Source organism: Acomys minous, assembly GCF_964271855.1.
Source record: "Acomys minous genome assembly, chromosome: 1".
Lineage (NCBI taxonomy): Eukaryota > Metazoa > Chordata > Mammalia > Rodentia > Muridae > Acomys > Acomys minous.
The window spans coordinates 96,088,808-96,142,980 of record NC_140483.1 but is presented as its reverse complement, the minus strand read 5'-3'; the positions used below and the strand labels follow the sequence as shown (position 1 = coordinate 96,142,980).

The window sequence follows — 54,173 nt, the reverse complement described above, 5'->3', positions numbered from 1 at the left end:
CTATGTATCACTTTTTCGTTATCCATTTTTCTGCCAGTGAATATATAGGCTGCTTTCCTGTCCTAGCTATTGTGAATAGAGCAGGAAAAAAAAAAACAACAAAAACCAAAACACACACCCCAAAACAAAACAAAACAACCCAAAACAAAAATATGAATGTGCATGTATCTTTAAGGTAGGCTATAGAGCCATTTGTGTATGTGCCCAGGAGTGGTATTGCTGAGTTATAAGTTATATGGTAGTTCTACTTTGAGCTTTAGGATTTTTTGCTTGTTTTTTGAGAAACTGGTTTCTGTGACACCAGTTCACACTCTCACCAAAAGTACGTATGTGTGGGACAATATAGGAGAATTCTGCCATCTTCCCACTCATCCCTTCAACTCCTCTCCCCCTTATTCAGTTTATATTGACAGGTTATTCCTTTGTTGTGGTAGCTAATTTGGAACCCACTATATATTCCAGGTTGGCCTCAAACTCATGGCAGTTCTCCTGCCTCAGTCTCTTGAATGCTGGTGGTGTTATCATCATCATCATCATTATTATTATTATTATATTTTCGAGACAAGGTTTCTCTGTGTAGCCTGTCCTGGACTCACTTTCTAGACCAGGCTGGTCTTGAGCTCACATCGATCCTCCTGCCTCTGTCTCCCAAGTGCTGGGATTAAAGGCGTGCGCCACCACCACCTGGCTCAAAGGCTGAGATTATATGAAACATCATTCCTAGCTTTTAGATTTTTTTAAAGACAGGAACTCACTATGTAGTCCTGGGTGGCTTAGAACTTGCTGTGCAAATCAAGGTGACCTAGAATCCATAGAGACTGGCTGGAGTTAAAGTGTGTGTGTGTGTGTGTGTGTGTGTGTGTGTGTGTGTGTGTGTGTGTGTGTGGTGTCCTCACACTATTGAGCTAAAGTAGTCCTCCTCCCTCAGCCTCTTGAGTAGCCAGGTTCTGCTTATCCGTCCAAGTGGAAAAACTGTAGAGCAGGTGAATGCCCACCAGGTGGCAGTGTGACGTGCAGTAGAACAAACACCCCAAGACCAGTTTTCTGAGTCTTGATTTTGGACAAATGACTTAACTTCCCGGAAGGTCATATTCTTCCTTGAGCTACTCTCGGCCTGTATCCCTCACAGCATGCTTATAAAGAGTTTATGGGATAATGGACAAGAAAGTACTTTGCGATACATAATGCCATTGGCCACTCTAGTTCCCCTAGTGCCTCACACAAAAGACCGTTTTAGTCAGCTTCTGTACAGCTTTTGCTTGCTGCATCTCCATCACATGTGACCAAGCCTTAGAGAGAGCTCACCAGAAAGCAACTCATGAGACTCAAGACTCGTTTGCTCTTGGAGGTGGGGTGGGGTGGGATGGGGATGCTACCATCACCCTTGGTAGCATCACCCATGCAGGTCCAGAACCCTAGTGCAGGTAGGACTGAGATGCGTGACTCAGAATTTATGAAAGAAATCTCTGGCATGAAGAATAAAAGAAGTGTCATGAATTAGTGGCAGGAGAATGTGGCTGACCCCTCAGGCTTATGATGCCTTCCTGTCCCCATTGTGTCCCTGTCTTTAGCGGGCACAGCTGGTTTTGCAGCCATCTGGGAAAGATTCTTGCTGAAGGCAGCTTGTGGCAAGTTTCCTGCTGGGAGGATCTGTTGGAGCAAGGGTAGAAGCTAACCTGCTGTTTGGGAGGTTAGGAAAGATGCTGCTCCTGCAGTGTCCCCGGCTCCCACAATCCCTCTGCTCCTGCAGTGTCCCCAGCTCCCACAGTCCCTCTGCCCCTGCAGTGTCCCCGGCTCCCACAGTCCCTCTGCTCCTGCAGTGTCCCCGGCTCCCACAGTCCCTCTGCCCCTGCAGTGTCCCCGGCTCCCACAGTCCCTCTGCCCCTGCAGTGTCCCCGGCTCCCACAGTCCCTCTGCCCCTGCAGTGTCCCCGGCTCCCACAGTCCCTCTGCCCCTGCAGTGTCCCCGGCTCCCACAGTCCCTCTGCCCCTGCAGTGTCCCCGGCTCCCACAGTCCCTCTGCTCCCTCTGCCCCTGCAGTGTCCCCGGCTCCCACAGTCCCTCTGCCCCTGCAGTGTCCCCGGCTCCCACAGTCCCTCTGCCCCTGCAGTGTCCCCGGCTCCCACAGTCCCTCTGCCCCTGCAGTGTCCCCGGCTCCCACAGTCCCTCTGCCCCTGCAGTGTCCCCGGCTCCCACAGTCCCTCTGCCCCTGCAGTGTCCCCGGCTCCCACAGTCCCTCTGCCCCTGCAGTGTCCCCGGCTCCCACAGTCCCTCTGCCCCTGCAGTGTCCCCGGCTCCCACAGTCCCTCTGCCCCTGCAGTGTCCCCGGCTCCCACAGTCCCTCTGCCCCTGCAGTGTCCCCGGCTCCCACAGTCCCTCTGCCCCTGCAGTGTCCCCGGCTCCCACAGTCCCTCTGCCCCTGCAGTGTCCCCGGCTCCCACAGTCCCTCTGCCCCTGCAGTGTCCCCGGCTCCCACAGTCCCTCTGCCCCTGCAGTGTCCCCGGCTCCCACAGTCCCTCTGCCCCTGCAGTGTCCCCGGCTCCCACAGTCCCTCTGCCCCTGCAGTGTCCCCGGCTCCCACAGTCCCTCTGCCCCTGCAGTGTCCCCGGCTCCCACAGTCCCTCTGCCCCTGCAGTGTCCCCGGCTCCCACAGTCCCTCTGCCCCTGCAGTGTCCCCGGCTCCCACAGTCCCTCTGCCCCTGCAGTGTCCCCGGCTCCCACAGTCCCTCTGCCCCTGCAGTGTCCCCGGCTCCCACAGTCCCTCTGCCCCTGCAGTGTCCCCGGCTCCCACAGTCCCTCTGCCCCTGCAGTGTCCCCGGCTCCCACAGTCCCTCTGCCCCTGCAGTGTCCCCGGCTCCCACAGTCCCTCTGCCCCTGCAGTGTCCCCGGCTCCCACAGTCCCTCTGCCCCTGCAGTGTCCCCGGCTCCCACAGTCCCTCTGCCCCTGCAGTGTCCCCGGCTCCCACAGTCCCTCTGCCCCTGCAGTGTCCCCGGCTCCCACAGTCCCTCTGCCCCTGCAGTGTCCCCGGCTCCCACAGTCCCTCTGCCCCTGCAGTGTCCCCGGCTCCCACAGTCCCTCTGCCCCTGCAGTGTCCCCGGCTCCCACAGTCCCTCTGCCCCTGCAGTGTCCCCGGCTCCCACAGTCCCTCTGCCCCTGCAGTGTCCCCGGCTCCCACAGTCCCTCTGCCCCTGCAGTGTCCCCGGCTCCCACAGTCCCTCTGCCCCTGCAGTGTCCCCGGCTCCCACAGTCCCTCTGCCCCTGCAGTGTCCCCGGCTCCCACAGTCCCTCTGCCCCTGCAGTGTCCCCGGCTCCCACAGTCCCTCTGCCCCTGCAGTGTCCCCGGCTCCCACAGTCCCTCTGCCCCTGCAGTGTCCCCGGCTCCCACAGTCCCTCTGCCCCTGCAGTGTCCCCGGCTCCCACAGTCCCTCTGCCCCTGCAGTGTCCCCGGCTCCCACAGTCCCTCTGCCCCTGCAGTGTCCCCGGCTCCCACAGTCCCTCTGCCCCTGCAGTGTCCCCGGCTCCCACAGTCCCTCTGCCCCTGCAGTGTCCCCGGCTCCCACAGTCCCTCTGCCCCTGCAGTGTCCCCGGCTCCCACAGTCCCTCTGCCCCTGCAGTGTCCCCGGCTCCCACAGTCCCTCTGCCCCTGCAGTGTCCCCGGCTCCCACAGTCCCTCTGCCCCTGCAGTGTCCCCGGCTCCCACAGTCCCTCTGCCCCTGCAGTGTCCCCGGCTCCCACAGTCCCTCTGCCCCTGCAGTGTCCCCGGCTCCCACAGTCCCTCTGCCCCTGCAGTGTCCCCGGCTCCCACAGTCCCTCTGCCCCTGCAGTGTCCCCGGCTCCCACAGTCCCTCTGCCCCTGCAGTGTCCCCAGCTCCCACAGTTTTAAGTCTGCAGTGTCCCCGGCTCCCACAGTTTTAAGTCTGCAGTGTCCCCAGCTCCCACAGTTTTAAGTCTGCAGTGTCCCGAGGCTTCACAGTTCCTCTGCCTGTGTCTCCCTGACTTCTTTGGCTTCCACCCTTCTACCAGACCCTCTGGAAACCAATTGACAAGTTTCTTTGTGTGCTCCTGTTGAACAGTAGCCTGTTTATAAAGCTGTCAGATACACACAGTAGAAACCACATAGATGTACTAGGTACCGAGGCCTGGGAATCCTCCGGAGACCCAGGTTCCCATGCTGTGCTCTACCTCCACCTTCATTGTCACTTGTAATGTTGCCCCCATCTAGTCAGCTTCCCTCATCTTTCATTCACTGTAAGAAGAGGAGCCTCCGGTTCTCTGTCACAGTCTACATTGCCCTTGCCCATGTATTGTCACTAACCTCTTTACTCACCCACTTTTGAAATTAATGATATTTAATTACATCTGTTTATTTTCTTCAGTATGTGTGTGAGCACAAATGCCATGGCATACATGTGGAGGTAGGAGGGCAATTTGCAGGAACTGATCCTCTCTATACTGTGAGGAGCCCAGGTGTTGAATGCAGGGTGTCAGTCTTGGCAGCCAGCGCCTTCACCCACTGAGCCTTCAGGTTTGCCCTCCCTTTCCTTCAGTGCTGTCTCGGAGATCTGACGGGCCCTTCTTGTTCCTCGGTTAAGTGTTGATCCTACTTGGGCTCTGCCAGCAGGGTCTCTGCTGTTACACAGTCTGCTTTCCAACCCTGTAGCAGTGTGTGCAGTGACCAAGAGAGCGGAAGACGGAGTTGGCTCTCCTCAGACTGGAGTTGTAAGAGAAAAACGAATACAAATAAAAATATTTGTACATACCTTTGTTTTTGTTTTTGTAATTACTTTTACTAGTTTTCTCTATTTCTTCATGTAGATTTGGGTTCCTACTCAGTTCCCTTTGACTACCTTTAGGGATTTTAGTGTGGATTTGCTGGTGGTGAATTTTCTCAGTTTTTTTCTAAGGATGTCTTGTTTTATTTTTCAGGACAGGGTCTCTCTGTGTAGCCTTGGCTGTCCTGGACTCGCTTTGTAGACCAGGTTGGCCTTGAACTTACATAGATTTGCCCGCCTCCCTAAGTGCTGTGATTACAAGTGTGTACCACTGAGTCTGGCTATCTAGGCATGTCTTGGTTTGTCCTTTAGAGCTTTGTCTCACTGTGTGCCCTGGCTGTCATAAAATCACTAAGTAGACCAGGCTGGTCTACATTCAGATAGCCACCTCCTGAGTGCTGGGATCAAAGGTGTGCGCTACCATAGCCCAGCCGTTTCCGTTAGTTTCTGGTTTTAGCTGTACCGTGTACCAGGCTTCCCCTCAAACTTGCTATCTAGTCCAAGCTGGACTCTCATTCATGGTCTTTCTGCCTTCGTCTCTTCATTGTAGGGACTGCAGGAAAGCACCATCATGTCTCCTTCATGTCGATAGGTAGTTTTTCTGGGTATAGACGTTCTCCTCCAACGCGTTGGTTATATCACTAGTGCTTTCTGATCTGCACGGCCTCTGATTACAGTCAGCTCCTAACCTTACTGAAGTGATCTGTGCAACTGTGGATCATTTTATTGTCCCCCACACCCACCTGGAATGTGTGTGTGTGTGTGTGTGTGTGTGTGTGTGTGTGTGTGTGTGTGTGTGTTGTGTTTTCTTATGTTGGGATCAAACAGAAACTCGCACATGCCAGGCAAGCACATGCCAGTGATCTCCACTTCTGAACTTTTTGGGTGTACAAGTTAATAAGGTCTCATTCAAATTTGAGGAACTTTCAGTCATTTCCTCCTTCTTTTCCTCCCTCTTCATTTCTTAGTGCAAGGGCATCAAAGTCAGGAATTTGCACATTTCCCCCTTTCTCTTCTGTCTCTGGAATTCCCGTTGTCTGTTTTGCTTGGCGGTGTCTCACAGGTCTGAACAGCTTTCTTCACCTTTATTCTTTTTTTTCTCTGTTCCTTGAGTTGCATAATTTCTTTGACCTATCTTAAATTTTACTGATTTTTGTCTATTTTCCTAATCTGTTCATATTACTATCAAATTTTCATTTGTTTTCTTTTTCGATTTTTGCTTTGTTTGTTTTTTGTTTTGTTTTGTTTGTTTGTTTGTTTGTTTTGAGACAGAGTTTCTCTGTGTAGCCTTGGCCATCCTGGACTCACTTTGTAGACCAGACTGCCCTCAAACTCACAGAGATCCACCTGCCTCTGCCTCTGCCTCTGCCTCCTGAGTGCTGGGATTACAGGTATGTGCCACTGCACCTGGCTTCAATTGTATTTTTCAACTCCAAGTTTTTATTAGTTGATCTAAAAACTTCTTACTCTTTATGTATTTTACTTTTTTCTTTCTCCAATCCTCCCACCTTTGGTTTTTCAAGACAGGGTTTCTCTTTGTAACCCTGGCTGTCTTGGAACTCTGTAGACCAGGCTGGTCTCAAACTCAGAAATCCACCTGCCTCTGCCTCTGCCTCCTGAGCGCTGTGATTAAAAGCATGCACCACCACCACCTAGCATTCTTTACTTTCTTATATGCATGAGTGTTTTGCTCGAATGTATGACTGCGCACCACATTTATGCAGTGCCTAAAGAAACCAAAAGAGGGCATAAGATTGGTAACCTATAACTGAAGCTACAGACAATTGTGAGCCACCTTGTGGATGCTGGAACTTGAACTGGGTCCTTGGGAAGATCAACCAGTGCTCTTACTGCTGAGCCAAATCTGCAGCCCCACCCCTGAAAGGTTTTATAGCTGCTTGGGAACTGTAACTTTAGTACTCTCATGAAATTATAACATGGCCTGAGCATCTCTTGGAACCTTTCCTTTCTTGACTCAGGCATTAAACATGCACTAAAAGCCAAAATGATATGATGGGAATGTAAGAGAGAGGTAGAGCCTTTTTTTGTTTTGTTTTTTGAGACAGGTTTTTCTGTGTAGCCTTGGCTGTCCTGAACTTGAGTTGTAGACCAGGCTGGCCTCGAACTCACAGTGATCTACCTGCCTCTGCCTCCCAGAGCGCTGGGATTACAGGAGTGTGCCACGGTGCCCAGCTCTAGAGCTTACTTTGTAAGGTGTTTAAATCCATAGACTTGTTCAGGTGGGAGAGCCCAGCTGTGCGGCCTTTGCCAGCTTCCCTTCTTAGCCGCCTGTGTTTTAGGGATGGCTAAGTGGACATAGTTCAGCTTCTTGAAAGAAACCCTTAGATGATTGGTGGATATGCTCATTACCAATTCAGTCCCACTGTCAGGTGTGGCCACACACACATTTAACCCCAGCACTCAGGAAGGAGAGACAGGAGGATGTCTGTGAGTGTGAAGTTAGCCTGATCTACATAGTGAGGTCCTAGATAGCCTTGTCTCAAAAAAAGTAAAAAGCAAAAACCAGTCCCCAGGCTAAGGGTGTAGGTAAGTGGGACGGCACTTGCCTGGAGGGTTTAGGGCCCTGGGCTTGGTCCCCAGTGCCTGTCCCTCATCCTTGAGCAGGGAAGTCCAGAGACCTGAGACATCTATGGGCCATGGCTCAAAGGGGACTCTCAATTCAAGAAAGAGAACATGCATTTTTTTTTCTCTTGACATGGATAGACTGTGTGGGAGCAGGGACAAGTTGGACAGGTCCAAGTGACAAGAGGGCACCATATAACTGTAGCCATGGAGGGGTAGCACTCGGAAGCAGAAGGTGACGTGGAGAGAGGCTGGAGGGGCTCGTCACAGAGCAGGGCAGCCTTTCAGTTTCCTCTTCAGAAGAATATTAGAGATTTGGAAATTCACTCACAGTCCAAAAGAGGCCAAGGAGAAATGAGGTCCTGACAGTCCTGACAGTGAGCTGAGCAGCGTCAGAAGCTAAGTGGTCGCGTGACTCCGGTGGCTGAGGCGGTTTAAGACCCAGGGTAGCCAAGTCTAAAGACAGTATTGTTAAACCAAACCAATAAATGACCGCCATGGTTCTTTTGTTACAAAAACATCACACACGCTCACACTTAGAAACTGCTTTTCCAGGATCTGAGGCTCCCATGGCCTCAGAGGAGTGTGTTCAGTGAAAACATAAAGACAGACCAGCTTCCTAAGTCCTGCGTGTCCAGAGGGGCAGGAGAAACCTGATCCACAACATCCAGGTCCTAAGTTTTGGGCCTCAGAGAAAACACAAGATAATTTTTAACCCCAAGTGGACGGGGCCACTTTAGAATTCCCAAAGCAGGAGATGGTGGGGCAGGATTATGCAGGGTTGGGTCACCCTGCCCAATGCAGATGCACCCTGCCCAATGTGAGCCCGGTCCCCTGGTTTGGGAGTAGGAAGAAGAGCCTCCTACAGGAAGTGCCTTACATCAGAGGGCGGGAGCTTTGTCACTGTCCCCTTCCCAGCATGAAAGTGAGTCAGAAAGGTCCCAAGAAGCCCAGTATACACTGTGTGGACCCAGGCCCAGCAGAGGACAGCCATCTTGTGATACTGGGGACAGTGGTCTCAAGACTGTCTTGGGCCTGTCCCCAGCAGTGTGACTTGGCATACTTGAAGGTGGTCATTGCTGCAAACACAGGGTTCCTTCTTACCCAGACCCAAAGGAAAAAGGCCTTGGTGCAGTATTAGCCAGCCCCTGAGAGTCAGAGGTGTCGAGTAGGCACAGGCAGGTGAGATACCAGGATCGACAGCCCTAGAAAATGGTATGATTCAAGGAGCAGCAGCTGTTTAGTCAGGGAGCCCGGCCCCAAACAGGCCCACAGAAATGCTCCACCTGCGTTCTTTGTGCTCAAACTTTTTTAAAAAATTACATTTATTTTTATTATTTTTAAGTGTGTGTGTGTGTGTGCACGCACACACGAGTGCAGGTTCCAGAGGAGGCTGTACTTTTTTGATTCCCCTGAGCAGTTGTGAGCTGCCTGATGTGTGTCCTGGGAACTGAACTTGGCTCCTCTGTAAGAACAGGAAGTGCTCTTAACTGCTGAGCCAATGTTTCAGCCCACTTGGTGGCCAAACTGTCTTTGGGAGTGTGTGCCTACTCTCATCAGTCAGAAAGTCCTCCATCTCCTCCAAGGAATAAAATGTCCCTAATTCAAAGAGAAGGGTTAGGCAAGTCTGTTAGATCTGTTGACACAGCTTCTGGAGATACCAGGCTCTGATTCCTGCCACCAAGGCTATCTTCTTTGCAGACAGCTGCCCTCTGGCTTCTAGTTTTGTTGGTTGGAGTACATGTTCTGGAATTCCACGAAATCAGAGCTTGCAGGAAGAAGGGGTCAGCGTCAGTTTATGCTGAGATTGCTTGGCTTTTCTGGGGATGACCAGGGCTCTGGAAGGAGGCTGACAGTGACACTAATTCCTGCCTGCACTCCAGGGTCGCTGCTCCCGCTCAGAGGACATATTTTTAAAATACTTTATTTTTTTTCTCATAATACTGTCATTACAAAAAAATACAAAAACTACTATAAAAACATTCAGGGGCTTGTCAAAGTCAGAAACCCTCAGGACCCCACCCCGGGACCAGCTGAAGCAGTTTTCTCCCAGCTCTTTCACTATCTGATTTTTATACAATGGTGGGAGCAGGGTGGGGGTCACACAGGCAGAGAGGGGCTGGAAATTTCCGACAGAGCCTCCAAGAAAGGTAAGAAATAAGTAGTTTCACATATCACAAAAGTGGGGTCTGGAAGTTTGGGGTGGCTAGGCCCTGAGTTCAGAGATGTGGGGAGAAACCTGTGACCCTGAAAGCTCTTGGTGGAGAGTAGCTGCCACCTGACCCCAAAGCCCTTTTCCTTCCTGATGGTGGTGGGGAGACGGGTCCTGCTCTACCTCACAGCTGTGATGGTTCAGCCCCTCTTTTCTTCTCTCCACCCTTGAACCCTCCTCAGAGCAGCTGGGGGTTGGGGGCACAGATCCTCTGACTCTGTGGGTAGTGGGCAGAGCCGCTATTGCGGAGGCCTCTGAGTGCCGACTCACCTCCCTGCCAGATGACAAGTGTGTGGTGCTCAGTGGATGGCCTCGTCCACAGGCAAGGGGCCTTCCCTTCCCATCTCCTCTCTTGTCTCCCAGAGACACAGACGATGTTAGGCAAGTGCTTCATGTGCATCGCGTGCATGAATACCTGTGCGAGGGCTGCGGACACTACAGACCTGGGGTGGGGCGGGAAGCGGTGTCCTTCCTATCCTCTTTCTCCAGAAACAGGAGGAAGCCACAGGGGAGGGGGAGGAACGGTGTTAGCAAGGCTGAGGGCGAGGGAGGACATGCTATTTACACGCATGGACGAGGAAGCTATATCTTCAAGTAACACTCAAGTCACTCTCCAGCCACTGGAGTGGGAACTGGATTCAAAGCTAGTGACAGAAAACTGACCCCTGGCCTGGGCTAGCTCTCCCCACCTCCCTCCCATTCCCCTAAAGCAGCCCAGCTCTGAAAGGGGTTGGGGACAGGAACATTTTCCTGAAAATGAGTGGCTTTTTTTCTTTTTTGTTTTTTGTTTTTCCTTTCTTTTCTTTCTTTTTTTCTTTTTTCTTTTTTCTTTTTTTTTTTTTGTTTGTTTGCATTTTAGAAATGCATTTTTGCATTTGCCAGTGTCCGGTGGACATCCAGCTGGGTCCGCATGAGTTGGGGTGAGTGTGGGGGTATTGCTGTGGTAGGCTCCAGACTGGCCAGGGCAGAGCCTAGGAGCAGGGTAGATGCTGCTTAAGGATCTGCCGTGTCTGTGGTGTTAATCTATCTGGGAATCGAACTTTGAACTCAACAATGAGGTCTCCCCTCTGAGTGGGCACCTTGGGGAAGGGAAGACCCTCCCCGCGGAGTCTCTTCACGGTGCCTGGCTTGATAACATCATTGCAGGGTAAAGGGATCACTCGGCCATCAATGGTGGGAATGTTCACGGTGCAGCCACACAGCGCCTGGGGGGAATAAGGCAGAGTGAGCAAAAAGTAGGCAAAGAGTGGAGAGGGAGGAAAAAGATTTACATGGGAAAAGAATGTGCCAGAAAGGAAAGGCGGGAAATGCTTCCTATCACCCTCCAACAGAGACAGATAGACAGACAGACAGACAGACCGACAGACACACCATGCATGCACACACATGCACACATGCGAACACGCACAGGCCCCACCTCCTTGAGGCTGATCAGTGCACTGTAGAGCACATTGGTGCCATCTCGGCGGAAGTGTGCATGAGGCTTGTCTTTGAGCACAAAGACAATGTCGGCTGGGATGTTGTCAGGTGTGGCATCCCCTTCTTTGGGGAAGGTGATCTTGGTACCTTCCTTCCAGCCACGTTTGATGACAATGTGCAGGATTTTGTCCTCAGTGCGCACAGTTCGCCCATCAGGGTTAAGGCGCCGCCTTGTGATCTTCATGCGCTTGGTGGAGCCATGGTAGATCTCCTCCAGGGACACTCGCAGCTCATGCACCACAGGGGGGTCCTGTACCTTGCGTCGGGGGTACAGCGGTTCTGGGGCTCGCCGTGGACCCCTACTCAGCCCATTGAAGCCAAAGCGGCCAAAGGCACCAAATGGGTCCTCATCTTCATCCACATCCATGTCATCTGGATCAAAGCCACTGAAGGGCCGAGTGGAGCGGCTGCTGGCAAAGAAGATATCGAAGGGGTTGGAGCCACCAAAGAAGGAAGCAAAGGTGGCATGAGGGTCCCCATGAAAGGTGTAGTGAAAGGCGCCACTGGAGCCACCTGACGTACCACCGCCGGTCTTGAGGCCTAAAGGGGAGGAGAAGTTAGGGGCAGTGTGGCCCATCCTGGCCCCATCCCAGTCTCTCCCCTCTGCCCACCAGACTGCTAGCTCAGGGGCAAGACAAGGAAGCAGTCTTAACTCCCACAGACAGGGCTGGACTAAGAGAGTAAGAAAAGCTTTGGACAAGATTAATTTCCACTCATTGAATATATAGTTAGGAATATGTATTCGGGCATGGTAGTGCACGTCTGCTAATTTAATACTCAAAAGACTGGGTAGGAAGACGGAGAGTTCCAGGCTAGTCTGAGCTGTGAGATCTTATCTCAAAAAGCAAACCAAGCTGGGCGCACACCTTTAATCCCAGCACTCAGGAGAGGCAGGTGGATCTCTGTAAGTTTGAGGCCAGCCTGGTCTACAAAATCGAGTACAGGACAGCCAGAGCTGCACACAGAAACCCTGTCTTGGAGAAAAACAACAACAACAACTAAAGCAAACCAAAACAACCTGTATCTTGAAATTCCATCAAGCTAAGTTAAGCAAAAAGTGGGAAAGCCAGGACTAGGGGCCTTAGAAGATGTGACTTCTGTTATGTAATTATTTCCACTTACTCACATGTCCACTTACAAACATGTCTCATAAATGCTTGGGTGGCTGGCCTCGTATTACACAACAGGCCATACTTGACTCCAAAACTCTCCTTCCAAGACACACAGGGAGGGCTAGAAACAAACAGGGTTTGACCAGAGGAGACTAATAAGTGACCTGTCTGTCTGTCTGTCTGTCCTAAAGGAAGTGTGGACACAATCTAGGAGCATGCCTACTTTGAAACTGGAAATCAAGAGGACTCAAAAACAAAACAAAACAAAACAGGAAAGCTCACTGGCGTGGAAATGAACTATTTTTCTAGAAAAAAAATCAGTTACTTTATTTTCATACTCTGATCTAGTGTTGTACAGCTTCAGGGACTGCCATTCACATATGGTCCAGACATAGACGACAATGGACCAGCTCCCCAGCCCTGCATCCCACATCCAAAGTGCTGGCGCATGCAAGAGATGACCCTAGCTGCTCTCTCTAGGGTCTTGTCTAAGGGACTCAGATTTCTGGGTGGCACTTTCATGGAAGGTGTGTGAAGGCTGTGGAGGGATTAACACAGACTGGTCCAGAATATGTAGATTCAGGGGTAGGGCCCCTCTCACTGCGGAGTATTTGTTTGTTTAGTGCTTCTGGGTGGGACCTAGGGCTCTGTGCTCTAGGCAAGGGCTCTAGCTCTTAGCTATATTCTTAGCCCTCTTTGAGGCCTTTTGTCTAAAATTTCAATTGGCCTAGACCTAAATTATCCTCTTATTTCATGAGACCACAAGTTTTGGGGTTCATTGGAGAGGCCAAGTAAGTAGCAGGCATTCAGGGGTTTGCGGCAGCTGCCTCCTAACCCCTCTCCTAAGAGTTGGGGTCTGTTCTTTCTTCCTTTTGCAGGGGTAGCTATGAAGCAAGTATGAGAAGCTAGGCAGAGCTTGGTGAGAGAGCAGGAGGCTGGGCTGATGACAATGAGGTAATTCTCACTGTGGGGATTCCTGCTCTACCACTCACCCGCCCCACTTCAAGTGGAGGACAACTTGTCCCAAGCCAGAGCTGCACACAAACTCTGCACAGTTGTTCTGGCTGGCTGTTAAGGAAAAAAGGCAGGGTGGACAGAAATATAACTGACTTTCCAAGGCTGCTTCTCTCTCCTCCAGCCCCAGAGGACCTCACTGGGCTGTAGTGCAGCTGATGTATTCCAGAACTGCATGTGTGTATGCGGCCTTCACCTGGTCATGGATTAGGTGGGGGAGGAAGTTTCTGAGTAGCTTCTCCCACCTCCTTTCCTAAGCAAAGGCTAGGCTCTGTGCAGGAGTGACTGCAGTTCTGAGCCGGGCCACACGGGGGCAAGGCTTCCCTCTCCTCCCCAGCAGGGAGAGTGCCGGGGATCTGAGCAGGCGCCTGAGCTCTGAGAACGGACTGAGCTCACCGCGAGCCTGGAGACAAGAAATGGGGCTGGGAAGACAGGGCACAGGGAGGAGGGGGCAGAGGAGGGAACAGAAGGAGCCCTCTCCTGAGCCGCTGCGTTTCCTCAGGTGTAGTACATCCCGCCCCCCCCCAGCCAAGTGTCATCATGAGGGTAGGCTGGGGAAGGCAAAGAGGAGGACAGTGTGAAAGAACGGGGGATGTCGCTAGGAAGAAGGACAGCTCTTCCTAGGAAGGAGAGTCCTCAGCTGTGACAATGTCTCTTAATATAGCCTGACAGGTGCCTGTGGCTGGCGGGTGGCAGGCAGGCCCCAAGGGGCAGGCCCAGAATTAGCAGCTACATCATGCCCGTGGGATGCGTTGGGAGGAGCCATCCTCTTAGAGGCTTTATTTGGGCCTTTCCTGCTGCCCTGCGCGTGGCCACCAACTGCCCCAGGGAAAGGGTAAGATGCCAGTAACATGTCCCCTTCCACTCCTGGACCCCTGCCATTTCCCCTGCGAGGCAAGCCTTCTCTGTTGTGCTGGCCTGAAGTGGCCAGGGATTGGGGGATGGTGGCAGCAGCCATTTCCACTCAGAATTCTAGTGGTTAATTCCCTGGCTATTCACGGGCCTGACTTTTATGCTGATGAATGTAAATGCCTCAGAGAGGCGCAGGCTTGCTCCCCAGCCTTTCCCATCAGCCAATGAGCCGCGGGGACTTCAGGCAGGACTAATAAGGCTGAGGAGGAAAGAAGCTGGGAGGAGGGGGGGGGGAGGGGAGGGGGCGAGGCCTCTGGCTCAGTCTCCAGGCCTCTCTAGGGCCAGCAGGGAGGGGGAAGAGAGAAGTGGAGAGGAGATGGAGTTGGGGCCAGGTAGTGCGTGGGCTACTCTAAGGACACTTGCCTCCTTCAACCCTGTTGTGAGGACTGGGCTCACCCAGGGCTCCAGACAAACACAAGGGTCCAGATTCCAGCTGCCCCGCCGCCACCTTCTTACCTTCCTCTCCATACTGGTCATACAGGCTCCGTTTCTTAGGGTCACTCAGCACATCATAGGCCTCGGCAATCTCCTTAAACTTCTCCTCAGCATTGGGTTCTTTGTTCTTGTCCGGGTGGTACTTCAAGGCCATCTTCCGATAGGCTTTCTTGATCTCATCCTCGTTGGCCCCAGATGGGATTCCAAGAATCTTGTAATAATCTTTTCCCATCACAGCCACTGGACCAGTGCTGGGCTCCTTGTTTCTGAAAGAACCCAGGGCCAACCTTTGGTGCCCTGTTCTCTACAGTGCAGCCGCCCCACTCCTGATGATCCTGCAATCCTTAAACAACTCTCTGTGTGACCTTCAATAGGTCAATTCCTCTTCTCTGGGCCTCTGTCTCCCCATCTGTAAAATGAAACTTCTGGGCTAGACGATGCCTCCCGGTTCTGACATGCTAGGGTTCTGTGATTCTGTCCTCAGCTTCTGGCTGAAGATTGTGGCTGACTTCTTGGGGTTAGGCTGAAGGCCAGGCTCTTGGGCCAGCCTGAGGAGCCCTGAGAGGCCCTTCTGAGCGAGAAGGCACTGTGCACTGACAGACTCGCACACAGAAGCTGGCAAAGGTCAGTGCACTGAGTGAGGTCACCTGAGCTTCTTAGTCTCTCCTACGCCACACCTCAGGCATGGTGCCCGGGCCGAGGACAGCTGGGGAACAGGCTCCATTCTTCAGCCCACTGAATCAGGCTATGGGAATTTGGAGTCCTGTCTGCCATAGGGGACCCCAGATCTCTCTGCTCTTGCGCCCCCCACCCAAGACTATGCTAAGCTTCACATATAACTCAGATCACAGAGTGACTCACGGCCTTTGGAAACTGCTGTTTCTACACCCTCATTACAAGGGGTGGGGGGTGGAGATGCTGTCTTTCCCCCACCAGGGTAACAGTTGCTTTTACTCATTTCTCAGTGTCTACACACTGAAGTGTGTGAATACCCTCTGTGCTGCCTAAGCACCAACGCTAGCGAGCTAAAACATGAGAGAAAAGGCCTTCGTAAAGCCTAGGTGCCAGGAGACAGATGGACACTAACCACCGCACCAGAACTACCCTTGCTACAAGCCCCTCCCCTACCTGCCCCTGCAGCTGAGGACCCGGCTCTGCTAGGCTCACACTCTTCTGATAACCCCTCTAAGTGGGGCTCAAGGACATCCACACAGGGCTCTGGTTCTTACACTAACCTGCTCCCATCAATGGCTCTGTGGAGGATATGAAGGGGGGGGACTTGAGGGAGTGGCCAGATGCAGTTCTTCAGCCTTTTTGAGGCGTAGCCAACCCTTGTTAAAGCGGGGAGAACCGGGAGTCTTTCTAACAATGTTCTGGCAGCCACAGCCGAGGCCTGCTTGTCTGCCCCTGACTACTTCACAGTGGTGAGGTGTACAAGGTGTCCTGGCAGGAGTGTGGGCTGTGACCATTGAGGGGAAGCCTCTGGGGCCCCAGGTAGGCAGGGAGAAGGACCTTAGCTCCTGTGCTATGGGGCCTGCTGCAGGTGGCTAGGTTGACTCACAGGACTGGGAGTCACCTCACTCTGACAGAGAAGACGGCACCATAAAGGCGGGTAACTCCCCCATTTCCCCACACCAGCATGTCACGCCTGTGGGGGAGAACGGGGTTGGGGGAGGCAGAGAAGAAAGAGCATGTGGAGGAGGGCAGCCATTTTCGGAAGAGGCATTAAAAGCAGCCTGAGAGGGAGATGTGAGGTGGTCTGCCATCTTTGCCTCAGCCCACCTTTGTTTCCTTCAGCATGGGAAGGAGCCCAGAACAGCAACAGGGTGCCCTGGAAACTCTAGCTGCTCCCAGGTGGAGGGCAAGCAGCATAGCTTACCCACCCACCTGCTGTGGTCCCCTCATCACCTTTGCCACCTCCAGCTTCCTCTCTGGCATCCACCTGCCAGCTACTCTAGGCCCATCGTTCTCTGGCTCAGGACCTGCCTTCTTCCCCTCTGCCCTTCCACCCATCTTCCCTCTCCCTCCCCACAAGCCACGTGGTGGTGGGGGAATGACAAAGGAGCCCCGTGGCATGGCTCTGCCTTTGATGAAGAATGAGTGTGTTAAAGGTAGAGATAGGATGGAAGGAAAAAAAAATGAGGACAAATAGCAAGAGGGATTGTCAAGTACAGGGTATGAGAGACGAGAGACGGGCAAACACAAAAGGAAATGGCTGAAGTGGAAAACAGTTACTGATGGGCTGAGAGGAAGAAGTGAAGAGCTGAGACACTGGAGATGTGTGTGGAAACAGGAGTTTGAGAGGGATGAATGCTGTGGAGTACAGTTCATTCAGACGTACAGGGGAGGTCAAAGGGGGTTCTTGCACGTGACGGGATGAGATGAGGATGCAAGGGAGGCGGGAAGGAGGCGATGCAGGCATGGCTGATGTGGAGAATCTGACTTTGGCACGGGTATGAGTGCCCTTCTCAGGAGGGACTTACCGAAACTTTACAAACCCATTCAGCGTCCACGCTCGAAGTTTTAAGGGCTCCAGCTGAATTTTAAACATCAAGCTGGCTAAGAAGTCTTCTCCCCAGAAGTGTGGGAAGCTCCGGAAAGCTCCTCGAGCCTGCAGTGGGGGTGCTGCTGGGGGTGGGCAGGACAGCACTGTGCGCTTAAACATGCCCAGCCAAGCCCCTCACCTCTGATTGCTCCACCGGAGCCTGCCTGGGTTGCTGTAGCTCTGGAAGCCACCTCCTCAGGTTCTCAAAGGCCCTTGCCCAGCCAAGGCCTGTCTCCGTGCCGCGGGAGCCGGACCTGATCCCCAGGTGTAGAGTGCAGGGAGAGGGGTCCAGCGGCCACCTGCTCTCAGGTACAGCAGTTTGGCTGAATGTGAGTGGCTGTGTGACAAGTGAGGCTGGAAGTGATAGTGTGTGCTTGCTGAGTGGCGGCGTGTTGTACCTGTGACAGGTGTGATAGTGAGGGCCTGAGAGGCAGTGAGCTGCTCTCGCCTCTCTAGGGAGGACCCAAGCCCAATCCCCAAGAACCTACTCAATGAAGTCACTGACGGGGAGTCTCCTCCTCCGCAGATGGGCGGGGAGGGGCGGGGCAGAACCGAGCCTGGCCGGGACAAAGGCGCGACGGGGAGAGGAAGGAAGGGGGTTCGCGCGGGGGAGGGGGGGTCGGTGATGTCACCCCAGCTGGCTGGCCGGCCTGCTCAGAAACGCCTCCGCCCGGCGCAACCTAATCCGACCCGACCCAACCCGACCCTCGTCGCAGACACCCAGCACCTGACAGACCCCGAGCTCCCAGGCCCCACACCCCTATGGCAGAGGAGACTAAGGGCCCTCAGTGTCCCAACCTCCTCCCCCCCCCCCCCCGCCCCAAATCAGGACCTGTCTTCTCGACGCCCCACTCCCGGGATCCCCCCCGAGTCCTCGCTCAGAGCCCTCACCGGTGAGGAGCTGCGGGCACCGCCGCGGTCCTTCTATCAGCCGCTGCCCCCTCCCCCGGGCTCCGGCTCCGCCGCCTCCACTCGGGACAGGAGTCGCCTGCCCGCCGGCCGCAGACAGCGGGACCGGGAGCCCGCCCCCACGGCTCCGCCTCCGCGCTTCCCGTTGCACCGTCTGCCCGTCACTCAGCTCAGACTCTGCTGTGATTGGACACCTCCCAACGAGCGTCCGGGCGATAGCCGCCCCTTCTCCGCCCCTGTCACCCGGCCACACGCGCACACATTCCGGGCAGTGATTGGTGTGGGTGTGATTGGTGCCCTCTGGGATCAATCAACCACACCTCTTCTCCATCTAGTCGTGCCATTGGTGAAAGGGACACAGGGAGGCAACTCCAGGCGCCCTTTGATTTTATTGGCTCGTCCCTGTGATTTTTCCCAAGCCAGAGGGGGGCAACTATATTAGTCCAATCTCCAGTAGGAGAAGGTGAGACGTGCTGACCACCGCTTGAGTCCAGGGAGAATCTTCTAGAACGAGTGAAACCTCAAAGACTACCTAATAGGAAAACTGCACTCACCAGTTAGCGATGGCACCAGACATTCTTTCTTCGTTTAGGAGAGTCGAAGGAGAAAGAGAAGAGTGCACTTGGGGGAGGTGTAGTCTCTGGACCAGTGCCAAAAGCTCGCCCCTTCTTATCCTTCTGTCAAACTGTGAGCCGCCTTGACCTGGCCTGGCTTGGCTTTACCTTGTCTTGACCTGGGGTTGATCTGACATGACTTAACTGTAACACAAAACAGCCGGGGATAGATCCGAGTGTCTAAGTGCCCTTGTGACCCCCTCCTCTGCGTTAGTAACTGGTAACTTAGGGGTGACACCTTCCTAGTTCTCTGTCCGGCTCCCGTCTATCTTCAGTCCTTTCACGCTGGCTCGCTTAGGAGCAGTGTCTTATCAGCCACTTGGAGTCCGCAGTGTCCAATTTAGACTGCTTATAACCGACCTTCCGTCTCCCCCACGAGTCCTTTTTCTTACCCCCCTGCAATATCCGCTCTCCCCTCACCCCAACATTCTGTCTTATTCTGTATCTTTCTTACCTTCCCCCCCCCCTTTTGTCCTATTCCTAACACGTCTCCCATTTCTGTGGTCTGCAATAGCTCACAGCTCTCCCTTTAACCTTTTACCTCAGCCTCTCATGATCTTCTCTCTTAACGCCCTCACACACTGTCATCTCTGGCCCTACAGCCCCCTAGTAAATCATTAAGTCTCAGCCCCTGTGTCCCCGATACCCAGAGCAGGCGGGGCTGCGGAGGCGGTCGCCAGCGGAAGCCGCCGCTCCAGCAGACACCGAGTTTGGCGCCCACGTTACTGTCTCCCAGGCCCATCTGTGCTGGAGGGAGCGGGGGTGGTAGGGGGTAATCTGGGGGTGAAGAGGGGGAGGGGGAGTTCTTGTGGGAGAGTTGGTGACAAAGGCCTGAGAAAATGCTCTTACCTTATTCTTTGCCAGTTTCCAGAGACAGATTTAGATACCTATGAAGCCACGCAAACCAGATGGCACTGTAAACTGAGGCTTGGAGTACCTGGGCGACAGAATAGAGCAGGGAGGGGTGTGGAGGCTTGGGGGCAGGGCCTACATATTCTTAACCACCTGTCTCTTCCTGGTGTTCCACATGGACTCCCAAGTATAAAGGGATCTGAGTTTAGAGAAAGAAAAGGAATTAGAGTGAAAGAGGAAGTGAGTTGGAGGAGTGACGGAAGGGTGGAGATGGTATGGTCAGTATAGGGACTAACAGGTATCTGGTTGAAGGATCTAGGACAGGAACTGGAAAGGGGTCCAGAAGATAGGGTGGGAGACAAAGAGGAAGTGAGGGGGTGAGAGGAAGGCAAGGTGGGCCGGAGAGGAAATTGTAGGAGCAACAAAATGACAGGACAGAGAGACCAGATGGGGGAGGAGGAGGAGGAAGGGGTGAAGCAGCACTGAGGGATGGAGCAGCGTGACGTGGACATGGGCATCGGGGGAAGAGGAGTCCAGGCTCCAATGATTTGGGGCCTCCTTCCTCCTGACTCGAGGGGCCCCAGCTGTGGGCAGCTGTGCTTTTTCCTAATTCTAGGCCTGTCTCTTGCTGCTGCCAGCCTTGCCTGTGTCAGAACAGAAGTAGAGGCTGGTGCTGGGCTGTAGGCATGGACTTCAAGGACTCTAGGTTTGCGTCCTTAAGAGTGGTGGCCCAAACTCCACTGTCTGCCCGCATCATTACTGTGGCCGTCTGTTTTCCTTTCCAGGGCACCTGGACCAGCGAAGACAGTGCACCATAGACTGTTATGGGAAGTGCTAGAGCCAGTCAGCCCGTCGACCTTTCAAGGCCACTTGCCACATCTGTGCCTCGTCTGTCCCGGGCAAATGAGCCAAGCAACAGTAGAAGCTCACAGGAATTTTCTAAGGGTTAACTAAGGTGACACATGGATCGGTCTTAGTTCCGATAGTGGCATGTGATTAACGTTCAATGATGCTGACTCTTACTGTATGTTCAGGGCTGTCCGGGTGTGTGGGTCCGACTACAAATGTGTGTGTCTGATTGGGAGCTATTTACTGTTGTAATCATAATTCTGTTCGTAAGGGTGTGTCCGTATAAGTATCTTTGCCTGCGGTATGCCTAACGCTGTACCCATTACAGGTATGTGATTCTGTGTCGGCACACATGTATGATTAACTAAATGGCTGTGTAGACATGTGACTACATGATGAAGCGTCAGGGAGGTATGTGGCTATTGACACCATTTCTGACCGCGTATACACACACACACACGCACACGCACACGCATCTGTGATCATGTCTGCTTCAGACACCCCCGCTTGTCCTCCCTCCTCGCGGAGACGTCACAACCCTAGGTGTCCCTCATTTCCTCACCCTGAGGGAACCGGAACCCGTGGGTGGGCAGGGGGGCGGGGGTGGGTGCCAGCGAGGAGGAGGAGTTTAAGCAGGAGCACATGTTCCCTCCCAGACTGTGTATGGGAGGGGGAGCCCCTATCTTGCTCGCATCCCAAATCCTCCGGAGGAAATGCTTCCCTCCCCCTCGCCCCCCTTGCCTGTTCCTAGTTCCCTGTCTTGTCACCATAGCAGCAGTTGCCAGGGGCTCTCATGGTTGCTAAGATCAGGGTGTGGGAGGATGCCAGGCCCTGTTGCTAGTAGAAACAGAATCCTGGAGGCAGGGAAGACTCCCCCCACAGCTGCTAGCTTGAGACAGCACTGCCTTTTGGGCCACCCCTTTCTCCAAACTGAACCGATGGTTTGTATGTGACAGTATGTTGTGTGTGTAAGCTGGGACTGCAACATCTTCTGAGGAGAAAGGAGGCTCCTCAGTCTGGTGGTTACCACTTTGAAAGCCAGCAACTCCCATGAAACTAGAGACTGCCTTACTCTGTTTCTCGTCTCTCTCCTACTGGTTCCCTGGGTGGCATTCATGGTCAGAGTTCTCCAGTGACGGGGTGCTTGGCATCCGATGTCTCACCTGAGCATAGGAATGCTGCTGCGAATGCAGATTGGCTCCTTCTCGTGGTCAGACTTAGCATGACCTTCGTGCTGGCTGGCGTAGGGACCTAGGGTTGGTCCCACACTGAGGCTCACCTTGGGCATCTGTCTAAGGTGCTGATTCTAGTGATAGTCTTCACCAAAGGAATCCCTTGAGTCCGTCCTCAGCCTCAGTTTATTTCGGAGACATAGTTGAACTCTAACTTTAATGCTAGACACTTGAACTCACTGTAGTTTTCACTGACCGAGCACTGGCCAACGACCTAACTTCCTGGAACCTCGCTGGAATCACCTTGAGCTTCTAAGCCTAGGTTGATCAGTACCTTTGGGACTTGAGAGTTATTTTTCCTCTTTAGCATGAGATGTCAGTTTTAGGGGTGGCCAGCAGAGGGCGTGTAGCAAACGATTCTTAAGAAGAGCTTCCAAGAAGCCTACCAGTGAACTCAAGTTTTAATTGTTTGAAACCTAAACTTTAAAGTCATATGATTGCTTGAGCTTACAGATCTATCTCCATATCAGCTGGGATCAGGGCTGGGAAGGTGCAAGAAGCAGCTTAATGTTGACCTGCAGGTCAGGAGGACTCAGGAGCCGGGTAAGGTGCTCCACTCTCAGACTCAGCACTTGTGTCATGTTTCAGTGGCTTCACCGCCCTCTGTGGCTTTCATTGGTTTTTGGTTCTATTGAGAAGAACTTTGTATTCTCATGATGGCCATCTTTCATCTAAACTCTGCCCTTGAGCCGGGCATGGTTGCTCACGCCTTTAATCCCAGCACTTGGGGAGGCAGAGGCAGGTGGATCGCTGTGAGTTAGAGACCAGCCTGGTCTACAAAGTGAGTCCAGGACATCCAAGGCTACACAGAGAAACCCTGCCTCAAAAAACTAAAAATCAAACCAAACCAAACCAAAAACAAACAAAAAACCAAACCAACCAAACAAACAAACAAAAAACCCTCTGCCTTTGAGAACCCTCTGGCTTTATAGGCCCTATTGCCAAAGGTCAGTCATCGGCACCCCTCAGGTCTACCCACCCCAGGGTTCAGCCTTTATGGGTAATTACAGCCATTCAAGGCTTTCTGCCTGAGCTAGCCGACTCTCAGTAGCTTGTTCCAGGAGAGTTACTGTTGGGTTGACCAAGATGTCTTGCCTCCCTTCCCTGTAGCCTTAGGTCACATTAGTTTTTAAAGTTTTTCTTTTTGGGTAGATAACTTACATAGATCACTATACCAAGTTAAAACCACAGACTTTTTTTTTTTAACACCCCCGAGCAGCTGATTGATCTTTGGCCTGTTATGGTTTTGAGAAGAACTTGAAATAAGTTAAATAAAAACATTTTGATGGCGTTTTCCTGAATTTGAGGGCAGTCTTTGAGCTTGGAAACCTCTGCATTTGATGTTTGCTTAGAGTGGGAACAAAGGACAGACGGTCTCCAGCTGGCTGTGACTTCAGCACTGTGGACAGAGGCCACTGGCGGTGTCTCCAGCTATGCCGGCCTTCAGAGGAAGAGGAATCCTAGCTGCTCTTTCAATGCCCTGCAGTGTATAAAGCTCTTTCTTCTTACCAAACTCACTCTGTTTTGTTTCGGTTTTTTCCCCCCATCAGCTCAGAAGGCAGACATGGCATGGATTTTTTTTTAACAGATGAGGAAATAGGTTTGCCAAGGTTTGACCCAAGGAACCCCTGGGAAAAGCGGGGCTGGAGAGAGCACTAGGTTTAACTTGATGTTTAGAGAATTGAGTTTCTCCTTGGGGAATGACTTTCTTGAGAGACAAGGTGAATGTCGTTGAGGCAGAGCAGGACAGGTGGAAGTTTATGTGAAGTGAGGTGGGGCAGTTGTAGGAGTGATAGAGGGGAGGGAAACTTGGTTGTTCACAGAGACACAGGATTTTAGTTTTTAATTGCGTATTTACTTATTCTGTGTGTGCATGCATGTGTGGGGATCAGAGGGCAACTTGCAGGAGTTGTCTCTGTCTGCCACGGGCCTTGAACTCAGGTCCCCAGGCTTGGCAGCAAGTGCCTTTGCTCTCTGAAGGCAACCTTCCAGACCAGAATCTAGTTTTTAAGCCTCTTGCTACCCTGGTGCTCAGCTTCCCTGAGTCTGGAAAGAAGAAGGAACTCATATGATGTCATCAAACTTCCTGAGCCTGGTGGACACACCCTGCCCTATGGGAAAACATCAGAGGCAAGAGACATGGAAACAAGAGTGGAGGGCTGTGCAGGTGGTGAAAGCTACAAGCCTGCATCCCTGTCTGGCTCTATTTTGAGGAATGGAGAGGGGAAGTGCTAGACTACATTGCAATAGGTCCCTTGAAGAGTGCTTTGACAGGCAACACACACACACACACACACACACACACACACACACACACACTGCTAAGAACATGGCCACTGAAGATAGACCCATGGCTACACTGTCCTGTTTTATGCCCAGACCAGGAATCGGTCAGTGATGAGACATGTGAGAAATAGGAGGATCCCCAAAACAGCAGGAAGCAAGCAGCAGGGACAACATCACAATCTGTTTATTATGGTTTCTGCAGCGCCCAGCCTCTCGGAGCTCCTGCATGGAGTGCTGTGAAGGCTGAGTCACAGGGAGGAGCATGCAGCTGTAGACAGGAAGACAGGGCTTGGGGTTGGTCCCCTCTGATTACTGGCAAGTTACCTTCAACAGAAAAGCACATGGGAAGGGCGCGCGGACCCAGAGGGCCTTGGATCCTCAGTTACCCAAGGGCTCTCAGAGCCTCCCAGTCTGTTTGGCTGGAGACAAACCATGGGGATCCCTTAATGGTTGGAGGCTAGACTTGAAGGCCTTGGCTGATTATAGATACAGGAAGGCCAACCCTTTCTATTCCAAACCGGAATGGAACTGGACTCTGGATACGACCTGACCCTCCTTTGTGCCCTGAGCCATTGGGTGGGGTGCACAGCCCAGGGGGAGGCAGCTTTTCCTTAGTGTTGGTCTAGTGGGAATTCTGTAACCCGTCGTTTCCTCTACAAGGTTGTCCAAAATAGTGGGGAGCAGGCAAGCAATGGCAGGAGGAACAGCTGGCTCCACCATATTCCAGCGCTGAGCTGTGGAACCAGGCCGCACACTGATCATGCTCACCGAGGTCTGTCTGGGCTGCAGCCTGGACTGAGAGAGATAACAGTGAGCAAGTTGAACCCAGATGGCAAGGAGAACATGGCAACTTGACTTCACTGTGAGTGGCAGGTTAGGAAGGGGCCATGGCCACAGGTGCTGCCAGGGGTGTTCTGAAATTTTGGCATCAAGGTTGTTTTGCCTTTTAGTGCCAAGTACAGGATAATCATGTGCCACAAAGTGACATTTCAACCAACAGCAGGTGGTGCGCACCATGTGGGTCCCATAAGTTATGTTGCCTGGTAACATGGTAGTTGTCTTGGTTTATGTGAGAGCGTGCTCCTTGATGCTTGCGCAGTGAAGACATTGTCTAGTGACATAGTTCTCAGAATGGATTTCCAGGATGGAATTGGACTTCTTAAGTCATTGGCCTAGATGGGACCTGACCCTGTTATCTATGCTCAGGCCCACAAGTGGCCCTATGCACTTGTTTCTCTCTGTATACACATGCGGTGCATGGCGACTGTGTATCTTACTCTGCTGGTTGGAAGGAGACACGGCATACCAGAGCTTGCTTCCGGTTCAAGTTTTGTGCTGCAAGGCTGCTTACTTTTGGCTCTTGCGTAGTCATGGCTGCACAGGCCCCTCCTAATAGACAGTTTCTGCCGAGCCTTCCTCTCTCGGCTGTAGTGTTTCCTGCACGTTTGGAGGTTGTGACACCTGCAGTGACCGCTGTGCTTTGGGCTAAGGCATGGTACAACCCGGCACCCACTTCCCAGTGAAGCGCCTTCTTCCCAGGCGGTTGAAGTCTGTGCTTTCTGTTTTGGTGATAGGACTAGGGGAAAACCCAAGACTTGGCCACTTAAACAAGGTCCAGGTGACCTCCCATAGGGAGCACCAGGGCCAGAAAGGCAAGTGTCTACCCTGGCAGCCCATTGCTTGGGCTGAGGGGGTAGAAGGAGGCAATATATTCATGGCTTTTGCTGCAGTTATCCTCCAAGGAAGAGCACTTGAGTTGGAGCAGTACCTGAGGAAACTGCTCCATCCCTGGGTTGCCACAGGGGTTGCTGCTCAAAGGTTTTGCTGGGGATAGATGGCCTCAGGGGAGGAGGCCAAGGAACAGACCTGGGAAGGCTACACAGAGCTAAGCCCCTCTCAGAAACTCTGTCCCTGCAGCTCTGCTGTGTCATCCCGAGGTGTCCCTTCTTTAATTCTGAATCTAGGGAAGAGAAGCGCTGGATGGAAACCAGGCTCAGGGCAGGTGGTCTTCAGAGAGGCCCATCTGGAACCCAAGCCTCCGTTGGCTAAGCTCAGCATGGACGAGGCTGGGAAAAGCATTGATCTTAATTTTTGGCAGCCAAGACGGAAAAGACTCAAACACTTCTCTCATGCCCTCACCAGAGCCAGACATTAATCTTTGTACTTGGCAGAATTTCAGACAGTCACAGTGATAGAAAGGCTTGGAAAGGGAAAGAGCCTCACTAGGTTGGTGAAAGCACACCTACACACACACACACACACACACACACACACACACACACACATACACACACACACTGTAGGGGTTTTGGGGAGGCCGCTTCAAAGAGAAGTTATGGATGTGTGATTGGGATGGGCTTCTGTGACAATGGGGTACGGAGCAACGGGCCCTGCCTTTGGTACAGCACTAGACACTTATGGAGAAGAGGCCAGCGGTCCCATGTGTGATCCCAAATAAGCCTGGGCCTGTCGCGGATGAGCTGTGGGGCTGTGGCTCTGCAAGTCTCGGGACCCAGCCAGCCTGATTCGGCCTGTGGTGGTCTTCTGCCATTCACTGCAGGAGCAAGAAACAGCAGCTCCAAAATTGGGAGTCGCCATCTTGATCTGTAAAGGACCATGGAACAAGACGCGGACTCCTAGCATCCGCAGCAGGAAAACGCTGTCCAATCCCCAAAGCCTAGAGATCTGAACGATCTCTGTTCAGAGTATCTCGTGGGGTTCAGCAGCCAGCAGCCACAGAGCTAGAGGGTGACTCATTGGGAGAGTGAGCAAGGGCCCTTCAATTTAACACGCTTTAATCTTCTCAGTGGAAAACCCCAGGCCTGGCTGCTACAGACGCAGTCCTTAAGCCAGGAGCTTTGTGCTTCATTTGAGTCTATTCGACAACGAGGTCATCTTACGGATCCGTCCTGGGAACATGCCCCAGGAGTCTTCGTGTGTGTGTGTGTGTGTGTGTGTGTGTGTGTGTGTGTGTGTGTGTGTATGTGTGTGTGTGTGACCAAGTCACACTTGTGTAACTCTGGCTGGCCCAGAACTTGCTATTTAGATGAGGCTGGCCTTGAACTCACAGAGCTCCACTTGCCTCTGACCCTCGAGTATTGGGGATTAAGGGTGTATACCACCATGCCCAGCTTTAAGTAATAGTTCTAAAAAGCTGTGGGTTTCAAAATGTCTGCTCTGTTTCAATCCTAAATAATCTGTCTCCAGATTATTGGCACCCTGCTTCTAAGTCAGGCAGTTCCTACAGAGAGAGAACACACAGGGCTCTTAGCAAGGCCCTGGCTGCAGATGTCCACGTCACCTGAACCTCTCCACACTGAGCAGTAAGCTCCTTCTGTGACCGTCCATGTTAACACACATGCTGCGTGCCGTGGAGACAATGCAAGCTTCTTCACGGCATGGCTCAATTCTCTCTGGAGGAGCTCGGCGTCAGGACAGGCCATGCCTAAGTCATCCTGTTGACAACAGAAGTTCAGAACCTGGACCCGTAGGTCTTAGGTCTGACACACACACTGGTACTGACTTGAGAACTTCAGAACTGGGTAACAGGGCTGAGCAAAGCTTGTACAGGCCAGGTTGGGTTCACTCACGGCACTCACTTTCTATTTGTCCACAAAGCCCTCTCAGGCTAGCTCCAGCTCCTAGGCCAGGGCAGGGGAGCAGGGGGAAGGTGTGGAGTGCACAGCAGGGAGCAGCAGCAATCTTGGCACAGGGAGAAGGGCATACCTTTCCCTTTTCTGATGGTGACTAGGACTTCTTGACAGTTGAGATACAGATCTTCTCAAGCATTGGTTGTCTCTTTGTTCTCAGCAGGACCACTTAGGGACTCTGCAGAGCTCCTTTAGACTACGTAAGAGGCCGGCTTGCCCTCCGTATAACGCCACGTTTCTATGTCTGTGGTTGAGTCGGGCTAGGAAGCTGGAAAAGCCTCAGCTCTCTCTTCTTTTCCAAGAGACTGTATCCTCACTGGCCTCCGAGGCAGCCAGTTAGGCTGAAGCATCTCACACAGAGGGCTGTGATTCCTGCCAGGGCATCTGCCCCCAACTCAGGTCCCTAGAGCTTTGGACCATGTGATACCGTTTCACAAGTGGGGACCAGGAATCTCATCTTGGTTTTCCTGTTCTGCTAAGGACTTGTGAAAATGGATGACCTGGTTTAAAAAGTTCCTGGAATTCTGGGTCTCTGGGAGAGGCTGTCGCCGCTGTTCCCAGTCAGAAATCCACGAGAAAAGTTTCCTTTTGTATCATGAGGAATTAGAATTTAAGTACAAACTTCGGGATGATTTTTTTTTTAACTGTTCTCCTACCACAGCACAGCTCAGGGACATACAGACACTTCCGAAGAACAGTGGCTCACCACTGAAGGGGTTTCGGTGTGGGCAGGGGGCCTCTCAGCATCTCCCGAAAGGGAAGTGAGTCAGAACCTGCCAATAGAAAGAGTGGAGAGAGGCCATCTCATCTGTACCAGGGGTTTCACAAAGGGAATTTGGTCCTTTTTCATCGGAAAAAAAAAAAAAAAGAACCAGGAGTTTGAAGGCATGGGTACCTAGGCATGTTTGTGGCGGTGTGTGTGTGTGTGCACACATGTGTGCATGAGGTGGCAGGTAGTTTTTGTGAAGTGAGGGAAGGAGGAGGTGGTCCAGCAGCAGGTGATGCCACAGCCCCCGGGGCTTCTCGGCGTGGCAATGCGCACACTGCCTCTGTTGTGAGGGGAACGGTGGCTTCAGTGCCATAAAGCTTAATGACAAATTAAGATGTTGGCAGTGTCCCCATTCCCGTGAGTCTCAGTGCCAGAGGTTGGTGAAGGAAAGAGAAAGGGAAGGAAGGAGAAGATTGCCACCGTCCTGGAACCGAGCGTGTCTCCGTCCCACACTATCCTGGGGGCTTCAGGTGAATTGCTCCACTGTTAGGACGAGCGGCGAGGATGTAGATGACATTCTCTCTTAGGAAGGTGGGCCAGTCCACGGATCTGCAGAGGGGAGAGAACAGGTCTGCAAGGCTGGGTACCGAGCCTGAAGGCCCCGTAAGGCCCAGTCCCAGTGGCAGTTTGCCTTGGGCTGGATAAAACTCAAGGGAGCTTGCCTCATGACTAACATGGTTAAGGGCTGGTTGTGCTGCAAAGCTAGCAGCTCAGCCGTCTGGCCCTAGAGACCTGGGGTCAAATGTGTGCCTTCGGAGCCTGGTTTTGTGGGGTAGGCACTTGCTATTCTGGAGTGGAAGTGGTACCACCTTCTTTTACTTACATGGGGTGTTATAGCAGTGGGGGGCTGTAGACAGCAAAGAGGAGGTTCAACTCACCTGGACTCCCGCTCTGGGGGCAGCAGGGCTTTATCCTGACTCTTGCTACTGCTGCCAGCTGGGCTGCTTTCCGCTATGGGACCCACATGGCTGATGCTGCCAGGCACAAGAACACGAGGTTAGGGGCGGGGCAGCAAGAGGCCCCGACTCCTCCCACCTCTGGTGACCCCATGGACCTAGCCATGCCCGTCCAGGCTTTCTGAGATGGGGCAGCGCGGACTTTAGGACAGAGGCCGCCCAACATGCTGCAGATGGGATTGCTGTCCTCTCCCTAGGTCACAGGTGGATCTTCTGCCAGTAGGAGGGGGAAAAGAAGTACGTGCCACAACCAAGGACCTCCAGATGGAAAAGGCGAGAGGGGCCTTAGTCGGGGCAGGGCTGGGAAGGAGCAGACCTGATGCTGCAAGAAGCGTCTGCAAGGCGTTTACAGAACCAAGAGTGGCGGGCATGGTGGCATTCTGCCTCAGTGATGCTGCTCCCACTGCCCCGTGCCAGGAAGGTGGCCCGGGCCCGCTCCCTCTCCTTGACGGTAAGAAGCCTCAATAGAGAGTTCTGGGGAAGAAGAGATAAGTTAAGGTCCTGGAGGTAAAAAAAATATCATATAAACTACAGGGGATTGCACTTCTATTACCTAATATCTTTTGTTTTTGTTTTTAACTATCCTGGACTCACTTTGTAGACCAGGCTGGCCTGGAACGAACTCACAAAGATCCAGACTGCCTCTGCCTCCTGAGTGCTGGGATTAAAGGCGTGTGTGCCACCCCCAGAGCCTATTTGATAGCCAGACATTTTCAGGGGAGCAGTTTCCTTAGCCCCTGGTCACTGGTCATGTGACACTGGGTGGACCTGGAACCCTTTCCTGATTCGCCCCGCCCCTAAGACGCCCAGCATTCACCTTAGCCCTCTGTCGCCTGCGGACATCTCCTGCTGCTGCTCCTCACCTGGGGACGCAGCTGCTGCAGCAGGAGGAGGGATTCGTGGGATAAGAAGTCGGACCACTCTATATGCCCTCGATGTTCGGGGTCCAAGGCTGCAAACTGGCGGGCCGCCTGCTCCTCTTGCTCGTCACTCAGGGCCCTGTTGCTGTCCCCTCGCTTTGCTGCTTGGTGACGATAGCGCACAAAGTCCTCTAGTGTCAGGGAGCAATCTGTGGGAGGGAGACACCCTTGCTGGCCATGCCCACCATCACTCACCTCTAAGGCACCCTCAGTGGCCCCACAGCCAGGGGAGCTCAGGAGCGCTGTGGCGGGAGCGGGTGCCTCTGACGGCCCAAGGAGGCAAGAATAAGTACTCATTCACCCCTAGTCTCCCCATGCCAGAATCCTCTCTTTGCCCTCACCCCTCTCCTCGCCCCGCCCGTCCCGCCCCGCCCTGCCCCGCCCCTGGAAGGAGGGAAGGAAATGTGTCTGGCTCCTTCTCAGCAGCGAGGTCGGCCTTACCAGGGATGACTTTACACCGCTGAAAGGTCTCCATGAGGCTGTACATCTCCTCCTCGGTAAGCAACAGGTTAAGGTTGTCCTGCAAGCGAACGTGCCTGCGGGTCAGCGGCCACACAGCCCCGCAACGGATGAAAAGCCAGGGTCAAGAGAGGTGGGAACAGCCTCTCCACCCAGGACCCCCCCACCTCCCGCCCTCCTCCCAGCCACCGCCTAGGCCACAGAAAGAGGGAGAATCTGCTCAGAGCTGCCTGATTTGGGGGACGAATCTTCCTTAGAATACAAATGTCCTGACTCTGGCTCGGTCCCTTATTAGATACAGCCTGTGAGCTGACCTAGGATGTCCCTGCCTGACTGGTTTTGTTTTAGGCTGTGCTCAAAGCACGCTTTACTTATAAACACACAAACAAACAAATGCCCTGCTTCTAGTGTGTTGGGCAGCTTCAAATGGCTTTAGAGTGGTTTTGAAGTGTTCCTGAACAAAATGAATTTGTCTGGGGTCATAGAAGTCTTAATGATGAAAAAGCACTGAGATCTCAATTTTGTTAGTGTTACCATGCAGTCTTCAAACTATGGAAGGCTCTTTTCCTCCTAAAATATCAGCCAAGAGCAGGCGCAGGTCTTCCCCTGAGTACTCACTCATCCCTGAGTCTCACAGAGGGTCCTATGATTCTTTCAGTAAGCCCCCACTGAGTGCCTGGCGTGTGCTGGGCACAGTGACGCTTGATACTTGGTGTGGCTGCCACATGTGAGTGTGAAGGGAGTCAGAGAAACAGAAGTAGATGAGGAACTGGGGAGCATCTCAGGCGGCCTTCACTGAGCCCCTAACCTCAGGCCTTATATTGTAAGAACAATGGGGACAAAGGAACGGTGGTCAGATCTCTGCTATGGGAAAATGGATGAGGGAAGCAAAATCTGGTGGTACGGAGAACAGCTGGGTAGCTGTTGTACAGCTAAGGAAAAGAGAGGGGGGCGGTGCTAAACCCAGACAGGAGAACAGGTGAGAGAGGCCAGAGTTGAGGCTGACATCTGAGCCTGGTGATTTACCAGCTGAGTGGGATGAGGAAGGGGAAGAGTTGGGGCCGGGAAATTGGTGAGGGATGCTACTATTCACAGAAGTAAGAAATGGAGAAAGAGCAGGTTTAGGCAGAAACCTATGGGGGAATTGTGAGCATTGTGAGCATCAAGAGAGAGAAGCCCTTGGGACAGGACATTTAAGCCTGGGCACCAATATAGGAATCATTAATGCTTAGATAGTTACAGGGTTGTAGAGCACAAGACCCTGCGCTACACTCAAAGACAGTGAATACAGTGACCACACAATGGCAGTCAGCGTTTAGAATCAAAGCAAGCCAAAGGTGTTGAGAGAGAATGGCCAAAGGAGGCTGGAGGGGACCGGAAGTCCTGGATACCAAGCAAAGACTGCGCCGTGATATAGGAGGTGGTGCTAACAGTGGCAATACACAGGTGGTGGGACTTTATCATGTGTAAACATCCTCTCTGGTTTCCATTCAGTGTATGGAATTCTAGAAAATACTTAAATGTCAAGAGAAAGAGGAGGGAATAAGGAAGTGTTAAGTATTTCATTCAGAAAGGCTGACTAAGAAGACATCCGAGAAAAGGCCACTGGGTTGGACAATTAGCTCATCGGTGACCTCAGTACAAGCCAGTTCAGCAAAGTGCTGAAGGTAGGGGTCACCCGGAGGAATGGAAAGGTAGGGGGCCAGGGAAGGACTCTTAAGACGTGAGTGCAGGGGGAAGAGAGAGATGAGCCCGGGGGAGGCTTTGTAAGAAGGCGTGGAGGTGGTGGGGGGGGGACAGCAGGGCCCTAGCAGAGCTGGGAAGGAAACAGACCGTTCCTGGGAGATAGCAAAGAGACCCGGGGTGACCCAGGCCTGTGCTGGCAGCACACCAGCAAGCAAGGCTGCTGTACGTGAAAAAGTAAGTGTATACAAAGGTTGGAGGGGGAGGGGAGGGAGGCAAAGATTGCAGAGCAGGGTCTTCTGTGGTATACTCTAGAGGAAAACTGTTTCAGTGACTTCCAGATTTCATTTTGTGGATTAGCCACAGAGTCAGAAAGTAGCACTCGTCTGCTTTGCGCAGACAGCAGACGAAGATGGCCGCCAGCTGCTCCTTCTGCGGAATCAGAGGAGCAGTGAAGACATCTGCAGGACAGCACAGCAGGAAGGGAAGACGGGATCCTACACAGGTGTGGCGGTGTAAGTGCCTATGAATCTGGCTTTCAACAGATGCCTTAGATTTCTTCTGCCGTTAAAACTTGGAGGGCGGCGGGGGGGGGGGGGGAGAGGGGCGGGGGGGGGGGAGCGGCGCTCTGGAGAGATGGCTCAGAGGTTAAGAGCACTGGATGCTCTTCCAAAGGTCCTGAGTTCAATTCCCGGCAACCATATGGTGGCTCACAACCATCTGTAATGAGATCTGGTGCCCTCTTCTGGCGGCAGGTATACATGCAGGCACAAAACATTATACATAATAGATAAATCTTTAAAAAAAATTTTTTTTTGGAAGGCAAAGTCCTGAATCAATGCAGCTTTGCTATTCAACTCACATAACGGTCCTTGAAAACAAAGGGCTCTAGCGGGCAGCAGGTGAGTGAGGACCGCAGGACTAAATGTTTGCCTCTGACAGAATCTACCTCTGCTGGAAGCAAACTGTTTGGGATGCCAGGTTGTTTTCTCAGCTGAGAACAAGGAGCGACAGATAACTGTAGACTGAGAGAAAGCATTGCCTTGTGAAGAGCACTTTTGATTGGTCAGGCCTGTTCTTTTCATGATTAACTGAGGGTGCTTTGCTCCCTCTAGAACACGCTTGGCAAGGTCTGGTGTGTTACAGCTGGGCTTAGGTGCTACTGGCATGCTTTCTTAAGGGCCATGCGGTGCACTTCACAACGAAGACCCAGTTACCTAGCTCTGGGCCCCTTGCATGCATTATTAGAAAACCCCTTAGATCATTTTTAAGACTAGGTCTCCGGAAAAACCGCCAAGTCTCCCTGCTGCCCTGCAGCCCGGACTCACACAGTAGTAGCAGCTCCAGCCTATCTCTGTGTGGGCCGTCTCCGTCACCTCCACCGCACTGTCCCCTTGAAGGTAGCCCATGCGGCGCAGGCAACCGTCGTGGAAAACCCTGGTGCAGACTCGGCAGGGGAAGAGGCTCTCAGCCGTCCAGACTTCGCAGATGTCACACATCTCATCGTTGACAACCTGGCGGGAGTGGAAAGGATTTGAAAGTGCGGGGAGCAAGGTTCCCTGGCTGCTGCTGCTGCTGCTGTGGCTGCGTGGGCCTGGGGCCCTCTGGAGCCTCAGTTAAGGCGTGAGCGAGTCCTTCCTGGTAAAGGAGAACCAGGAAGCTCTTCTAGTGGCCTAGGGCTATGGGACTGCTTCCCAGCATGGATGCTATTAGCATTTTATAGAGAGTAACCTGTGTGAGTGATTGTCCCAAGCATTATAAGACATTTAACATTCCTAGCTGTCTTGACACCAGTAGAAACTCCCCATTGTTTTCTTACCTTAGTCCCCGTCCCCCCCTTGTCAATTTCCCAAACGTCTCCTACAAGGGTCAGGAGCCTCTGTGGCTGAGAATCCGTAGGTGATAGGGTTGGCGCAAGATCTGCCATGGCAGCATTTCTTAGCACTCAAAAGCTCAAGCCTTTCACTATGACTAATTCAAGATATACCTGGTATTTTTATTCATATAAAATATCGTTTCCCCTTTGTGGTACCGGGGACAGAACACAGTGACTTGAACAGGCGAGGCAAGCATCCTGTAAGGAGACTGTCTCACAGGAACTCAGCTCCATCTTCTGGCTCTGGGGGTCTCACCTCCACCACACCTAGCTTCCCCCCGCCCCCCTGACCCCTCTAACCCCCCCACTCCCCCCATCCCCGCTCCCCCCGCCCCCCGCCCCCTGCCCCCCCCCCCCCCCGCGCCATCCTGTTGTGTGATCCTTACAGAGGCTAAGACAGGGAAATCCTGCCTTGACGTAACACTCACAGGCTCCCGGGGTTCCAGGCAGATGTCTGGAGGTTTGTCGTCATCCAGCTTCCGAGTGGGGCGGATGAAGGCAGGGGGTGTGAACCGGCTGGTCCTGTCAAACTCCTCAGGCTCCACCCCACGCCCGTCTCGGAGCCGCTCCCAGGCTGCACGGTTGATGCTGCTCTCTTCCTGAACCACGGGGCCACTCGTCTCGGCTTCTTTCTCTTCCTGTACTTCCTGGACAGAGCCCTCCACAGTGCCACGGCGGGACCCTGGCAGCTCACCCCCACGTCTGATGGAAGGCCTGTCCCGTAGCCCATCCTTGAAAGCCGAGACAGCCAGGCTCACTTTTTGCACTTGCTCTACCGTCTGCCGCTTGGACATCAACACCCCCATGGCTCTGTGGACGAAAGCAGTTTTATGCAGTCATAGAGAAAGCAGGGACCAATTCTGGCTCCTAGCAACAAAGCATGCTGGGAAGAGCACACATCAAGAAGCCAGAAGACCCCGGTTCTGCTCCTGATTGGCAGCTGATTCTGGGGATGGGGGGTTATCTGTTCAGCACACTGCACAGGGCTTGTTATGAGGGTGACATAAGGAAATTAAGTTGGGCTGGTGATACATCTCCGCAGTAGAGAGCTTGTGCCACATGCAAAAAGACCTGGGTTTGACCTCAGCAAAACATGTACACACACACACACACACACACACACACACACACACACACACACACATACACACAGAGACAGAGACATATACAGACACATATGCACACACACAGACACAGAGACAGGGAGAGACAGAGACAGACCCACATGCCCACCCAGAAACACATATCCAGATGTACACACACACACACACACACACAGAGAGAAAGAGAGAGAGAGAGAGAGAGAGAGAGAGAGAGAGAGAGAGAGACATGGAGAGACAGAAAAAGAAAAAGAAACAGAGAGAGACATATACAGACACCCACGCTCACACACACATAGGCACACACAGATACACACACACACACACACACACACACACACACACACACACACACCACATACAAGAAAGAAAAAGAGAGGGTTAAATGGTGCCTAGTTATGTAGAGCGAATTGTATATCTATGAAGTGGTACCTGTCTTCCTTGGTACTTGAGAGCTGACCTAGCTCAGTGGCATCAGGTCTCTGCTACTTTGAGGCTGGGACTCCAGATCTCAAGCTTTCTCTCTCCCTTAAAAGGAGATGTGACACATTTCAGGTTTTCTGATTGAAAGAAAGTCCCTCCAGTAAGTACTGTGGATCATTCACCCAGGGTCAGGCCTCACTGAGTGCGGGCTGACTTTCCAGCCGGTGTGAATGGATTTCTATTTTTAGAAGACTCCTGAATCAGGCAGCCAGGAAACTCTTCGCCTCTGTGTATGTGGTCAAGGTCACAAACACCCCTCGGTCCCCTTGCGGGTCTCTCGGACGATGAACCTATTCAAAGCCTTCGGCAGGTGCCTTCTCTCTTCCAAGACTTTATTAATGTCACGCTCACACACTCACCTTTGCTCTACACTGCGTAAATTTGCACAAGGCAAAAAGAAATACTACCCCTGCCCTCCTCTGCAGGACAGCAGTAAAGCGTGGGAAAGTAAGGGCATGACACGGCACACCGCAAAGCTGGTCTACGCCTTCCTACTCTGAGAACTCAGTGGAAGCTGGCTGGGGAATGCTTGTTCAAAGCAAGCAGAGCACAGTCCATTTTAACCGTGCCCTCAGCACGCTCTAATCAAGGCTTGTTGGACAGTACCATGCTCAAGGCACTCGGCCCTCATCACAGACATGCCGACGGAACAGCACCGCACCACGCAAGCTTCTAAACACCAGACTGCAAAGAAGCAAGCAGAACCTCAGGACTAGTTAGCGAAGGCTGGGACCAGAGAGACAGATGCCACCTATCCACACAGGGGAACAGCCTTCTCTCACAAAAATGAAGCATTGGCACACACAAGACATGAAAGAGCCTAGAAAGGAGTATTCATGTAAGACCTCTGTTTGTGTGAAGTGTCCAGTAAATCTAGGGAAATAAAATAGATTTGTGCTTCCCTGAGTCTGTGGAGAGGCTACGGGTGGGTGTGGCTGCTCATGGGTATGGCCTTATTTTGGGGGCAACAAAGATGCTCTAATGGGGAAGTTTTGTGATGATTGCATAACTGTGCACAATGCTAAAAAATAATCTAGTGCTACACAGTAAATGAATAAATTGTATGATACAAACTACATCGCATCAGGCTATTTTTAAGGATTTTTTTTTTTAATGTGAGACCACATTTTCAGGTCACAGTGGACCTTTGGGCATGCGTGAGGAGCTATGTTCAGTTTATTTCGGGGAAGAGGTGACAGTGGGTGATAGGCAAGGCAGAGACAATCAGAAGATACTATACTAGCCCAGGTCAGATGTTGAGGGTTTGAACAGAAGCAAGCGCAGGTATGACACTGAGTGCATTTGTCGCCATGGAAATAGAATTAGGGAATTTTAGAATAAACTGGTAACTAACTGGCTCAAGGATAAAATGGCAGAGGGCAGTTTTAAATAGTCTAGAAGAATGGCAGTACCAGCCAGGGAGTTGGAGACAATGATGAGGAGGAACCACTGGGCTTTGTGCGTGTTGGTTTAAGGAAGTCCTTGGGACACCCAGGAACACCTACAGTGGTAGGAATGTTGCCCAAGGTTCTCTGCAGCTTTTAGGACAGAATCCCTCAGATCTGTGCCTTTCCCATGGCTTACAGGTGCCATATACTCAGAGTTGCCTCCTACTGTCTGTGTTCCAAGCTCTACCAGCCCTGCTTAGTCTTTGTTTCACATGCTTTCTTATTAATAGGAAACACAAGCTCCCCAAATACTGACTACTCTTGCTTAATTATCATTTCTTTGGGAAAATTATTGCAGAGTCTAGACTGGAATGCTCCTGGAGCCATGCTCTCTGCTCTAGACTGGAGTGCTCCCTGAACTGTGCTTTCTGCTCTAGACTAGAATGCTCCCTGAGCTGCACTCTCTGCTCTAGAGTGCTCCCTGAGCTGTGCTCTCTGCTCTAGACTGGAGTGCTCCCAGAACTCTGCTCTCTGCTCTAGACTGGACTGCTCCCTGAGCTGCGCTCTCTGCTCTAGACTAGAATGCTCCCTGAGCTCTGCTCTTCACTCTAGACTGGAGTGCTCCTGGAGTCGTGCTCTCTGCTCTAGACTGCAGTGCTCCTGGAGCCGTGCTCTCTACTCTAGACTGGAGTGCTTCCAGAGCAACACTATCTGCTCTAGACTGGAGTGCTTCCAGAGCAACACTATCTGCTCTAGACTGGAGTGCTCCCAGAGCTGCACTCTGCTCTAGACTAGAGTGTTCCTTGAGCTGCGCTCTCTGCTCTAGAGTGGAGTGCTCCCTGAGTTCTGCTCTCTGCTCTAGACTGGAGTGCTCCCATATAGACAGGAGTGCTCCCTGAGTTCTGCTCTCTGCTCTAGACTGGAGTGCTCCTAGAGCCATGCTCTCTACTCTAGACTGGAGTGCTTCCAGAGCGATGTTCTCTGCTCTAGACTGGAGTGCTTCCAGAGTGATGTTCTCTGCTCTAGACTGGAATGCTCCCTGAGCTCTACTCTCTGCTCTAGTCTAGAGTGCTCCTAGAGCCATGTTCTCTGCTCTTGTCTGGAGTGCTCCCAGAGCCACATTCTCTGATCTAGACTGGAGTGCTCCCAGAGCCACACTCTCTGATCTAGACTGGAGTGCTCCCAGAGCCATGCTCTCTGCTCTCATCTGGAGTGCTCCCAGAGCTCTGCTGTCTATTCTAGACTGGGGTGCTCCCTGAGCTGAGCTCTCTGCTCTAGACTGGAGTGCTTCTGGAGCTTTGCTCTCTACTCTAGACTGGAGTGCTCCCAGAGCTCTGCTCTCTGCTCTAGACTGGAATGCTCCCTGAGCTCTACTCTCTGCTCTAGTCTAGAGTGCTCCTAGAGCCATGTTCTCTGCTCTTGTCTGGAGTGCTCCCAGAGCCACATTCTCTGATCTAGACTGGAGTGCTCCCAGAGCCACACTCTCTGATCTAGACTGGAGTGCTCCCAGAGCCATGCTCTCTGCTCTCATCTGGAGTGCTCCCAGAGCTCTGCTGTCTACTCTAGACTTGGGTGCTCCCTGAGCTGAGCTCTCTGCTCTAGACTGGAATGCTCCCTGAGCCATGCTCTCTGTTCTAGACTGGAGTGCATTCAGAGCCACGTGCTCTGCTCTAGAGCACTTACTTTCCTCATCCATGGTGAATGGGATGATTAGCTGATCAATGTCAACTTCCTCTGCCTGTTTCTCCCTGCACAATACCTACCTCCACCCCAGTGAGGTATCTGGAACATAGCAGATGTTAATAAACATTTTCAAGGCCAGACATGGTATCTCATGCCTACAATTCTAATACTCTGGCAGCTGAGCCAAGATGACTGCTGTGAGCTCAGGGCCAGCCTGGGCTACAGAGTAAGACATTGTCTCAAAAAAACAAACCCAAAACAAAAGAAAGCAAAGGCTGGGGGGCGGAGGTTCAGTCTGTAAAAGGCTGCTCTTCAGGGGCCAGGGGTTTGATTCCTGAGTTGGATTCCCAGCACCACAGGAAGAGCCAGGCGTGATGGTGTAGATGTGGTCTCATGGTCTCAGTGTAGTGACACCAGAGACGCAAATCTGGCCTGGTCCACAAGTCCCAAGTTCCAGTGAGAGACGCTGCCTCAAAGAACAAGGTGGACGGCTCCCAGGGTGACACCCAAAGTTCCTAACCACTGTGCCATTTCTCCAGGCCCTCACAGTAAACTCCGATTAAAAATACTTTTCTTCTTCCAACTGAAAATAACATAAGGGTAGGAGAGACATCTCAGCAGTTAAAAGCTCACATCACTCTTGCAAAGGACCCCAGCTTGATTCTCAGCACCCACGTGTGACAGTTCACAAAAACCCCTAACTGCACGTGCTCCAGGGAATCACGTGCCCTCTGGCCGCCACAGGCACCTGCACTTACAGGCACATACTGATCACCCATGCAAGTAAATAAAAATAACAAAAACCAAAAATTAAAAGACTAAGGTTTTTTTTGTTGTTGTTGTTCCTAACATTAAAAAGAAAAAAATATTAATAACACAGGATAAGGAAGACTCAAGAGCATGAAAACTGTTGGGGTGCAACAGTGTTGCTGTGGAGAGATGTCCCAAATACACAAGCCTATTAGTGAGTGGGCGTTTGAGTGAGACTGGCTCCCACAGGCTCCTAGGTTTGAGTGCTTGGTTCCCAGCTACTGGAGCTGTTGGGAAGGATCAGGAGGCGTGGCCTTGACGGAAGAGGCCTGTCACTGGGGGCGGGGCTTCGGGCTTTCAAAAGACTTGCCCTGTTGTTACCTCTCTCTGCCTTCTGCTTGTGAACCCAAATGTGGGGGCTCTCGGCTGCTTCTCCAGCCACCACCTGTCGCCATGCCGCCACCACAGACTTTAGCCCTCTGAAACCGTAAGCTCAGTTAAACCCTCTCTTTCATAAGTTTCCTTGGTCACGGTAAACTTACCGCAGCAATAGGAAAGAAACTAGTCCAGGCCCTAAGGTTTAAAGATGGATGGATGTAGTCTTTACATTTTCTATTCTGTATTTTCCATTTCCCCTCCCTCTCCCCTTTCCCTGAATTGGCAGCTAACTTTAGTTTGAGATATTTTATCGCCTCAGACTGTCTGTTAATGCCTGTGTTTGGAGCATACATTCTTAGGCATTAGAACATTTGTGTTCTTTTACAAGCCCAAATAACTTAATGAGGGTAGCCAGGGGTGCAGAGGACAGTGTGTGTTAAAGTCAGACTATGGGTTCTCAGTGGGCCTGTGACCCCAGCACAGCCCAGATCCTCACGGGCAACAGCTGTGCTCTCTGTGTTAAGCAGGAAGGCAAGTCCCTGAGATACAGCAAGTGGGTGGGGAATGCCAAACTGACACAACTCTTCCCTGTGGATTTTGCTTCTTTTTAAAGAATATTTATTTATTTTTTTATTTTATGTGTATATGTGTTGTGTCTGCATGTCTGCATGTGTACTATCTATGCATTGCCCACAGAGACCAGAAGAGGGCATCGGGTCCCGTTCCCTGCCCTCCCCCCCCTCCCCCCAGGGACTGGAGTTACAGTCAGTTGTCAACCCCACCAATGTGAGTGCTAGGAATGAAACCCCTGTCCCTGGAGACAGCCAGTGTTCTTAACCACTGAGCCATCTCTTCAGTGCCCTCCATCACTGCCATTTTCAGTATAAGCAATTATATAGTCCAGGTCTACTGTTTTCCTGATATACTGAGTGCAACGTTTTTCTTTTCTTTTTTTTTTTTTTAAGATTTATTTATATATTTATTCATTATGTATACGTTGCTCTACTTGCACGCACACCTGCAGGCCAGAAGATGGCATCAGATCACATTATAGATGGTTATAAACCACCATGTGGTTGCTGGGAATTGAACTCAGGACCTCTGGAGGAGCAGTCAGCGCTCTTTACCTCTGAGCCATCTCTCCAGCCCCCAGAGTGCATTTACTTATATTTTGCAGTGCTGAAGATAGACCCTAGCATCTCAGGAATGCTAGGTAAGCTTCTTACCACTAAAGCCATGGGCCCATCCCTATTTAAAAAGTGTTTTTAGCTGGGTGTGGCAGAGCACGCCTTTAATCCCAGCACTTTAATTGGGAGGCAGAGGCCAGCCTGGTCTATAAAGCGAGTCTAGGACAGCCAAGGCTACACAGAGAAACCTTGTCTCGAAAACCAAAAAATAAAAATAAAAAATAGTGGTCTATTAATTATACAAAATAATGGATTCCATTATGATTTTTTCATCCTTGCGCAGGGGTCATGCTAATCTTCTCTGTATCGTTCCAATTTTAGTATATGTGCTGCCGAAGTGAGCACTCCATTATGATTTTTCATGCGTGTAACAGAATATACTTTGAGCATATATACTCTCAATTGCCTTTTCTCATCCCATCTCCCGTTGGTCACCTCTTCTTTGTAAATAACCCCCATTTCTACTTTCATATCTTTTATAAAAGTCTACATTCTGCATATGAGAGAAAATGTGAGGTATTCGTCTAAGTCTGTCTTATTTGCTTAACTCAGTGGCTTCCAGTGCTGCTCATCTTCCTGCAGGTAGTTCCCTCTGCCGACGGCTGGGTAAAACCCCACTGTATACGCATCCACATTGTCACTTCCCACTCCCCTGTGGCTGGGCGTCTCTTAGCTCTACCACTGTGTGGCTGGGCATGGTGGTGCACACTCTGTAATCCCAGCACTCGGGAGGCAGAGGCTGCCAACCTCTGTGAGTTTGAGACCAGCCTGGACTACATAGGCGCTCCAGGTCTCAAAACAAATAAAACAACAACAATAATTGGTGTGCAGCTATCTCTACTTTACAGTTGTTTGTTTCGAGACAGAGTCTCTGTGTAGCCCAGGCTGGCCTGTAACTATCATCTATCATCTATCTATCTGTCTGTCTGTCTGTCTATCTACCTACCTACCTGTATCCCCAAGGCTGGCCTGGGTGTCGAGGTCCTCCTACTGTAGCTTGCCTGGGATTACAGGCATATTTCACTATATTTGGCTTAGTTATCTCCGGTGTATTCTAATTTAGATTCCTTCATGCACGTAACACAGGAGTGAACAATATGGCAACCTTATTTTAGTTAGGTTTTTTTTTTTAGGACCCTCTATGCTTATTTCCATAGAGACTGGACTAATAACCCAACAGCTGCTGGCAGCATTTGTTGTTTGTTTTCACGGAGACCGCCATTCTGACTGGGTGAGGTGAATCTCCATGCGCATTAGATGTGTATTTTCCTGGTGACTAAGCATGATAAACAGTTCTTTTATGTCTTTATTTTTTCCATGTAAATGTCTTTTGAGACGTTTTGTTCAATTCATTACTTTGTTTTGTTTTGTTTTGTTTTGAGACAGGCTCTCTCTGTGTAGCCCTGGCTATTCTGGAACTCACTCTGTAGACCAGGCTAGCCTCACAGAGATCCACCCGCCTCTGCTTCCCAAGTGCTGGCATTAAAGGGGTGCACCATCACTGCCCTGCAAATACTGTTATTAAAGAATTCTACTTCTTTTTCTTCTGCAGTGCTGGGATTGAACCCGGGGCTTTGTGATTGCTACTCAGGCATTCTGCTGCCTCTTCCCTTTCCTCTGGAGATGGCTACATATTAGCACAGTGATGTAAGGATCACTCTGCTCTTGACTGCTGTGACTGCTAACAGTCTGTGTGGGTGGGAGGTCTACTAGAGACAGACTGACCAAAGCAAGCCTAGTGTGGGATGGGACATGGGAAAGACACAGTTGGCATGGCAGAGAGAGAGAGAGAGAGAGAGAGAGAGAGAGAGAGAGAGAGAGAGAGCACAAGCATGAGCCAAGTAATGTGGGTGGATTTGAGAAGCTGGAAAGGGCACGGAAGCGGGTGTGGCCTTGGAGCCTGCAGAGAGTGATGCAGAGAGAGGATGGATGCCTTCATGTTCTTAGTCCAGAGAGGCTGTGTTCTACTTATGGCTCCAAGAATTGCAAGAGAATAGGTTTGCATATTTAAGGGGGAAATGGTGACAGGAGAGATGGAGAAAAGGAACAAGAAAGGGATGAACTAAGAGAGAAAGAAGGAAGAAGAAAACCTCCTCTACACAACAGAGTCTTTTAAAACTGTGGGCATATTGTAAAACAACACTTACAAAGGCCTTTTCTTGAGACAGGCTCTCTATGCAGCCCTGGCTAACCTGGAACTCTAGGCTGCCCTTGACTTCAAAGTTATCCGCCTGATTCTGCCTCCTGAGTCAGATTAAAGGCATCTTCCACCATGCCCTTTCTGCTTACTGAAACGTTAAAAAAAAAAAAAGAAAGAAAGAAAAATGGCAAGAGGGTAGAAACAATTTTAATAGGAAAACCATAGAATAACTTAATAGACAAGCTTTAAAAAAGAAAATCAATTTAATTTTTTGAAACCCGAAGATAAGAGCAATGGTTCTCAAATGGTGAATTAACTGTATTAGGAGGGCAGGGAGAGTCTATGTCAAAAAACTCCAGGGACAAATGAGTGGGTCGAAGTACATAATAAGTATCATATACACTTAAATGGAAAAGCCATCCATCCATCCTTTTTTTTTTTTTTTTTTTTTTTTTGGGTCTGTATAACAGGCTGGCAGTGTCCCCGTGGCTCCTGGGCTATAGGGGATGCACCAGCTCTTTCTTAGAAGTTATGTCAGAAGTCTTAAGAGAACAGTGGTGAGACCGTTGTGCTTATTGGAAGGTATGGGCAGAGCCATAGTTGGGAACATTTATTTGGAGATCCTGAACATATAAAATCACTTTCCAAGACTGATTCCCCGGGAGAGAGGCAGTGTGTGCATTTGGCTTTGGGCATCTTCTGATGGCATAATGAAGGATACTGAACAAGCTCAGCCGGTAGGAGCATCGGCCTACAGGTGAAGTGTGACTCGGCATCAGTGTGGCGGTGCCCGGGCCACAGGCACCCCCCAGCGCTGCACCTCTGTTTCCACCCACCGATGGGTGTTAGGAGACCACTCACTTTCTGTGAAGATGCCAAGATAGCTCCACTGGTAACGAGACTACACTACAGTGCTTCTTGGGGGAACTTCCATGAAGACAGAAGCTGACACACTATATCAAAATAACCAAGTGTTTAAAAAAGAAAAAGCAAAAAACGCAGTTTCTTTGAGCACAGCTATTCCTTTTGCTTGAGATGGTTCATTTTTCTAGATCACTTTATGTCTCCAAGGCAAAAAAAAAAAAAAGAAAAAGAAAAAAGAAAAAAAAAAAGGGACGTAGAACCATTAACGTGAAGCCATTAAGATCCAAACAAGACCTCAAGCTATTTTGTTTGTTTGTTTGTTTGTCCATGTTTTTCTTCGTTTTGAAATGACATGGTGATGATTTGATTATATGCTGTGAGGGCACAACAGACCTAAGCCTTAAGAACAAGGCTACGTCTTCTGATGCTCAATGCCCAGGACTACAGAAGACACCTTGATTAAAAGCGAGTGTGCTAGAAGAGCTGAGCCCGGCACCTGTGGTGGTTGGGAAATTAACACAATCAGCTCTAATTCCTAGAGAAACAAGTGGCACTGATTACTGATGGGTAAGAGGAGCTCCCAGCGGGAAGGCCTGGCCTCTCCAGTGCTGGGAGCAGGTCCTAGGCAGAAGAGCAACTTAAAAGGGAGTGAAGCTGCAAAGATCCCACGAATTACTGTTAATGACTACTTCTTTTGCTGGTGGGTGGATTCTTTTTTTTTTTTCTCCCTCTTTTCAACAAGAATGAAAAGAGGATAGGAAAGTGCTGTCTCAAGAATGATGTGATTGTCAAGACTCTGTGGTAGACAGGAAAAGCTTGGAAAAAACCTTAGGGATAGGAGCAGGTGGCGACGGGAGTTAGCAGGGTGGGCAGGGACAGCTACCTGCCTGTGTGAGCCGGGAGGAACGGAAGTGGCCGTGGCCGCGATCAGAATCGTTCCTTCAGTGAGAGAAGGCTGTTGCAACGTATTTGTCAGGCAGGAGCGAATATGTGGGCAGCTTAGCATGTGTGCGCAAGACACACCCATTCTTTGCAGAGCACCTACTTAGAATGCAACGGGATTACTTATAAGGGCAGAGTAGTGGGAGTGGAGAGGTTTGGCTCCGCAGCAGGAGCTGGGGACGACATAAGGAAGGCGAAGGCTGCGGGGAAACCCTCTCCCCAGGCACTCTATAAAGGCTGTGGCTGTGGAGAGGCTGGGGAGCAGCCTCTACCAGGCAGGGCTTTCCTTACTCAGCGTGCTGACGTGAAGTACATTTACTCACTGGGGCCTGAGCCTTTGTATTGCAAAGGCAGCTGTGTGGATGCCCAGGAACAATTACAAGGGGTTTTCTGGAGGTTATGAGGACTTTTCTAGGCAGGAAAACAACAACAACAACAAAAACAACATGGAAAGAAGGGGACTAAGGAATGTTTGAGAGTTGAGTATAGTGGCACACACCTGCAAGTCCAGCATTTGAGAGGCTGAGGCAGGAGGATCACTGTGAGTTCGAGGCCAGCATGGTCTATAGAGGGAGGGAAGGAAGGAGCTACATCGGCAGATACATAGTTGAACAGACAGACAGACAGACGGAAAAATAGATAGATAGATAGATAGATAGATAGATAGATAGACAGACAGATAGATATAAACAAATGAGTTAAGCTTGTGGAAAAAGAAATGAATACAAAGGGTAGGAAAATATAGTTGGCTCTCTGTGTCTTACACAAAACATGAATGTTGCAGAGATGACTGAGGAAAATGAGTTTATCACAGACGCAATGTCAGTAAATTTTCTTTTCACTAATGTTGGCCAGAGGCTGGTACTCCTTATGCAGGCCTGTAATCCCAGCTGCTCAGGACTCTGAGGCAGAGGGACCGCAAGTTCAAAGCCAGACTGGTCTGTGACATGAGTTCAAGGTTAGCCTGGGAAACTTAGCAAAACTTAGTCTCAAAAATGGAAGCAAAGGCTAGGGATGTGGCTCAGTGGTAGAGCACTTGCCTAACACACACACACACCTAGATTTAATCGCCAGCACTGAAAACAAAACATAAAGTAAAGCTGACCACAAATCTGATCAGGATAAGCCTCTGGAGCTCAGTTCTAGAAACTATAGTGTCAACGCATCCTATCACATGAGCGCTGCCTCCTCAGCTTAGAGCAGTGGTCCTCAACCCTCCTCTGGCTTTGTTCCTTTCATGTGGTTCCTCACAATGTGGTGACCCAAGCATACAATCACTTTCGTTGCTGCTTCATCGCTGCAGTTCGGTGACGGCTACGAGTCATAATGTAAACATCTGCCATACATGATATCTGACATACAGGTGACCCCTGTGAAAGGGTCATCTGATGCCTCCCAGAGGGTCATGACCCACAGGTTGAGAACCACTGACTCAGAGCATGTGGCTCAAACTGCCCCCCACCCCCACCCCCCCCTCCCAGCTCAGAATCTCAGAATCGGCCTAGAGAACTTAAGTAAAAGTCATCATGAAGAATTCCCTTACCCTCTGCAGGTCTCTGAGGCAACCCAAGGTCCAGTTGCCCTGCTGCCTGCTCTCTCTCAGTGTGTCCTTGGAGTCGCGTCTAGCTGCCTCCTAGCAGAAACTTACAGAACGCTGTCTGTAGACCCCAAAGGTCTCCCTCCTCATCTCCCTCTGTCCACTTCCGCTTATCTGGGAGGAGGACTGTCACGTCACCCAGACTGCAGAGAGGGTGTTTTTTCCCTCCCTGGAGTTTCTAAGAAGCAGACAGACAGGCTGAAGACTGGGTGAGACTGTCCTCCTGGCTTCAGCTCAGGGCTAAGGCAGGAGGGCTCCCTGCTGTTCCTCAGCACTCACTGAGAGCTCACAGGCTTTAATATACACGAGAACAAAACGATGGCATGATCCTCAGCCTCTGGGGGATCGGGCTGTCTTCATTAAAAGCTACAGCTCTGACTTCTTCCCACAGAAGCAGAGCAACAGTTAAGAAGCACCACACTGGCAGTGATTGGCTGGTGTGGCTGCTGCACTCAGCAAGTGAATTCCTCCAGCAAAAATGGAGAGGCACTCCCTGTGTTCTGCTTAGGTCCCCAAAGCACAGATTTGCAAAGCTTCGCTTATGCAGTTATTACACTTTAGCTATTACCACTTATTGAGCCTATAAACATGTGTGTGTGTGTGTGTGTGTGTGTGTGTGTGCGCGCGCGCGCGCGCGCACCTGTGTGCAGCCTACTATGTGTTAGGCACACATCAGGTGCTAATAGCTGTTAGTAGGATGAACAAATGGAATCTCAGCCTGTGAGGACGCAGGGAGTATGTGCATGTGTAGGGGGCATACGTGTAGGATTGAAAAAAAAAAAGGTGTTGCTTGAGCTAAATTTTGAAGATGAGTGGGAGTTAACCCAGTGGATGAGAGAGAAAGGGGCGGGGGGAGCATTCCAGGAAGAGGTAAAAACACATGGCAAGCATGGAACTATATGGAGACTCCATCATGACTTAGAGCCAGCCCCGGTGCTGGACAGAAATAGGCAAGGAAAGCTGCCCTCACAGAGGAATTAGCATCCGCTCAAAAAACTGGTTTGATGTAGTAGGCTTAAAATATTTGTTTAAAAGAGAATATTCACCTGAATTCAGGGAAGTGGGGGCAGGGGTAAGGAAAGGGAGGGTGTCCAGGATGATCAGAGCGCACCCCCTTCACAGCCCCCCAACATGGAACCCTTTCCCACAACCTAAGACCTGGCAGGCAGTAACTGGCAGGGGCTTCGTCTAGGGGAGACATGAGCTTAAACACACACACACACACACACACACACACACACACACACACACACACACACACGAACCACAAGAAAAGGATGAGCCAGCCACCTCAGGTAATGCTTCAGAGAGGAGACCACAGCAACAGGAAATCGTCTTCAAAATCAAACACAGATCACAATATGTGAAGGGCGTTGTAACTTGTAATGTGCTACCCAAGTATATGGCGTGCACAGGAAGGCAAGAGTGCATGGCAAGTGGGCAAAAGTAGCTTTGGATGGGGAGCGGGGGTTGGCATGCTGCTGCCTGAAGGAGCAAACCTTAGCAGTTTGCTGTCGGAGAGTCCTCACTGACTGCCATTCGTAGCCCAGGAAGCTGTATTTCCCACTCCCCCCCCCCCGCACCCCCCCTCGCAATACTTTCCCTGCACTTTATATTAGTAGTAAACGAGTGGAGAAATGCAGACTGATTCTGTGCAAACTCCTCAAGCACAAAGAACTCTCCTGTTAATACAGCGCAGTGCTGGCAAGTTGGTAGCACTCAGGATGCGTGCAGGCCTCTGAGGGGGTTGCCGGAAGGTGGGTGGAGCATGGGGGAGTTGCTATAATGGAGCTGATAACCATGCTTCCACTGGCCACCGACAGTCCAAGCCTCTCAGCCCAACGCTGGTAGAGAGCAGTTCCGGTCAGGACTCAGTCACTGGGATGGAAGGATGGATTAGATAGTGGTACCCCACCTCAGGTCTGAACAAGTAAACTTGGGGCATGAAGAGGCATTGTTAGACAGTCAGAGGGGCTGAAAGACAATAGATACACTGTAGCCGAAGAGATGGCGGAATAGTAGCATAACTAGGATCCAGTTAGGAGCAGGTGTGCTTGGAGAAAACAAGGTGTGTGGGAAATGGACCTGGGTAGGGGGTTTATTATCCATGTCCAAGAAAAGGAAGCATTAAAAACAAACAAACAAAACAAAACAAAACAACAACAACAAAAACAACCATATGGGTAGTAGTGCAGGAAGAAGAAAATGGTTAGAGTGTGGTCAGAGAACCCGAGGCCGAGAAGAAATCCATGTCTATTTGTATGTACTCATATTGGGGAGGGGCATCCTCTTGTTTTCCTGAGGACCTGAAACATTTCTGAGTAGGTTAAGGCCACCCGGTAACTCCCATCACACACACTCTCCTCAGGCTGCGCTCAGGCACTAGTGTGACAAGTTCTGAAATGGAGCATTTACCCACTGCTAGACGTCGGGAGGTGGTACCAAGGACCCAAGGCTTGCAGGGGAGGGGCGGGACACTTGCATCAATCAAGTGATTTGCCCAAAGCTACCAGGGAGTGTGATGCTCAGAGTCCTCAACGAAAAGATCAGTTCGATAATAATGATGATGATACTGTAATAATCATCACAATAATACTCCAACAGGAAACATCTGAGAGCCTTTTGGCCCAGCACTCAGGAACCAGAGGCAAGGCAGATCTCTGAGTTCAAGGACAGCCTAGTCTACAGAGCAAGTCCCAGGACAACACAGCGAGGGCCACACAGAGAAACTGTCTTGAAAAACAAAACAAAACAAAAACAAACAAGTAAAAATATCTGATTTAGGACAAACTCCACCATATTTGCAGGCTTGGTCTAGGCTTTCTCTTAGAACAATATATACGTTCATTTTGGTCTGTTAAACTAATGCAGGGGACTAGGAACAGCTTTATAACAGAGAGAGGAACCTTTGTCAGAATTTGTTTGTTGAGCTATGTGTGAGGCACTACAACCATTCACTCCTTAACAGGGCCAATTAACTAAGGAAAATAAAGAGCAAATAACAATTGGTCTGTTAGGTTATTCTGTTTCCTCGGTAGCTTGGTCTCTCTGCTCAGTATGTAGTCAGTCATAGACACCCAAAGAAGCGGTTCCTTTCTTTTTAATCCTTTGTTTTTGAGACAAGACCTAGAACTTGCTATGTAGCCCAGGCTGGTCTTGAACTTGAGAGTCTCCTGCCTCCACCTCCCAAGTGCCAGGGATAATAGGCACATGTTACCACAGCCAGTGCAGAAGGACAGCGTTTTCTTGTTTGGTTGGTTTTGTTTTTCTTAGATAGTCTTCCTGGTAGCCCAGGCTGGCCTTCAACTTGTGGCAAGCCCCCCCTGCCCCAGTCTGTGAGGTAGCCTGGATATATGACGGAGCTTTGCTCTGGGCCGGTCTTTCTCGTTGGAGCCCAGCTCTAGGGGGCGAGTTTTATTAAAGGAGGGTATTAGGTTTGTCTGTGCAGAAGGACTAATGACTCTGTGGTAAATTACATGGCTTGGCCCTTTCACACTCGATTTTTTTTTTAATTATTATAAGAATCCAGATTCTATCTTTGTGCCCGAAGTTAAACCCTTAGAGGTGTTGAGGGGGCGAGACAGGGGGCATTGCTGTATCAGGCCCCCGTGTCTCTCCCAGACAACACATCACCAGTCAGCCTTTCCTGCCTCTCCACCCTCCCGCTTCTCTCACAAGAAGAACGGTTCCGCAGTGTCCTGAGTGGTATTCACAGCTCAGTGTCCACATGGAGGGTCACAAGGGAAGTGTGGATGATTCTTAGAAGCAACAGTGTCTCCGCTTCTTCGCCCCTCCCCCCCCAAGGTCTTACAGCAGGGAAGGTGGCCCCTCTAGTTCTCCCAAACAAGTCCTGAGGAAGGACCACACCACTGCAGTAGGGCTACCGACAAAGGCCGCCACATACTGAGGTCTGGGGTGAAGTGGATAACTGTCTCAATGGTCCCACGGTCAGTTAAACAGTCCTCATCCCTTAAATCATCACATGCTACTGCATGCTCCATGCTTGACACTTCAACACAACTTACAAGCGTCCGCTCTCTCTTCTGCCCCCCCACCCCACCCCCGCTTTGATTACTTTTCTGTGAGTTAAATCCTCACCATTCTAACACTTGTGATCTCGGGCGAAGTGCTAAGCCTGCATCACAAATACCTGATGTTTCAATGGGGCGGTTTTATGAAGCGGTGGTTAAGCATTACATAAGATGTCTAAACATATATAGCACTGTGCCTGGCACACTGGTTCTCAAAAATCCTTTCCTGCCCCTTATTCCTCCTTCCTCCAAAATCTTGGTCTTCCTGTTTCTGCATAGTCAAGCTCAAGAGCTCAGATCTCCTGTCTTTGATTTGGAGGCCTCACTGGTCCTGGTACCCCTTGGGCCCTGTGCTCTAAGAAGGGTTCCCCTAAAGTCCAGCTTGAAGCCAACTGAGCTATCATATAGAGGAGAAATTCTGGTGGGGGCAGGGTTGGGAACTGGAATGAACAAAAGCCACAAGCTGCCCCCCCCCCGCCGCCCCAGAGTTCCCACTCCTTACCACTATGCTAAGGGGGACAAGCGAGGGCACGCTGAGCCCCACGGGAGGTCAGTGCCAAAGTCCTTGGGGCAATGATACCACAAATGGATCCCGTTTCTCCAGCCAAAGGTTCTTTCTGGGCATCTCTGGGGGCACAGGCTGAAATCACCTGGGTTTTGCCAACACCACTGTTAAGATCCCTGATGTCCCAGATGGTCTCGCGTGGCGCCAAGTCCAGAGGCTACCCAGATGCCACTCTATATACACAGAAGGCCTTCCTGGAGGCCTGGGGAGCGTGCCCTCCACTCTGGGGCTGTGTGAGGCAGAAAGTGCAGGGTTCCTTGGGCGTCTCCCTCCACGCCCATCCCTCCCGCAGACTTGCTCAGGGGTAGAGGCTGCGGGTCACTGGGGTGCACCCACTTGCACAGGGGCCCCCTGGGGGCGGCTCCTACACTGGCATTCGAGTCCGAGGAGGACTGTCCCAGACCGCAGACCCGCCCCTCAGGGTGACGGCCGGGTCCCACCGCCCCCGCCCTCGCTTACCGGGACAGTCCGCGTGCGGGACGCGGGTCCGAGGAGGGCGGACTCTATGCTGCGGGCCCGCGCTGCCCACGGCCGCTCCGGAGCCGACGTGCTGGGCCGAGCACCGGGAGCGGGCGGCGCGGGCGGCGCGACAGGGCGGCGGCGGCGGCGGCGGCGGCGCGCGCTCCCCGAGCACACCCACCCGCTGCGCGTGCACCCGCGCGAGGCGCCCTCGGCCGGCCCGTGGGCGCGCGCCGCCCCACCCTCCGGCGCAGCTCGGTCGCCCGCGGGCGTGGGGCGCGGTGGGAGCGGGAGCGCGGGGCGGCGGCCGAGGGAGCGGGCGGTCCCAGTGCCAGGGGGTGGGGGGTGGGCGCCCGCACCGTGCAGCCGACACTGCGGCTCGGGGACTGCGCCAACCCGGGCCGCCCCGTGGCAAGGTCAGCGCGCCCCGGAGCTGGCCCGGGTCGGTGCTGCTGCAGGGGCTGCGGAGACTCGCCAACCGGCAGACACTCAAGGCAGAGAGGGGGTCTGTGTGCATGCTGCCACCAGCACCTGCCCAGGATGGGAAGAAGAACTCACCCAGCCGACTCTGTGGGCGCACCACCCAGGTCTCCAGGCTCACCATGGGGCACTTACCTTCAGGTACCCAGTGGAATCGGGAATGGCCAGAGGACCCGTCACAGAGACCTTGGCTGCTCCATCCCGCCCTGTGCGCTTTGTCGGAGGCTATTGGTCCTCCATCACCAGCAGCAGAGCTGTGCGGTCATGTAACCCACTTTTTTGCTGCAGCAACCTCAGCCCTCAGACTAGCCAAACAGCCAGCTTGTCAGGCGGCCAGAGTCTCTAAGAACTGTAACGCGCATTCCAACAAACTCCACGCTTTGAAGAGGGCAAGAAAAGGACTATGTCTCAAAGCATCTAGAACTAACTGTAGGAAAGTAACAGACGACGTGTACATAAGACCAGACCCTTCTTATCTAAAGTATCTAAATTTTAAAGCGCTTTGCTTTTCTTGTGTATCCACTTTGTGTCCATCAAACACAATTCACGTTGTATTTTTTTTTTAGCATCTAGCATTTTTCTCCCCACATATTCCAGTTGTTATGGGAGATACATGGTCCTTAACGTAAAATTTATGTAAATATAGTACTATATATTACCGGCAAAGTGATAATAAAAATGCCAAGTGCAAAGGTACTACTTTGAATACCTTAAATGTCACTGACCGTGTGTAGCTCAGATTGGCCTCAAGTTCCAGTATGAGCTACCACAGTGGGTTAGGACGCAAAGTGACAGGGCAACTAGGTGATGGAAATGAGATTAAAAGTCGGGTGTTTTGGTACCAAACCCAAACTGCTATTGAGAGCCGAGAAGTTGCTGCAACATTAGTGTGAACAAGAGCCACCATCTTTTTTTTCCCCCTTGAACAAGAGCCACCATCTTTTTTTTTTTTTCCTTATGAAACTAACATTGAAGCAGACTGAGCTTTCCATGTGGTCCAATGTACTAACCTTTAGAATCACGTCGGACCAACAGTTTCAGGCAGGGGCCTCGGAAACTGTCTTTAGTGTTCTATTTCCAGGCTATTTGATGGGCCTATATGGGCAGGACTGCTGTGATAGCGTCCCCAGAGAGGTGCCTGTTGGGTAATTCCTTCTGTCGCTCAAAAGTACGTGTTGTGCATCTGCGATATGCCACTCACTGAACAAACAAGGACCAAAAAGGCACACTTCTGTCAAGGAGCTGCAGCATCAGCCCTGGGTCTCATGCTAATATCCAGGGTGATTGTGACCCCTCCCCTAAGCTTCCTCTTAGCACCTTTGCATAGTGATTCAGGTCCTGAGACCTTGGGTTTCCTCTGGGTGGAGGAACATGCCTGTAATCCCAGCACCCGGAGGCAGCAGCAGGAGGATCTGGACTCTAAAGGTGGCAGCAGGAAGATCCGGACCCTAAAGTCATTCTAAGAGACATGGTGAATTTGAGCCCAGACTGAGACTATTTCAACCCCCCCCCCCCAACAAAGTGTGTTTCGTTCTGACACTTCCATAGCACATATAATTTGCTTTGATGATTTGACCCTCATTGCTTGCTTTCCAAATAATCACTTCCTGAACCCTCTGCCCAAATAATCACTTCCTACTTACACTTATTCTCCCCCCAAACAAATTTAGATTCTATGAATAAGAGAAAACATAATATTTGTTTTTTTTCTGAGTCTGGTGGCTTCACTCCACACAATGATGTCTAGTTCTACCCCCCCTCTACCTGAAGATGACACAGCTGTTTTTTTTTTAATTGCTAAATAAAACCCTATTATGTGTATAAACCACATTTCCCCGTTCCTCTATTAGGCTGATGGCTATGATAGTGTGCCTGCTAGCCTTATGTCAGCTTGACACAAGCTAGAGGCATCTGAGATCCTCTCAGGCTGAGGAAAGGGCCTCCATGAGATCCAGCTGTAGGGCATTTTCTTAATTAGTGACTGATGAGAGAGAGCCCAGCCCATTG

At 51.4% G+C, this 54,173-nt stretch overlaps 2 protein-coding genes across 12 annotated transcripts; both read right to left on the bottom strand.

Annotated features, from left to right (window-relative positions):
- Positions 1–9,263: 9,263 nt before the first annotated feature.
- DNAJB5 (DnaJ heat shock protein family (Hsp40) member B5) lies at positions 9,264–18,710 on the bottom strand. 7 transcript variants are annotated; one of them, XM_084778073.1, is made up of 5 exons: positions 17,956–18,097; positions 17,003–17,147; positions 14,541–14,785; positions 10,985–11,586; positions 9,264–10,772 (listed from the first exon to the last, which is right to left on the bottom strand). In XM_084778073.1, the coding sequence occupies exons 2-5, from the start codon at positions 17,068–17,070 to the stop codon at positions 10,539–10,541; spliced, it is 1,149 nt and encodes a 382-aa protein (XP_084634199.1). In that variant the 5' UTR covers positions 17,071–17,147; positions 17,956–18,097; the 3' UTR covers positions 9,264–10,538. The 7 variants fall into 7 exon arrangements, with proteins under 7 accessions (XP_084634199.1, XP_084634194.1, XP_084634195.1 ...); XM_084778068.1 differs by having other exon boundaries at positions 17,003–17,144; positions 17,956–18,077; XM_084778069.1 differs by having other exon boundaries at positions 17,003–17,130; positions 17,956–17,973.
- Positions 18,711–23,972: 5,262 nt separating this feature from the next.
- Positions 23,973–52,574, bottom strand: PHF24 (PHD finger protein 24). Of its 5 annotated transcripts, none has more exons than XM_084783741.1 (9): positions 52,302–52,565; positions 35,652–35,747; positions 34,548–34,929; positions 33,572–33,757; positions 30,543–30,621; positions 30,045–30,250; positions 29,498–29,655; positions 29,104–29,199; positions 23,973–28,774 (listed from the first exon to the last, which is right to left on the bottom strand). In XM_084783741.1, exons 3-9 carry the CDS (start codon positions 34,923–34,925, stop codon positions 28,678–28,680), a joined length of 1,200 nt encoding a protein of 399 aa, XP_084639867.1. In that variant the 5' UTR covers positions 34,926–34,929; positions 35,652–35,747; positions 52,302–52,565; the 3' UTR covers positions 23,973–28,677. The 5 variants fall into 5 exon arrangements, with proteins under 5 accessions (XP_084639867.1, XP_084639866.1, XP_084639868.1 ...); XM_084783740.1 differs by lacking the exon at positions 52,302–52,565 and adding an exon at positions 51,687–51,819; XM_084783742.1 differs by lacking the exon at positions 52,302–52,565 and adding an exon at positions 46,578–46,962.
- Between the last annotated feature and the right edge of the window lie 1,599 nt (positions 52,575–54,173).

Coding starts and splice junctions, on each gene's coding strand:
- DNAJB5 (XM_084778067.1), bottom strand. CDS start 17,184: ATGTTTAAGCGCACAGTGCTGTCCTGCCCACCCCCAGCAGCACCCCCA. Junction 14,786..17,002: donor AATGGGTTTGTAAAGTTTCG/GTAAGTCCCTCC, acceptor GGGTTCTTTCAG/AAACAAGGAGCCCAGCACTG. Junction 11,587..14,540: donor TGACCAGTATGGAGAGGAAG/GTAAGAAGGTGG, acceptor CCTCCCCTTTAG/GCCTCAAGACCGGCGGTGGT.
- PHF24 (XM_084783744.1), bottom strand. CDS start 34,925: ATGGGGGTGTTGATGTCCAAGCGGCAGACGGTAGAGCAAGTGCAAAAA. Junction 30,622..33,571: donor GCTGGAGCTGCTACTACTGT/GTGAGTCCGGGC, acceptor GTTCGCTTGCAG/GACAACCTTAACCTGTTGCT. Junction 30,251..30,542: donor GCGGTGTAAAGTCATCCCTG/GTAAGGCCGACC, acceptor TCCCTCCCACAG/ATTGCTCCCTGACACTAGAG.